Source organism: Delphinapterus leucas, chromosome 11 (assembly GCF_059928025.1).
Source record: "Delphinapterus leucas isolate spDelLeu-1000000601 "Yukka" chromosome 11, BTC_Dleu_Yukka2, whole genome shotgun sequence".
NCBI lineage: Eukaryota > Metazoa > Chordata > Mammalia > Artiodactyla > Monodontidae > Delphinapterus > Delphinapterus leucas.
Window position 1 is genome coordinate 97,932,242 of NC_143139.1, and position 70,478 is coordinate 98,002,719.

Consider the following 70,478-nt stretch of genomic DNA (forward strand, 5'->3'; position numbering starts at 1 on the left):
CGTTCTCCTGTGGCTGCTTTGATAACAGTCTCCCTTTCACAAAAGATAATTGTGGAATCCTAGCTCCAGCAGGCGTGGCCCTGTCACCCTTCCCTTGTATCAAAGCACAATTTCCACAGCCAAAGAAAGCGATTACGGTGACGATGTGTTGGAGACACATGCGGTGCGTATCAGCCTAAAACAATGAAACATGATGCAGAAATGAGGGCTCCAGGGTGTCTCTATTGACAGGACGTGTGAAAGAAATTGTCCAAACATTCACTTTTGCAGAAATGACGGAGATTTTAAGTGATTTGGGAGATTAGACTGGCTGCCCAGAACTTGTAGCTGACATCTACCAGGAATGAATGAATCCTGCCCAGAACAGAAACGTCTGTAGGCAAAGCAAGTGGCCAGTCTACCCTGAAGGGATCCAGCCTGCCGTCACTTGGGGAGCAGGCAGTGGGCTCCCCGCTTCCGGTACAGCTCAAACTCACAGCCGTGTGACCCTAGGCAAGTCATGTCACCTAGCACGGGGAGTTCAGAGTCGGAAGGCTCAGCTTGGGTTTCTGTCCTCCACGGTGGGAGTGAGGCCGGGGTAAGCTCTTGAGCTTTTTCTTGTTTGTGTAATGGAAGGGCAGCCTCCACTCTGCGGTTTCCTGTGTGCTTTTCAGCCTCTACTTTGTGGCAGGCGGTGCCAGTCTCACAATTATAGAAGTGAGGGGGATACACTTCCTGCCTTCAAGGGGCTTGCAGAATAGTTGGGAAGAAAAGCAAATAAATGCACAAACAACGTCTTTTTAGAGCTACTGCAGTATGCACAGGACTCAGGCAGGTGCGGGGAGAAAGATGGGAGACAGAGGAGAGTCCCGGGCAGCTCCCAGGCTTGAGCTATGTGGGCCCCTGAGGGTGGGGTCCTCCCCTGGGGTGGATGGGATGGAAGAGGCAGGGCGAACCCTGCTGTTGGTTTGATAACAAAAAGCTTTACTGTTTTGTTATCAGAAAAATAATTGCTCAGGGAAAAAAATTCACTGACAGAAAGTGCAAACAAAGTGAGCATCCTTTAAAATTTTACCACCCAGCGAGAACCATTGTTAATATTTGGAGGCATGGGCACTTTCCTACACTGCTCGTAGAGATGTAAATTGGTACAATCACAACTTAGCAAGCTGTTGACGTTAAAGCTGATCCGGCAATTGTAAGTCGAGGGAAATAACCAAAAACGTAGGTACAGAGCGTTACCGCAGCATTGTCATCAGAGCAGATAATTAGGTGCAGCCTGAGTGTCCATCAGTAGAAGGAATAGCAGAGGAATGAAAGTTACATCCACGTGATTGAATAGTGTCCTGCAGGTAAAACGGATAAACTGGATCTCTATGTTTCCACATGGCTAGATCTCCAAATATTATGCTGAGAGGGGAAAAAGTTGCAGAATGATAAATACAGGGCGCTATCACTTATGTAAACTTTTAAAACTCCCCAATCCTATATATAGTTTATGAATTGAAAATATTGCACTTTTGGAACAATATACAGAAGGAATTTTTAAAAAGTGAGTAGGAAGGAGACATACCAAATTCCTCATGGAGGAGAAGAACAAAAGGGTCTTTAACGGTTACTTCATTCTATCTAAGTTTTTCTAAGGATTCTTACTATATCTAAGTGTTCTGCTTCCAGTATGGCTGAGTAACTCTGTTGGGATTTGACTTTCCCACAGACAACATCTATAAACTCCAGACAAAATACAAAAGAACAAAAGTAAACAAAGAGAAAACCAACAGTGACTGAAAGGCACTGGAGAATGAACGAGGACAGATTCTGGAGGGAAGTCCACACTTGTAGAATGGCAGAGGCTAAGGTTACATTATGTGGCTTTTAACCCAAGCCAGGCCAAAACTGTCAATTCTGATAGAATGGCTATGTCAACAGGAGAAAATGACAGTCTTTTTGGCTTGAAGAACAGAGGACAGAATTTGGGACAACCAGAGTCCCTAGAAGGTGGATAGAGGATTCCAGACAGGAGAGAGGCAGACAGGGAGAGCCTACACTTTGTGCATAAACTCTGCTCAAAGTTCTGCCTGATCCCAGAGCCACACAAGCAGGACAGACACCAGCTAATGATAAAAGAACTAAACTGAGGTTTGAGCTACCGACTGACAGAGCTTGCAGTTTGAGTTCATCCAAGTTCAATGCCTGCTAAAGCAAACAAAAACCAGCACTCTTCGGAGAAATATAACAGAACCCAGGGTCTCTACAATATAATTCACAACATCCAAGATACAATTAAAAAGTTTTCATCATACAAAGAAATAGGAAAATGCAACCCACTCTAAAGCACTCAATGGAGCTCAACCTTAAAATAATGCCAGTGTTAGAAATTGCAGTCAAGGATGTTAAAGTAGCTATTACACACATCCTCAAGTATATAAGGGAAAATATGATTAAAGTAAATGAAAAGATAGGAAATCTCAGTGAAAAATAAAAATAGAAATCATTAAAAACACAGGGAAATTCTATAAGAGCAAAATACAGTATCTAAAATTATTTTAAAAAGAAAAGAAAAAGAAACCCATTGCTTGTATACAATAGGAGAATGGAGTTTATAGTAAAGAGTTATCTGGAATCTAGACTAATAGAAATTACCCAGTCTGAATAACAAAAAGTAAAAGGATTGAAAGAATCTGATCAGAGCCTTAGGGACCTGTGTGACAATATCAGAATGTCTCACACACACACATAATTGGAGCTCCAGAGGCAGAGGAGGGAGAGAATAGGGCACAAAAAAATTTTGAAAATTAATGGCCAAAAAAATCCACAATTTGGTGAAAGACATAAATTTTCAGATTCAATAATCTCAACAAACCCCAAGATAGATAAAAATAAAAGAACAATACACCTAAACACACTATATAGAGACTTCTGGGAATTATGCAGAGAACAAGGAGACATTGCATACAGAGGACCAAGGATGGAAGTCAGCTTACCTATCAGCAGACACTCTAAGGCCGAAAGACAGTAAAACAACATCTTGTTCCAATACAATAAAGGCACAATAAAAGGCTAAAGGAGGGCTTCCCTGGTGGCGCAGTGGTTGAGTGTCCGCCTGCCGATGCAGGGGACACGGGGTTCGTGCCCCGGTCCGGGAAGATCCCACATGCCGCGGAGCGGCTGGGCCCGTGAGCCATGGCCGCTGAGCCTGCGCGTCCGGAGCCTCTGCTCCGCAACGGAAGAGGCCACAACAGTGAGAGGCCTGCGTACCAAAAAAAAAAAAAAAAAAAACAATGAATGTTAAATAAAAACTCTTTTTAAGTAAAAGAAAACCAAGGAACTTCTTTCACTGGCAGATCTGCATCACAAACAAATGCCGAAGGAATTTCTTCAAGGTGATGGAAATGACAACACATTGAAACCTGGATGTTTAGGAGGTACTAAAGAATGTTGGAAACAATAAATGTCTGGGTTATAGAAAAGAGTACTTTTTTAAAAGAAGTAAACAGGATTGTTTGAAGCAAATATATATAATATTGTCTGATAGGATTTATAATATATGTAGGCGTAAAACATATGACAGCTGTAGCACTGAGTACAGCAGCAAGGGACTTATATTATTTCAAGGTTTCTACCTTTTACGTGAAGTGGTACAATGTTAATCCTAGGTAAAGTGGAAAGGTAAGGATGTAAATTACAATCCCGAGAACAGCTACTAAAAAGTAATGGGAAGAGATATAGCTTTAAAAATAGATAAGTTAAAAGTGACTTCTCAAAAATACTCAGAAAAGTTTAAATAAGGCAAGAAAGGATAAACAGGAGGAAAAAAACCACAGGGGACAAAAGGAAAAAAATAATATAAACGGTAAACCTAAATCCATCTGTGTTGATAAAATTACCTCTAATGTTAATGTACTAGACTCTACAGTAAAGGGCCAGATATCGTCCAAATGGATAGAAAGAAAAAAAAAAGGGCATAACTACATGCACTTTAAAGATGGGTCAAAAGTAAAGGGATGCAAAGATATATACCATGCACACAGTGAGCGTCAGAAGTCTGGGGTGTCTATATTAATAATAAATAGGCTTTAAGACAAAGAATATTACTAAACATGGGTGACCTTTTAAAACGATAAAATGGTCAATTTATTTAGAAGACATAACTATCATAAATATGAATGTACCTGATAACATAACTTCAATACATAAAGCAAAAAGCCCACAACAGAGTTAAGGGATTTCCGTAATTGTAGTTGGAGATTTTAGTACTATATTGCATCAACTGAAAGATGAACTAGAAAAAAAGTTGGTAAAGTCATAGATAGTCTGAACAACACTACCACCACCTTGGCCTAATGGACCTTTATAGAGTGCTACACCCACCAACAGAAGAATATACAATCTTGTCAATTGCATGTGATATAATCACCAATATAGACCAGATTCTGGGACATGAAACAAGTCCCAATAAATTTAAAAGAACTGAAATCATGTGAAGACAACAATGAAATCAAATTAGTAATAAAAATCATATCTAGGAAAAACCTAAATGTGTGAAAAAAATTTTGGGAAGAAAAAGGAGCCACATTTCTAAAGAGTCCATGTGTCAAAGAAGAAATCATAATGGAAGAGAGAAAATAATTTGAACTGAGCAGTAATGCAAAATATCGACAATTGGGAAACAGAGATAAAGCAATACCTAGAGGGAAATCTAAATGCTTATTTTAGAAATAAATAAAAATAAAAAAGAACAGTCTAAAATCAATGACTAATGTTCTACCTTAAGAAACTATACATAGGGGCAGACTTCGGAAATATTGTAGGTTTGGTTCCAGACCACTGCAAAAAAGTGAATACTGCGATAAAGTGAGTCACATGAACTTTTTGGTTTCCCAGTGCATATTGTTTGCACTGTACTATAGTATGTTAAGCGTGCAATAGCATTATGGCTAATGAAACAATGTACATACCTTAATTTAAAAAATACTTCGTTGCTAAAAAGTGTTAACCATCATCTGAGCCTTCAGTGAGTCATAGTAGTAACATCAAAGATCACTGATCACAGATCACCGTAACAAATATAATAATAATGAAAAGTTTGAAATATTTTGAAAACTATCAAATGTGACACAGAGACACGAAGTGAGCAAATGCTGTTGGAAAAATGGTGCTGATAGACTTGCTCGATGCAGGGTTGCCACAAACCTTCAATTTGTAAAAGAAAATGCAATATCTGTGAAGTGCAATAAAGCAAACTGCAATAAGGCAAGGTCTGCCTGTATATATATTTGATGCCACCCTTTGGACACAGCTGGTTATCCAGGAGTGGGGTCCTCAACCTACTGGGCCTATTTTACATATATATATATATATATATATATATATATATATATATATATATATACACACACAAATCAGTAGAAGGAAGAAAATGATAAATAATGAAATAATAACAAAAAATAGACAACTACAGAGAAAATTAACAAAACCAAACTTTACTTCTTTGAAAAGATAAATAAAATTCATGAACCCCTAGCCAGATATATTAAGATAAAATAAACCACAAATTAAGAATGAGAAAGCAATGATCACTTTAGAATCTACAGAAGGTAAAATGATAATTAAAATATTATGAGAAACTTTATGCCAAAAATTCAAAATATGTGAGATGAAAAATTCCTTGAATAATTCAACTTAACTGAAAATGACACAAAATGAAACATAAAATCTGAATAGTCTTGTATATTAAATAGGTTGAAATTAAAAATAGTCTTCCCACAATGAAATTCCTGGCCCAGATGGCTTCACTGGTGAATTCTAACAAATATAAAGATGCTCTTTCAGAAAATAGAATACTTTCCACTTGTTTAATAACATAATTTGACAGACATTGCAAAGCAAAGAAATCTATAGTCAATATCCCTCACAAACATAAATACAAAAATACTTAACAAATATTAGTAAATCAAATAAAGCAATATAAAACAGATACTACATCATGACCACATAGAGTTTATCCCAAGAATTCAAGGTTGGTTAAACATTGAAAATTGATATAACTCACTGTATATAGAGAACAATGGAGAAAATCCACATGTTTTTAAATAAATGTAGTATAAGCACTTGACAAAATTTACTAACCATTCATGATTAAAAACAAAATCTAAGCAAACTAAGAATAGAAGAGAAATTCCTCTTTCTATTAAATAACATATGTAATATTGAAACTTCTTCCCTAAAATCAGAAACAAGACAAGGATGCTTATGCCCACCACTTCCATTCAAATTATATTGGAGGTCCTAGCTATTGCAACAAGGCAAGAAAAATAATAGGCATAAAGATTGAAAAGAGAGAAGTAAAACTGTCCCTATTTGCAGGTGACATAATTGTTTATGTAGAAAGCCACGAGGGATCTACCAAACAGCCATGATAACTAATAAGTGATTTAACATGGTTTCAGGGTATAAGGTGTTCAACCAGGAAACAGAAACCACACAATAATTTTAAAAGGAAAAGTTTGGTATAAACAATCACTAAGTGTAACAGGGAAGTAACTATGAAGGTATAAAGTGACCCCTAAAGAACAGTGCAAGAGAGTACCCAAGGAAGGGACACCTGGAAGGAAAACACCCCTCCCCAAGGCTAGGATTCAGACCCCTTTGGAAAAGTGTGGTTGCAGCCCTCTGGAGGCTGAAGTTTGCTGTGTTGTCTGGGCAGAGCTGATCCACCGTCACTGGATATACTGGAAACACCCCAAGGGTTGCAGGTAAGCTGAAGCTGGTGGGTGCTCATACAGAGGGAATTGGGGCTTTAAATACTTCTGTAAGTTTAAAAAAATAAAAGAGATGGCTCCCAGGTACTCCAGCTTACATGGACCTTGAGTGCTAGATGCTTCTTTCCTGATGGTGTCAGTGAAATTCCTGGGGAGCTCTCTCCCTGCATGGCTTGGGTCGTGTGGCCCATCCTTTAACAAAACAGCATAGCTGGGGTGGCCCCGGCAATCTGAGTTTCAACCAGCCCCTCAGATGATTCTGATTCCCACTCAGGTTTGAGAACTGCTCCCCTAGAATTACATTAAAGGCATACCTTATCTCCAAGTTTTGGATAATTTTTCTTGATCCCCCAAAAAACTGGTCAAATTACATTTTGGTAGTATTTGGCCAAACTCATTCACATCAGTGCCGGAAAATGTGTTAATTAACACATATCAGCCTCCTTGTGAAACTGTTACAGTTTAGAGACATACGTTTTTGGTGAACTGCTAAGGCCAGAGAATTTCCTTCTGTCTGGAAATTTTGTGAGGAATCTAGGGTTGCATTTTCAAACCCATCAACTTTGGCTAATGCTGGACACAAGTTTACTTTGGACCCACCCTCCTCGACTTCTCTCTCATCTGCACACGTGTACACACATGCATACAGAGAGCAGTCTGCTTCTAAATGTTTAACCACTGGCTCTCCAGGAATGTAAAGCCCCGATTTGTGGCATTTGCAATTTCCATGGTGTAAATACTCCCACCATGGCCAATTATAAACTATCAACATGAAGTCATGGACTTCCCTGGTGGTCCAGTGGTTAGGACTCTGCCATTCCACTGCAGGGGCCACAGGTCGATCCCTGGTTGGGGAACTAGGATCCTGCCTACTACACAGTGAGGCCAAAAAAAAAAACAAAACAAAACCATGAAGTCAGTGAATGAGGATTTGGAAGAGACGCACACAGTGATTCTCTGGGGCTGGCGCGAGCCTGCTCTGGCCCCAGTGCCGTACTTCCAGAGGTGGCCCGTCCCTGGCTGGGCCTCCCCTCCACTTCCGGTCAGTGCCTCCGCGGCACCAGAGCCCCAGCAGTGGAGGCCGTGGGGACAGCTTCTCCTGCTGAGCTAACTCCAGGTGTGGGAGAAACCGGGGGTAGAAGCACATCTGCACACACCCTCTGGAGCCAGCCTTCCTCAGCCTGGTTTTCTCACCCCGCAGGGACGTGCGGGCTGCTACTAGCACCAGTGGATCTCTGTCACCTGACAACAATAGGGACCCGTTCGGAGCTGCCCCGCCGGTAGGTGGGAGTCCTTCCGTTCTGTTTGGAAGCCAGGGATCCTTGGCGGTGGGTGCTGGGGCCTCGTCACGCAGAAGGTGGCCAGTGGATGTAGCTGCAGCTACGGTCCGCACCCAGCGCTCTGTGGGTCCTCCCAGGGGACGGAGCAGGCAGGACAGGGTGTGGACGGTGTGGCCCGGAAGGTGGTCTCACACCACTCTCAGATGGCAGCCACCTACTCAGACTTCTCCCCAGGATGCCCTGGGAGTCCCTGGGGGAGCCCCCAGTCACAGTCAGAGCTGCTGCTCAGGGGAGGGCGGGACATCGAGCTGGGGACCGGAAACCACCCAGCGGCATCCCCAGAAACTGCAGGCACTGTGCTCAGGGAGCCATGGGGGAGTCTGAGAGATGGGTTGGGGGCAGAGCAGAGTTTAGTTAAGAAGCCCTGCCCACCCCTCCCACCCCCCCACCCCTCCCACCCCCCCCCCCCCTCCCACCCCCCCCCACCCCCCCACCCCCCCACCCCCCCACCCCCCCCACCCCCCACCACCCCCCACCACCCCCCACCCCCCCACCCCCCCCCACCCCCCACCACCCCCCACCCCCCCACCCCCCCACCCCCCCCACCACCCCCCACCACCCCCCACCCCCCCCACCCCCCACCACCCCCCACCCCCCCCACCACCCCCCACCCCCCCCACCCCCCCCCACCGTGGGACACGCAGTCTGGGCTGAAGGGTGGGGAAGGGCAGTGTGTGTCAGTAGCACTTGGCTAGCCTGTGCTCCCTCATCTGCCCCCTCACGCCTCGGTGGAGTCACCCAGAGGCCAGGTCGCCATCTGCAGCCCCAGACTGCCCCGCTAGCCGGCTCAGGAGTGCGCATGCATGCAGCTTGGTTGGGGTGGCCTCCAGCCAGCCACAAAGGCCCCACGATGTGCCCAGTGTCCAGTGTCCAGAGAGGCAGAGTGGCCGGGAACCACCACCTGGGATAAAGTCACCTGCTGGCCGTGTGACCTGGGTGTGTCCCTTTAGTTCGCTGTGCTTCAGGTTCCCTGAGAGGGGCTGACGTGTCAGAGCAGGTCCGAGGAAGAAGCCAGGTGGGGTGGGCACACGGCAGGTCGTCAGGGAACAGGCTCCTCGGCAGGATGACATCATGGCCTCTCCACTCTGCGGGCTCTGTGGGGATGCACGAGGCAAGGGGGGCAGCCCTGGGTGGTCCCGGGGGGCATAAGCCGCAGGGAAGCTGCTTACAGACACCCTATGGAAAGGTGTCTGTTATGGGTTGAACTGTGTCCCCCTGAAAAGAAGTTGAAGTCCTAACCCGCCAGTATTTGTGAATGTGACCTGATTTGGAAATAGGATGACTAAGTTTAAGTGAGATCATTAAGGTGGATCCTTATCCGACTTGTTCTTATGAAGAAGGGGAATTTGAACGCAGACATGTACACAGGGGGAAGGCCATGTCAGGTGGAGCAGAGACGGGGTGATGAGTCTACAGAAGCCAGAAACAGATTCTGTCCCACAGCCTCAGAAGGAACCAGCCCTGCTGCTACCCCTTGATCTCGGACGTCCAGTCTCCAAACTCCCTGCCTTCATGAAGTGGCCAAAACCATACGAAGGTGACTCGTAGGTTATGAAAGTCTCAGGAATCAGAGCAGGGAAGGAGAGAAAACGCCAGGTCTTGTTGAGGGAGCCTGGGGACAGCTGCACTGGGAGGGGGCTGTGGTCATGTCCCCAAGCAAGTGAGGGAGACAGCTGGGGAGGAGCAGGCGGGTGAGGACACAGCACGTGCAAAGGCCCTGTGGTGGGAGCAGACCCAGTGGGTTCCAAGTAGCACCCGGAGGCCACGTGGCTGGAACAGAGCCATGAAAGTGGAGCAGAGCAGGAAGGGAAGCTGAAGGGGAGGCAGGTCCTGTGGCCTTGGGCACTTCAGCTTCTGCTGAGCAAGGAGGGGTAGCAGGGGTTTAACAGAGGCCGTCTGCCGTCACACTGGCTGCCGGGGGAAGGGGAAGGTGACCATGCGGTAATCCAGGGGAGAGGATGGCTGAGACCCAGGTGGTGGTGTGGGTGGTGAGACATGGGCACATCCTGCTAATATTCTGAGGGCACAGCTCACAGATGGCCAGTGGCCAGGGGTGGAGGTCCAACCCACATCTTAGGAAGGCTGAATCCCCCCAGGATGGGGTAGGTGAGGGAGGGGCTGGCCTGGTGGAGACCGAGCCATTTGAGATGTCTGCTGACATCAGTGGGGCTGGCCGTGGGCAGCTCGAGTCCACGGCAGAGGTCAGGGCTGGAGATGAAGACCTGGGAGCCACCGGCACAGAGACAGAAAGCCAGGAGGCTGGACAAGGCCAGTGAGAATTCAGGACTGGAGGGAGCACAGACCCGGGGTCCACAGCGTTCAGTGATCAGGTAGAAAGGCTGGAGCAGTCCGACTCTGTTACCTGGGCCAGGGGGGGACAGGACCCCCACTGGGGGCTCCAGGGGGCAGTCACTTTGTATCCAGTCCCATTCTCTGGCCACAGCTGGTCCAGCGGTGGGCTCCTCTCCCCGCTGGGCCAACCCGAGGCGTCCGCACAATGTCTGGAGCAAGGATGCAGGGGGTCCGGCTTCCCAGTTGGGCTGTTCCCAGTTTGACTAAGCCCCAGGGCGGTTGTGGGAGCTTGGTACTGCCCGGGAGGCAGAGAAAGCGGTCACATTGATGCTGAGAGGGGGCAGTGTGGACACGGCCCCTGGGCTCCACACAATACCTGGCCTGGGTTCTGGTACTCGCAACCATCAATCCTGGCCCTAACAGGTGCGCCTGCACCTCCCGGGGCTGGGGGATCTGTGCGTGGAGGGCGCCCCAGAGCTCTCTCCTCTCTCCCTCCCTCCCTCCCTTGGGGTGGGGACCTGATCAGGAGGCAGGACCCTGATTTTCAACCTCTCCAACTCCCACCTCCCTGCCCCATGTGCTCCCAGAGGCCTCTCTGTTGAAGGCAGGGAAACAAACCACAGGGCTTTGAAATCATCCATCGAGTTTAATGCATCGTACAGAAGGAAAACTACATCGGCATATTTAAGACAAACACTTTTTCTCTAGTCCCACTATCCATCGGACGGTCCTCCTTGGTCCAAAAAACTAAGTCTCAAGACACATTGGCAGCTACCCCTCCCGGGTCCAACCTTTCATATCTTCCCGTTACATTTTTTAAAAAATTTAATTCAATCCATCCAAGAAGAGAAACCAACCAACAAAAAAAGGAACCTGAAGACATTTACATCGCAAGCCACGCGGTAATGCGTAATTGGCATCTAGAGTAACCAATATATAAGACGTGTGTCTCACAGTTCACTTTGTTCATCAATAAAAGAATATAAAAATCTTGTTCAACCCAGTGTTAAGTGTATTAAAATAGATCTGTATCGTACAGCACAGTTTCTCCCGGAGTCGTGAAAATGACAGGAGGGACCATGGCAGTCTGTGGGATTCCGGCCAGCCTCCTTGCTCTGCACCTGGCAGCGTGCGTGCATGCGTGTCTGGGGCCACGTGTGCACACGCACACGTCTGTTCAATGCAATTCGGCACCGTGTGATGTGCTGGGGGTGGGAGTCCTGTGGCTCCCGGATGCTCATCCTGTTGTGCTAAGTCCCTCGGGACTGGAGAAGCCAGTGGGCGTGACAAGCCCGCATGGCCCATCCCGGATGCAGGGCGGCGGGCACCCTTCGCTCTCACGGAGGCAGCAAGAGGGACCCTTCAGTCTCCCGAGGCCACTGCCCTCTCTTCCTCCCCCTCCCCCCACTTCTTAAAAAACCCTCTGGGTCCCTCCAGTTTGGCGGCTCCCCCGCCCGAGGGGTTTTCCGTTCATCCTGGCAGCAGAGACCCCTGTGAACAGGAACAGAAGTCACCAGGTGTCCCCTTCACATTAAATATCTCACAATAAAAACGCCATACAAAAATGTAAAGTTATTTTTTGGCATAGTGTCTGTACTGGCAAGAAAAGAGGAATGGAATACTATATCGGCTCTTCAAAAGGAGGAAAGAAAAGGCTTCAGTCGTTAAGTTGAACGATTCAACCCAAAATAGAAAACCTGCCAAACGCCTCCCTGGCGTGGCTGCAGCTCCATCTCTCGCCCAGAAACTCCATGAGAAAAAGACATCGAGGGCAAGATGAGTCCAAAAAGTCAGCGGAGGAGGGAGGCGCACGGCGAGGGCGCCCCCAAGCCTGGGGGGCAGACGGAGGCCTGGCTGGGCCACAGCAGCGTCCCCTGGGGAGCTTCCTTCAAGTTAAACAGCTGCGATTCTGAACGCTAATAACACTGACAACAGGGATGGGCGTTCTGGAAGGCCTGGCGTGAGCCCGATGGCCCCGTGAGGGCGGGCGGCTGAGTCTACCTAGATTTGCTACCCGCCTCTCGCCCCAACTAGCTCTACTACTTGGCTACGTCGTGTCCTCAGCTCCCCTCCCACAGGGCACCTCGGCCCTTCTCTCTCCCGCGGGGGTGGCACGAGGCCCAGGAGACAGCTGTGTCCAGAAGCCGGAGGCCCGGGCAGCCCCCCAACAGCAGGGAGTTGACTCTGTGCCCCAACCTGGCTTCCGGGCATCCCATCTGACCTGGAGGGCGCAGAACTCCATCCCCACCCATCCTGGCTCTAGGACTCTCACTCAGCTTCTTCTCCCTTCTTTCTTGTCTCTGTCTGGTTTTATTTTTGTCTGAAATTCATAGTGTGTATGAATTAAGGCTGACAGAACCCTCAGGTCTTGCGAACAAGGTCCCAGTGACTTTCCGTGGGTGTGAAGACGGGTCCCTTGGGGTCAGTTGTGCCCCGGGGGGTGCTGGAGGGCAGAGTGCATGGCCGCTGCTGAGGGCTTGGTCCAGGGCCCGGCCAGCAGCGGGGCGGGGCTGGTGGTCGTCATGGTGACCTGGAGCATCTGCTCGCCCTGTATCAGTCTCAGGAGGGCCCTCAGGCGGTCCAGGGACGACTGGGTGCCCCTCTGCTGGGCCAGCAGGCTCGTCTTAAGCTCCAGGCATTTCTGTCAGGGGGGAGGGTGTCAGAGAGAAGGGTCTCAGAATTCAGTGACACAAGCCACCTGGGGCAGCCACCCCTCAGCGCTTTCTCGGAAAGCCCCTCCCTTCCACCGCAGAGGCTGAAAGAAACCAGCAAGAGGGCCTCACGCACACCAGGCAGAAGCGAAAAATGGAATTAAACGGCAGCCAGGCCCACAGGAGAAGTCTGTTTTAAACATTCAGGGCTGGAAATGATGTGCTTGTGCAGGAATGTGGGAACATTCTGCCTCGTGGTTGTGAGGCTGCCTAGCTGACCACATCTACCTCTGCTGCTGGAGGAAGCTCCGAGCCTGTTTCGGCTCAAGTGCAGCCCTGTAGAAGACCTTCAGGCCGCTGGCCAGTTTTCTGCTCTTCCTCTTGCCTGCTGTATTCATGGGTTTCTCTAGCCTTTTATATATCATAGCGACACAGTGAAGTGGTTAAGGACAGACGCCTCGAGTTAGAGTTTTAATTATTTGCTGCCCAGGCAAATAAACTCCTTGAGTCTGAGTCCCAAACTCTAAGAATAATCACAGAGCCTCTTCATAGAGTTATGGACAGGATTAAATGGGATACTACATTTAAAGGGTTTTACCAGTTGCTGTTACCAACATCACCACCACCATCAGCACCACCACCACCATCAGCACCATCACCTCCATCACCACCTCCATTATCACCTTGTTTATCACCACTCTACAGAGAAGAAATCACTGTGTTCACTTTACACAAGAAGAAACTGAGGTTCAGAGATGGTCAGGGCCTTGCTGAGGTCACAGAGCTGAGAAGGAACAGAGCCAGATGCTCAGCTGCTCGACAACCATTTGTGGAATGAGTCACACAGCTGCCTTCTCCACCTGCTGACTCGCTAAGTGATGGCGGTGAGTCTGTCTTCTCCTGGGGCCTCAGTAAGCAGACAGCGACGCTTTGGCTCTGCACCCTGTGGTTCTAAGGGCAGACGCCGCACCCCCGCCCCGCGCACCTTCACTGCCGAGGCCAGGAGCCGGTCCCGCTCCTCCAGCTGCCGGCGCTCGCTCTGTAGCTCGCTGCCCCTCTGCAGCAGCTTCCGCTTCTCCTCTTCTTTGACTGTGAAAGAGAAGACCAGGCCCCACAGGGAACTGCAGGCAAGCAGGGGCTGGGCCGTGGCTGAGCAGGAGAGGTAGAAAGAATCCTAGGCCCGTGCCTATAGGTCATCCTGGCCACATCCTCCTGCAGGGGCCGGTGGCTCTCGCTGGATGCACGGGGACCGGAATTCCATCCCCGCAGTAACTGCCCTGCACACAGGACTAGTCCCAGGGGTCTTTGGCCCAGAACAGCCTCTGCCGGGCCCAAAGTGAATCCAGCGGTCTAGGGGCGGGGTTGGACAAAAGGGAGCCGGTGCCCTTTCCCAGCTCCCGAGGGTGTCTTTCTTACCTGTCTTGTGGGTGACGTAGGAGTGCACAATAGCCAGCATCCCGGTCCAGGGCACACCTTCATCTTTCTTTAAGGCCTGGAGGGCAGAAGGGGAACTGAGCCAGCGGACAGCCCGGGCTGGCGGGAGGGGCCGGGGTGGGGGAAGAGCTCTCTGGGCTGTCATAGCCACCCTCTCCCTAGGTCCCCACAAAACCCAGAGTGACAGGCAATCACAAGAGTTATGTTTGATTTTTGTTTTTTCTTTGTTTTTTTTTTTGCGGTATGCGGGCCTCTCACTGCTGTGGCCTCTCCCGTTGCGGAGCACAGGCTCCGGACGCGCAGGCTCAGCGGCCATGGCTCACGGGCCCAGCGGCTCCGCGGCATGTGGGATCTTTCCGGACCGGGGCACGAACCCGCGTCCTCTGCATCGGCAGGCGGACTCTCAACCACTGCGCCACCAGGGAAGCCCCGAGAGTTATGTTTTTTGGAAAAAAGATGACTCCGCAATGATTTTACAAGTAATACATTCTGTAGAAAAGCCTACTTTTAAAAACACTGATAACTTCCCCGCCACCCGGCCAAACACAGGTATGTTCTCCCAGGTTTCTGTTGCTCCGCACACTGTTCTCAGACAACTGATGATCAAACTATACGGCAGCTGTAAAACCTGTTTTTTATTTTTATTTATTTTTTTTGGCCGCACCACATGGCACGTGGGATCTTTCCCAACGAGGGATCGAACCCGCGCTCCCCCCTGCAGTGGAAGCGTGAAGTCTTAACCACTGGACCACCAGGGAAGTCCTATTTTTATTTTTTTAAAACGTAATCCCACATAGTGAACAAATCCCAAAGAACCGCAAAATCCTTGCAAAAAATCATTTTCAGTGACCACATCTCACTGAGTAAAGCGCTGGAATCTACTCCACCAACTCCGGTGGGGAAGCCAGGCTGTTCCCTTCTTTTCCCTTTTATAAAGAAAGGCTGAGGGACTTCTTTTTGCACAGAACTTTACCTGTATAGAACTATTTCCTTAGACTCTATTCCCCAAAGCAAGACGCCCAGTTTAAAAAGTGTACACGTCTTTAAGGCAACATGTAAGAGTGCCCGCTTCACCGCACCATCACCAAAAGGGAGTGCTGTCGTTTTTGCTAATTTGATAGCTTTTCATTTGCATGTTGTCATCAGTGAGATCAAACGTGCTAACTGGCAATGTTTTTTGTGGTTTGTGTTGTTAGTTTGGTTCTTCCCTGGGAAATCTGGAGTCACCAAGTCAGACAGCTGCAGAGGGAACCTCTGCTCACTCTACACCCGTGGTCCTCAACGGGCAGTGTCTGAGATGGCCGTGATGGGGGCTGCTGTTGGCATCTAGTGGGTGGAGGCCAGGGACACTGCTGAACACCCTGCAGTGCACAGAACGGCCCCCAAAATGGATTATCCTGGGCCAAACGTCAATTGTGCCCAAGTTGCAAAAGCCTGCTCTTCACCCAGCTCCTTTCCTCAGCCCTCCACGGCCCTCCCCGTCTCTGCTCACAGCGGGGACGACCCAGGAAGCTGGGACGGTCTGAGTGGCCTCAGACACTGTGCCGGGTGAAGGAGGGCCCTGCGGTTCCGGGAGATGCTGAGGGTGAGGGTGCGGCCGCTCCCCAGGAGCACGGCCTCCTGTACCTTCTGCTGGCACTTGGGGCATACCCACACGCCCTTGGGTGCTGTCTTGAGGGGCGGGTCCAGGCAGCTGAGGTGGTAGGCCCCTGGGCAGGTACCGCAGGGCTGCAGGTTGGCCCCTCGCTTGCAGGCGGTACAGTGCTCATCGTGGGTGATCTCGTTCTGGAAGAGACGGGAGGGTGGGAGGCGGGTCAGCCGGGCTGGGAGTTGGGGGGGTGGGGTGCAGGACCTGCCTGGGGCCCAGCTCTTCCGCCAGGTTCTCGGCAGCTCGGGAGGGGAGGAGAAGGGGTGATGACCAAGGGGACACAGGCCTGGAAACCAGCAGCATCCGGGTCTCCTGCCTCAAAGCCAGCACCCCTGCAGGTGTGTGGGCTCCGCGCAGCAGGCCTCGGGCTCAAGGCACCTGCTGTCCCCACGCCCGGGCCGGCCTACAGCTACAGGGAGGCTGCAGACAAAGCCTGCCCGCCACGGCTCCGATCTGCGACACTGCAGGGTTATGGCTGCAAACAACGCGGCCTGAAGGGAGTTTCATCACGTGGTGCTTTTCAGTGGTTTGACTGTTACAGGCGTGTAGGGACTGGAAATGTCTTTTACAATTAGATGTGAAACTTAGTAAAGAAAGACACTGAAAATAAACTCTGAAGCCGCGCCCACAAATGAGGTCACGACCAGCCAGCATCCCGGGAAGCAGGGACGTGGTGCATGCGTGGTGGGTTGGGGTCTCACACGATCATTGAAATGTGGGCGTGTGGGGTGAGACCCTGAGACCCAAGTCCAGTCCCTTATGAGGTAGGGAATGAGGACCAGAGAGGACCAGCTCTGCCCAGGGTCACGCAGCAAGGCCAGACAGAACACACTGGCACCCAGCGTCAGCTGCCTCCATTCAGGCCTCCGTGGCTCCTGGTGTCCCTGCGTCTGGAGGCTCCTGCCTGGACCTGCGGGCTAAGCCCTGTGGTGATGTCCAACTCTGCCGGGCAGGCTGAAGGGTGGACTGGCGCACAAAGCCCTCAGCGCCGAGGACGGAGCCCGAGGCCCTCAGCTCCACTCCAGGGCAGCAGGATGCTGGGGTCCCGCGCCCCTTGCCAGGAGTGACCCTACCTGAACTGTGTGGAAAGCGTGCCCGCCACCCCCCCAACCAGGCGTGAAGACCAGGGGACACGTACCTTCCAGCAGGGGTCCTCATTGGCTAGCACAGGGAAGAAGGGTGGAGAGCATGTTAGAGGGCACGGGAGGGGCACCAGTCATGACTGGCGTCCACGAGGCCCAGTGTGAAAGGAGCCTGATGGGAGTATCATAGGCCCCAGTGACTCCTGGGTCCTCCCCCAGGGCCTGATGGGAGTGTCACAGGCCCCAGTGACTCTTGGGTCAGCCTGATGGGAGTATCACAGGCCCCAGTGACACCTGGGTTCTCATCCAGGGCACCGTGGAAGTAAAGATCTCTGTCCCAGTCATGGCCAGGACCCACCCGGAGATAGGTTCATCGTGGCCCCTGAGCTCCCTGAGGCACATGGCAGCAGTGAGCTGTCCTGCGGAGGAAACGCTGCTCCAGGGATCCCTCAGAGTGACTTACTGTCAACTCGTCTTCAGCCATAACGCACTTCCATTCTAGTGAGTGATGCCAAACCACATATTTTAATGATCACAAAAACTAGCTTTCTTTTTAATTTCTGGAAATCATACCATCCAGTGGCAAAAACAGTTCCTGCGTGTACATAGCACTCGACGGGTTACAAAGTGCTGTCATGTTCACCCCTCCTGTCACTGTCCCAGCTCAGAGGCCGGGACTATTATGGGCCCGTTTTATAGAGATCAGCAAACCAAGGCCCAGGGAGGTAACGTGGCGCGTGAGGACAAGCGTGGCCACGGCGCAGAGGGCCTGGTGAGCTGTGATGCGCTATCCACCGGTCAGCAGCTATGTGGCCGCTGCTGTGGACAGGGCAGGCTGGGTAGCCGGGCCGCTGCCAGTGGAGGGAGGTATGGCCCAGCCCAGCACACAGCTGCCCTGCGGGAGAAGCGCTTACCTCTTGCTGTGAGGAACAGGGGCGTGTTGAGATAGTTGGACGCCAGCCGCTTCCTCTGCAGGAGACAGAAAACCAAACCAAACCACCAGATCGTGGGGAGCCCTCCTTGGCGACACTGACCCGCCCAGGGCTCACCCAGGACAGGCTCCCCATCCTGGGCTCCGGACTCCAGCCGGACACCCACGGCCAGAGGCAGAAACGGGTACAGACACAGGGGTGTGGGGAGGGGGAGAGACAGGTCGGCCAGGGCAAAAGCCAGCAAAGGCTCTGCCCAACGGGTCCGTCCCTGCTCCCCGTGGGCACATCTGCCTCATTCAGGAAGGGCGGTTAGGGCTTTCCGACTGGGGCAAATCAGTAACAAAGTTGACACGTGGCTGTCCCTCTGTGTTCCTCCTGTATCTTCCTTCTGAGCTGGTTCTGGGGTCAGGTGGGGAAATGAGGTGTATTATGGACTGGCTCGCTAAACCCCACTTCTCGGCATGAGTTCCAGGAACCCTGACAACAAAGAGTGGCCCCCGGCGCCCAAAACATCACGGGTAGATGGAAGCTCCTGGTGTATTCCAGAAGGTGGCTTTAGTCCTGGGCTTTAGCAACCACAGGCCACGTGGGTTCAGACTTTGGTGGTTCGACATTGCTTTGGCTGTGGCAAGAAGATGGTTCTAGACTTGGGTGATGGGCTGTAAACCCATCTCTCTCAACGTGATTGGGCTGTGTTCAGGGCCAAGGGAGGGACCCACGGAAGGGCTGCTCCTGGGCTACGTATGTGTCCAGGGCTCAAGGTCACAGGGCTTTGCGTCGGTTCTTGATTCGCTAATCAGGTCATCTCTGACTGTGGCCACAGGCTTCGGAGAAGAGGTCACGGCCATGCCCACAGAGCAGGGGATGCTTCCATCAGTGAGCACAGAGGACACACCGTCTCCTTGGGTGGAGATGCGGAAACGGCTCCGTGACTCTCACAAATGGGGCCCAGCACTTGGGGCCCTGTCTCAGGACATGGCTTGCTCAGAAAATTGGGGAGGAAGTGAGCGGGTATAAACACGTGTGTTCTCCGAGCAGGAGTCGGGGGACAGTACAAGCAAGGACAGGAAGGCGGGCCGGGGAGCCAGGCGACGCAGACACAGGTGGGCTCTCCCCCCAGGGCCACCCACGGGAGCCTCCCTCCCAGTGAGGGCCAGTTTGTGAGCCACAGATTTGGGACCACTGGCCCAGGCTGACGAACACCCCCGGGAAAGCGAGCACGGCATTTCGGTGACCCTCCTCTGGGCCCTGCAGTCTTGCTGGCCTCTGGAATGTGCCAGGCCCTGGCCTCTGCAGACATGGCTCCACATCAGGGGGCTGCCCGACTTCAGGGCCTTCAGGCAACGGCTTCCATCCTAGGGGAAGATTCCAGGGAGTTTTCCCCAGGAAAGCCCAGAGTGTCTGGGAAAGGCTGCTGGCAGCCTCTGCAGAGCCGGCTTCTGGGAGATGACATCTGGATTTTAGCCTAGAATTGTGGACTTTAATTTGCAAAGGCAAGAAGATCTCATTTTGGATTCAGTTCCTCCCTGGGAATGTGCTGATGGGAGGGGGCCAAGGCGCTCCCTGGAAGGCATCCTTAAGTCCTGACACTGCATCACTGCCTGGTGTTTGGTTACTCTCATCACCTCCTTACGGGGCCGCAGCGGGCCCCCGGGTGGGCAGTCTGGACGGGATTTGCATTGCGAGGGAATTCCCTGCCTTGGAGTTCACTTTAATGCCCTATTTTACTAGTTTCGGCTACCCGGGGAAAGTGCACGCTGCCCACCATGAGGAAGCAGTCTTGAAGCCGGGGTACCGCCGTGTGAAGGGGAGCTGGGCTCAGTGCGTCGGAAGGAGGGGAAGCCGGGCATGCCACTCCCTTCCCTCCTCCCCGGGGGAGACAAGGAACCACCCTCACTCAGCCCAGCCCCTTCCGGGCCTTTCTCTCTGTGGCCTCACATTCTCGGCTCTCCAAGTCATGAGCTCTACCGAGCCGGCCGGGCTCCAAAGTTGGGCCTGAGTGGTCCCGGGAGGCCCAGGCGGCCAGCACTGCCTGCGACCAGACCTCGTGCCGGATAATCTGCAACCGGCATCCCCACCACACCCCCCAGGGCAGCCTAGGTGAGGTGCCCCACTGACACCCGATCCTCTGCATCTGTCTCTCAATTGCCTCTGAGCCCAGGAGGTAAAGAAAGAATTATTGATGGCACTCCCTGAACTCTAATCCCTGGAGGGGCAGGTGAGGGAGGCCAGCCCAGGGGAGCCTCCCCATTCCCTGGTGTGGAGACGGCGGGTCCCTCACCTCTGTCTCCAGGAGGCCGCTGTAGGCGGGGTTCGCTGTGCTTCTTCTCTTCCGCTCCTGGCGCTTGCTCTGGATTTCTGGAAAGGCACAGACGCAGCAGTTACTGGCATCTTCCTGCCCCAGGACCCTGGATGCCTCCTCTGCAAACCCCGGGCGCCACCATCCCTTCCTGCCCTGCAGCCTTTCTGCCCAGCATCCGAGCCCCAGAGTGGCCCCGGGCGGGTGGGTGCCCCTGGAATCGCTCACTCTGAGGCAGGACAGACCTGCTGGCCCCAGGCTGAAGGACTGACTGGTGGGAGGGTGGGAGGTACCCAGAATCCAGGCACCTGCTCTCAGCAAGGCCCCGTGTGCCATCCTCCGGCCCGGGGATGTCTCTCATGGGACCCTGGGGACAGCAGATGCCCACTGGTCAGACGCTGGCCTGGCTGAGCTGCAGAGTGGGACTCCGGGCTCCTGGGAAGGGCAGGGGCAGCCTCTGTTTGGCAGCCTGACCCCCAGGACGCCAGGCACGAGTCCTCCTGATGGGGGCCGGCGTGGTGGGCCTCATGCAGCTCGAGAACTGGGTTTTCTCTCCCTCTTCTCATTTTCATTTTCTTCCTTTGCTTTGACTGCCAGGTGGGCCCTGTCTCTCTGTGTGTAGCTGTTTTGACATTATTTCCGAATCTCTGTCTCTTGGACCTGATTTATTCTTTGAAACTGTTTCAATATTATTTGTGTGTTTCCTGTAAGGCACCTCAGACCCTCTTTGGGAAAAGACAGGGTCCAAATAAATAAGTATTTAGGGTATCATGGGTGAGAGGGAGGAGAGTTTTCACAATGAGGATGATTTATAAAAATAATAACATTCCCAAATGTATTTGCAGAGTGTTTTTATCTCAGTTGCCACGACACCCCTGAAAAGTCTGAAGATGTGGTTTTCCTCACGTTGTAGATGAAGAGACTGAGGTTCAGAGTGGGGAAGGAGCCTGCCCAAGGTCACCCAGCTGTAAGCAGCACGGCCAGGACTTGAACACGGGACTACTGACATGGATGTGCAGGCCAGTCCCACTGCCCCAGGCTGCCTCTATGACCCCAAAGGCAGAGCATAAACACCTCTCAAAGGCTGCCAAGCACAGCTGGATTCCTTACACTCAAGTTCAAGCAGGAGTATTCAGACCTTCAGATGGAAAGCTCAGAGAACCCCTTCCAGCCCCGCACAGCAGAAGGAAGGGGGTCGCAAGCAGGGGCTGCTCAGATGAGACTTGCCCACTGGGGCCAGGTGAGTGGAGCCTGGGGGGCTGGGTGGCTGGGCCACACCCCTGTCCCTCTCCACCCAGATCTACACCCCAGCTGCCGCCAGAGAGCGAGTCAGACCCAGGGAATGCAAATGGAGGTGGCCGTGGAAAGGCCTGGACCCACCTCCTGGGCATGTTTGACTCAGTTGTGCACAGGAGGCCCGGGCGAGCTGTGTGGGCTCCCCAGGTCCCTTCCCTTCCCCAGGCTTCAGTTACTAACCTGCTGTGATGGAGAGAACCTCCACCTGAGATTAAAGCCTGTAAGTGCCTCGAGCACTGGGGAATTCAGTTCATTCCCTTCCTTTCCTCGATTTTAAGGAGGAAAAGCAAGTGAATTTTCCTTCCCAAATCCAGATTTACTTAGGGTGTAGGGATGTTTTCACTTTATAAAATATCTTTAGCGGTGAGGTCAGACTCGTGGAGAACACCCTGAGCTGGGAGTCAGAAGACCTGGATTCCAGCCTGGGCCTGATGCTGACTGGCTGTGGGACCTCGAGCAAGAGAATCAACTTCTCTGGCCTCAGCTTCCCCACAAGTGCAACCAGAAGGTTGGTTTCCATGCTTTCCAGGCCCTTAGATTCTATGACGATGCACAGAGCTCGTTTGTGATTGATCCCATCGGTAAAGTCAAACAGCACCTGTAGTGTTACACTGACCTGTCTGCTCAAATAATGTTCTGATTTCCACCGATGGGTTTGGGGGCAGACAGGACCCATGGACCAGTTCAACAGCAGGGGAGGTGGTGCTGGGCACTCCTCTTGGTTCTTTACAACAATCCCAGGAGGAAGGGTGGGTTATTATCCCATTACACAGACAGAGAAACTGAGGCCCAGAGGAGCTGGGGGACTTGCCCAAGCCTGAGTAGTTAGTAACGGCCGAGCTGGGCACCTTGCTCTTATCACTTCACTGTGCTGCCTCCAACTTGGGGGCAGGGAATGCCCAAGGTCCCTTCAATAGACACAGTGGGTTTCGTGCACAGTCACAAGCTGGGAGAGCGGGCAGGCGCCCTGGTCTTCGTGATGACCACCTGGCACTTGGCACCAACCGCGCAGAAGGTGGGTCACACCCGGGCGCTACCATCTGACCGGGAACCCGAGACCCACTGCTTCTGTCTGATGCCAGTTCAGCAACACCCCGCCCCATCCCGCGGGCCAGGCCCAGCTCCGCCACAAGGGTCCTCACCTTCCAGATGCTCCGTCGTCACCAGGCCCAGCGCTACCATGAAGGCGATTTTCTGAGGGAAGGAAACAGAGAAGGGTTAACGCGGCTTTTCTGTTTTGGGTTTCCTTAGTTTTCATTTCATGCTCTTTCTCCATCCCGGGACCCCACCCAGGACCCCATATGACGTCAGTCATCCTGTCTCCTCAGCTCCTCTGGGCTGTGACGGTTTCTCAGACTGCCTTCTTTTGGATGACCTTGGCCGTCTGAGGAGGACTGACCAGGAATTTTGTAAGCAGACCCTCGTCTGGGATTTGCCTGGTGTTTTTCTCAGGATTAGCCTGGGGTCCTGGGTTTTGCAGGGAGACCACAGAGGTGAAGGGCCCTCATCCCATCCCCTCGGCACGCTGCACGCGCTGTCAACATGGCCGATCACTGTGATGTTGACCTTGGTCACCTGGCTGAGGTGTGGTTGTCAGGCGTCTGCTCTGCAAAGTTCCTCTTTACCCCACCCGCCGTCCACACTGTCACCTTTGGGAGGAGGTCAGTACGCATGGCCCACATCTAGGGAGGTGGGGATTAGGTCCCACTGGTGCTTTTTTTTTTTGGCCATATAGACCATTAAAAAATTGTACGTAGTAGAATTTATCAGTATTTTCTTTTGCAGTGTCTGGATTTTTGCATCTTAGCTAGAGACTCTGAGTTTAGAAAGCAAGTTGCTTATGTTTTATCTTAGTACCTAGAGTTTCACTTTTTCCATTTAAATTTTTGATCTATTTGGCATTCATCCTGTTGTATACGGTATATATGGATTCATTTTATCCCATGTGGCCACTTGTTTTTTCCAATACCATTGATTGAAAATTCCATCTCTCTGCTTTTCACTGATTTGAGGAGTGAATCATACACTAGATTATCACACACACACACGGCCCTCTATTCCGTTCCTTAAATCTTCCCATCTATTCATGAGCTACCACCTCACTTTTAGTTCTCAAGGCTTTACAGTAATCTGACAGCATTAGAATCCCGTCCCTGTTTTTTCCTGTTCTGGGCTTCCTCGGCTCTTCTTGTTTATTTTTTCATGTGAAATTTAGAAAGCATCTTCGGTAGTTCTGAGAACGAGGGAATCAGTTGGTATATTTCCTGGGATGACGCTAAAATTATAAATTAACTTAGGACATAATGACAACCTAATAATATTACATTTTCCTCTCCAAAACCACAAGGTGCTTCTGTTCTTTGTCTTCAGGAGTTTCAAACTTTTCCTCAAACAGGTATCGATTATCGTGTTTATTCCTTGGCATTTCATCCTTCTGTTGCAATCGCAAATGCAGTTCTCTAGAAAGCTTCTAACAGGTTGCTGTGTGTTTCTCTAAAGACTACTGACGTTTATAAGTTACCACACCGGCTGCCACGCTGAATTCTCTCATTGTCTGCAGCAGTTTTTCCAGTGAGAGTCTCCTGGGTTTTCTACAGCATCTCAAATAGCGACTGTTTACTCCTTCTTTCCAGTTACTTCAATGCTGTTGAAAATAGTTTGCCTCAATTTGTCACCTTTAAATCATATTCTTCGATCCACTGACAGTTCCAACTCTACAAACGCGACAATCTCAGAGCTTATTCCTCCTCTCTCCCTTCTCTCCCTCGCTCTCTGTTCACTTAGGTGAATCTTACACATTAATATTTGTGTCATCTCGTACATGTAATATTTACATTCTGTGCCAGCACCCTTATCCTGTTTGTTTTACTCCATAGTTAAATATGCACGACGATGCTCAACCAGCATTGGTGCCAAGCTTTCCCAAGCGTCTCGTGGTCGATGGGGGTTGAGTTTCTAGTAGTTTCTCACGAATGGCTCATGGGAACAACATTTCCTGAGTTCTTGGCAGATTTAAAACCTTTAGTCTGTGGCCTTTCAACGTGAAGGACATCTTGGCTGCACCTAAGATCCTTGGGTCCCCTTCTCTCTTCCCGCTCTCCTGTGTTCTGGACTGAATGTTGCCGTGGAAAAGTTAGAAGCCGGCGCAGTTGTTCTCCCTCTAAAGCGACTTGATTGCTTTTCCCTGGATGCCTACGGATCCTCTCGTTTCCATTAAAAGTCAGTGACTGGGCTTCCCTGGTGGCACGGTGGTTGAGAGTCCGCCTGCCGATGCAGGGGACACGGGTTCGTGCTCCAGTCTGGGAGGATCCCGCATGCTGTGGAGCGGCTGGGCCCGTGAGCCATGGCCGCTGAGCCTGCGCGTCTGGAGCCTGTGCTCCGCAACGGGAGAGGCCGCAACAGTGAGAGGCCCGCGTACCGCAAAAAAAAAAAAAAAAAAAAAAGTCAATGACTTTACTGGGCTGTGACCCAATGTTAACCCAGCACACACGTCAACTTCCCCTGGAACCTAGTGTGTCCTTGCAGTATAGAAATTAAAGTCTCCTTTTATTTCAATACATTTTCTTGAATTACCTTTTTTTAATTAAAAAATTTTTAAATTATTATTTTTTGGGCTGCTTTGGGTTTTGGTTGCTGCACGCAGGCTTTCTCTAGTTGTGGCGAGCAGGGGCTACTCTTCTTGCAGTGCATGGGCTTCTCATTGCGATGGCTTCTCTTGTTGCGGAGCACGGACTCTAGGCATGTGGGCCTCAGTAGTTGTGGCACGTGGGCTCAGTAGTTGTGGCGCATGGGCTTAGTTGCTCCGTGGCATGTGGGATCTTCCCGGACCAGGGCTCAAACCCACGTCCCCTGCATTGGCAGGCGGATTCTCAACCACTGCGCCACCAGGGAAGTCCCTTGAATTGCCTTTTAAAAACAGTGAAGCATCACCACACCGTGAAAACTCAGGCCCATCAGATTCAGTCCTGTAAGACGTGTGCTCACGTCAACACAAGACTACTAAAGATGCCTGAGGTGGCCGCAGACCTGCTCAAACAGGGGTTCTGAGGTCCAGCAAGTCTTCAGCCTGTCGATGCCAGCACAGGCTGCAGTTTGGTGCCACCTGGTTTCAGTGTCACTTCTTGTGACACTTCAGCGTCACTTTCAGTGTCCTGTGGCTGAATGGACAGTGGCCTCTAGGAATCTGCCAGTCCTGGCACCCCCTTCACTGGCCTGAACTGGGAAGGCTGGGCTGGGCCAATACTAGCGGAGCCCATGCTCTGCCTCCTGGTTCCCCACTCGGCCTTCCCTTCCCTCCAGCCCTTCCTCCGCAGAAGACAACTTCAGCCCACCATCACCGACATAACAGGAGCAAACTGCCTACCACGTTATAGCCCAATTCATATCGCAGGGAACCGTGGGAAAGTTTTACTGTAGCTCTTCTGCCCCGTCATCCCGGTTTTCTTCTTTAAAGCCTCCAATTATCCACCTGTTGTATCTTCTTTGCTTGTCTTCTCTAGGTACCACTTCCTAATATTTAAAAATCCATTCTTTCTTTTTTGTTTTGTATACTTCTCTCGCTCCTGCCTGCTAAGTCTTCCTCTGTCTTCTGCTGTGACTATGGTGCCCTGTGCTCCCCCAGTTATGTAGTTATGTGATGGTCTTCCTATTTTTTCCTGAAAATTTTCAGCTCACATTTCCCTCTCTCCAGTACTTCGGCCTAAATGGCCATCTCTTCCCTCAGCCCTTGTCTTTCAGCACTGCAGCTTCCTTCTTAGTAGTGATTACTGTATTGATTTCTTTCTTTTAATTCATAGTAGAATACTGGACTTTGGGGGTAGTGTTTTTTATTTATGGTAAAAATTGCTTCTCTTTCTCATATTTCTCCTTACGGTGGCTTTGTACTGACTTCACTCTTCAAATATGGTGCCTCAGTGGGATTCTGTTTTATCACGCCTCCTTGCTGCCCAACAAGGTCAAGGAGGGTCTGTGGCACCTTCTCTGCTCCTGGAGGCCTTACAGAGGTTCTCTTTCCATATCCCTTTGTGTGGTCCCAGCCCCGTCTACCCTAAGTGCGGCTCACAGACACCGCCTGTCCTTTTGCACTTGAATACAGACTTGTGATCCTCAGCATGGATGAGTCTTTCACCTGCAGCTCCCTGGCCGTCAGCAAGGCCCCACCCACACCACTCAGTTCTGCTGCTTCATATATATATGTGAATATATAATTTATACATATATAATTTTATATATAAAATTACATATATATAATTGTTTATGCTTCTTCGCATCTCTGTGCTATCTCTGTGGTGCCATATTCCAAAGCACTAATTACCTCTGTTCATCCTGTCTAGTAATTTTTTTTTTATCTCAATCACCGTGTTTTTCATTAGCAGATGTTCAAATAATTTTTGTAACTGTCTGATGTTTTATTTTCATGATTTTTTGGCTTCATTATTCCTTATTTATTTCAAGGGGATGTTACTCCTTTATTTTTAACTTCGAGTATCCTAAACATATTTAAAAGTCACTGCTATGAATACGCCACAAAATTAGCTTCATCTTGAATAAATTCATGTTCCAAAAGTTGATTTTATTGATTGTCCTTCTTAGCATTAGATCGCATCATGTGTTTTACAATTCTGTCTGCAGACTCACCTTGGGCACCGCTTCTTTTCTTCTCTGTTTTATGTTTCATTTTCTCTCCCTACTGCTTACACTCGCCTTATAGCAAATTTGCAGTCACCCTGGCCTTGCCCAGCCCAGGGGTGGCCCCAGGCACAGGCTGGCTCCTGGACTAGCAGGGAAGCCTGGTTCTGCTCCCCTCTTGCCAGAAGAATTCAGGGGACCCACTGCCCCTTGGGAGCCGCCTGGTCACCCTCGTCTGATTCTGAACCTGGGGGCCACGGTCTGGAGCATCTGTCGTGCTCACTGCCTGTGTTTCTGGGACACAGTGATGCACAGTCACATCTTTACTACTGGCTCTTCCTGCATGCTGTCTGTTGTTGCTGAGGGTTTGCAGCAGAGAGGTATGGTCCAAGCGAGAACTCAAAGCCATACTAATGGGGGCTGTGCTCTGATGGGTTTCAAGAAAGGGGGTGACCAATACAAAATTGAGGAGACCCTGCTATTTTTGATGATGTGGATGAAACTTGAAGGCATTACGCTGAAAGAAATAAGGCAAACAGAGAAACACAAATGCTCTATGATTTCACTTATACGTGGAATCTTAAAAAAAATGAACTCTTGGCAACAGAGAACAAATTGGTGGTTGCCAGTGACAGGGGGTGGAGCTTGGGGGAAATGGGTGAAGCTACAGATTTCCAGCTATATGATAAATAAGTACCGTACAGCACTGGACTGAAGTTAACAACACTGTCTTGTAAATTTGAAAGTTGCTAGGAGAGTAGATTTTAAAAGTCCTCATCACACAAAAAATAAATAACCATGTGAGGTGATGGATGTGTTAACTACAATTACCCTGGTGATCATTTTGCAATATATACATATATCAAATCATTATGTTACACACCTTGAACTTATACCATGTAATATGCCAATTACATCTCAATAAATTCTAAATGGAAGAATTTTTTTAAAAAGAAGACGGGTGACTTGGTTATTTCTGAATTGCAGAAAGATCCTTCTAGCTGCAGGGAAGAACCCATCTAGGGGTTGGGAGCCTGGGCAGGGCCAGGGCATGAACCGGGGCTGTGGCAGCAGGGATGGCGTGGAAGAAGGGAGCATCTGTGTGCACGGGTCTTGCCCAGAGAGGCGGCCAGGGCTGGCGTGTGGCAGGGCTGGAACAGGGCTGGAACGTGCTAATCTGAGGGTGACCAGCTTGGACAGATGCTGCCCGAGGCCAGAATAATGAGTAGCACAGAAAAGGCCAGGCTCTGTCCTAAAGAAGGCAGAGGACTTGGGACAGGAAGGAGACTATGGGGCCTGGGGCAGGAGCCTGGAGCCCCGGTTCTGTCTGGGTCGACTGGCGGACACGCTGGCCTCTCTCAGCCCGCCTCCTCGTTTGTACGATGAACACTGTAATTCCTGCCCCACCTGCTTCGCAGAGCTGCTGGAAGGATGCGGGAGAAAAGGGGAGGAAGCACAGTTAGCTATGAAGGCTCACTCGGCAGAGAGGTGGGCTCACTGCGCGGGTCCCTTCGATGTCTTGGGTGGGCACTGTCATCTCATCTCATCTCACAGGCGCCTGTGGGCTCAGAGGTGCTGTGCGTGTGGGGTGTATGGACACTGGGACCTCGACAGCCGCTACCCCAGAAGCCACCGTACAGCTGAGCCTTACAAACAACCGTCAGTGTCTCTTTACCCCAAATCCACGCCCCACCCCAGGACCCCTGAGCCCGTGTCTGGCTCAGCTGGTGAAGTTTCTGGGGCAGCTGCTGCTGTGGCCTCAAGTGCTCCTGACTTAGATCCTTCACGAACAGGTTCAAAGGCCGCCACGAAACCCGCGTCTGTGCAGCACGACTGCTCCCAGCCCTCTTCTGAAAGCAACTTTAGTAGGATTTTTACACCAGGACGTGTTGTGATTGCAAGTTCTATTTAAGTCATTACACGTATTTACACTAATTATGTAATGAGATGTAATTATACTAATCGTATAAATGCACAATAATTGACTAAGATATACTTTGAAAGAACAAAGAGAATGTACCCAGAAAACCTTCCCGAAAATTAAGGGTGCAGCAAATCCCATGGGAGGACAGAAGGGTGCTCATGGGAGCCTGAGCTGCGAGCTGGCCCCAAGCCTCACCCCGCACACGGTAGGAGCTCATACATTGCCACCAAATGGAATGGGGTGTCTCTCTTGAGACAAAACTGGGCCTGAGGCCGCAGAGGAGACTGGCTCCATCTCAGCCTCAGTGAGTGGTCGACTCTATGAATTCCCAGCAGGCTTTCTAGACATGTCAAAGGACAATAGCCAAGTCACTCTCCTGCTCAAAGATATTCCATGGCTCCCCACTACCCAAGAAATCAAGTTCCACCTCAGCAGCATGCATTGGGTCTTCCAGGATTGGGCTCCGATGTCTATCTTTAACCCCATGTCTAGAAATTCTCAGGTACACGTGCTACCCACGGTCCAAACAGACCAGCTGACTTTCCTGGGAGTGCTGAGTCCTTTCCCCTCTGCCCGGGCAGTGCCCTCCCCTTGCCTCTTGCTCTTTTACTGAAACCCTACCTGTTCCCCTGGTCCCTTCGATTGTGCCCCTCCCCTGCAAGGCCTTCTGCAGTCTTTCCAGATGGAAACACGGCTCTCTCCCTCTCCCTGGATCTCCCACAGCTCAGAATCTGTAACTCTCTGATGACACCTGACAATTTTTTAACCCAAGTTCAAGTCCTAGTGGCCGTGCCTGTGTCTGCCAGTAGGAGTGAGTTTCCCTAGAGCCGGGACGAACTACATCTGCCCCGTCTCAGTGTCCCCACCCTCAGCCCAGAGCCTGGCCTGCAGCAAAGGCTAAGACATGACTGACAAATAAATGAATGGATGAATGACTTCTTTGGATGACAGCACTTTGATAAAAAGAATCAGAAGGAACTGGAGGAGCCCAGAGGGATCTCTTCTGCCTGCTGGGGATGGGTGGTCAGGGAAGGCTGCCTGGAGGAGATGGTTTCTGAAGGGAATCTTGTAAGATAAATCAGTCAATAGGGAGAGAAATGGGGGCTAGGTAGGGGCAGTCACATGGAGAAAGGCCCAGGGGGTGGTGATCTGGGCCCAGGACGGCTGAGGATGCAAGCAGGAACACAAGGATGTCGCTTGCTGTGACCAAAAATCCCACAATGAGCTGACGTTCAAGGCCTTCAGGGTCCTCCTGTGCCACCTTCAGACATTCAGTGAACACTGGGGTGGACGGAGGAGCAGGGCTGCTTTAGGGCCACGTGTGCCAAGAGCGGCGCTGTCCCCTGGACGGAGGGTCCTGAGGACAGGGGGACGGGTGGGGACAGCGGGGGCTTGGGGTGGTGGGTAACAGCCAGCAGTGCCCAGGCACTGTTCTGGGGCCTCGGCAGACACAGACTCACGAGATCCTCCCAAAAACGCCGCCAGGAAGGCAGACTCATCCGTGCCGTCCTCACAGGTGAGGAAACGGACGCGATCCGCTCCCCACCCCAGCGCACCCCGCCACACCTGCGCTGCGATGCAAATCCAGGCAGTCTGGTCTACGGCTGGTGCTAACCACTGCCCCACGCTGCCGCTCAGCCAGCAAATCCCGGACACACAACGGCTGAGACCTCAGCTCACTGGGCCAGTGCTGCCTGGAGCTCCCACGGCCCAGGGCGGCTGTGCTCAGGGCTTGTTGGGGTGAGGCCCTTCCCCACTCCCTGGGCAGCTGTGTCCTACAGCGGCCCCCAGACCACAGCCACCCACCTCGGGGTTCTCCTGGCTCGGGGGCCGGTCTTCCTTCTTCTTTTTGGTGGCCTGAGCTCCCTGAGATGGCTCCTCTGTGGGCGGCCGCGACTCCGCCGTGCTCTCGGGCTGCGTCTGCACTTGAGGCTGAATGATGATGACCTGGGGACGGGGCAGAGGGGTGAGGGGGGAACGGGAGGGCCCAGGGAGGGCAGGCCCACAGAGCCCAGGGCCAGGTGTGTCCGCCCCAGACGGGCACGGGGCCTCGAACGGCGGTATCACAGAGGAACGAGGAGGCTTGCACCCACCTCTCCAGTCCATGGGGCGCCTGCACTCTAAGGAGAGTCTGCACGAGAAACGGTCCTGGTTTAGGAACCAGAAGGCCTGGGTCCAATCCTGTGCTACTGTCTCCCGGCTGTGTGGCCTCGGGGAGGTCACTTCACATCTCTGAGCCTCAGCTTCCTTATCAGTAACACCTTCGCAATACCTACTTCCAGGCAGGCTGTGAAGATTCAGGCGGCAAGAACACTCAAGGCAGGTTGGTTTCTTTCTCCCCAGTTCACCCGCAGGGAAACTGAGGCTGAGAGGGCTCAGACCTGCTCCCTGCCTGAGGTCATCAGGTTAGGTAGCAGAGGGGCTGGGACCCTTCCCGGGTCTGTCTGGCTGCCTGCCCTGCCCGCCCCCCCCCAGGCCACTGTTTCCGAGGTGCTCAATCCTGGCCTGGGGGTTCGGGCAGGTGGGAGAAAGGAGGTCCCGTTTTGCTCACTCTGAGGGGCCCTGCCAATCCTGGGGGGATGGAGAGGGGGAGGGGAGTCTAGACCCCACTCAGCATCAGGCAGAGCAGCCCCGATCCAGCGGTCCTCACGGGGTTCAGGGCTCATTGGTTGGGGTGAGGTGCCTGGAGCTGAGAAGTCTGAGATTGACTTCTGCCACCCGGCCTCTCCCTAGGCCACAATCGCCTTCACCTGTGAATCATCTAGCTTATTTATTTTTTTGGACATTGAATTGGGAAAGAATCGTTATCTTTTTCATGGATCTAGGTGAAAGAATTTACCAGGAGCAGCCCTGGGTCTGGCCTCAACCGGGAGTGACTCGAACTGCTTTTCCCTCCTAAGAACACATAGTGACTTGTGAATTTTTTCCTCGGATACTTGCAGCAGACTTTTTGTTTTTCTTTTTCGGTGACTTGTGAATTTGAAGCTCTTACACATGAAGAGAAAATGCATCCCATTTTTCTGCTGGCTTAAGGGAAAGGACTTTGTTCCTCTTTGTAACATAATTTTGAAATCCCAGAATTCTCTGGATGGAAAAAAATGCTCCCTTTTTATATTCATGGGAAGAAAACAGTAAGATCCCCCGCAGAAAAAGGGGCAAAGAATACCCTCAGATGAGTCACATGGAAGGAGACAGGATTCTTGAAAAGTACAGGGAAACCTTCAAGTTCAATACTAACCAAAGGAATTCCGCTTTCAACAACCAGCATCTGTCTGCATCAACTAAAGGAGCAAAAAGCATTTAAAAATGACAACACTGGATGCTAGTGAGGTTGCAGTGAAACAAGCACACTCAACCAACAAACGTCTGCTAAGCACCCCCTCCGGACCAGGTACCATCCTGGGGTGCACGTTTCCTCACTGGAATTTGCCATCCGACCCAGGCTGGTGATAACTCTTTAGGCTTGGAGGATCCTTGGGGATACTGTCCATAAGTGGGAGAGCTCAAAAACATACCCAGAAATATACTGAGTGCAATAACATACGGCTGCAGGAAAGTGGCTGACACCAGGGCTGGGAAATAGGGGACACGGGCCATAAGCAAGAGAGAGGCAGCCTGGTGGACCCTGAATTGGAAACAGAGGAAAAGAGACCAAAGAGAGGAAATGGAACCTCCTATGCAGCCCCAAACACCTCACACAATCATCAAGGAGCTCAGACGGGAACAGGAAGAGGATCTTAGTTTTAGTTTTAAATCTTGGCAACAAATCATAGATATTCCGTTCAGGCACCCGGGGTCCAAAAAGTCCTTGACTATCTCCCTCCATTGGCAGAGACTCTTCCAGTGGTCCACTTGGCCACACGTTTTATTAATTAATTATTCCAACAAGTGAAGTAATTCATCCATCGACCAATCATTCTTTTCCTACTGGTATTAATTCATTCAGCCACACAGTCTTTTGTTCACATAGTCATTCCCTTGTACCCCCATTATTCCCACGCCAATTCATTCATCATCCACACCCTCATTCACACACCGTTCATTCTACCACTGACTCATTCATTCATTTGTACACGCCCCACCCCCACCCCCATTTATGCACTGATTCATTCACTTATTGTTCATTCCCACGCTGTTCATTCAGTCCTCTGTTCACACTCCATCCATTCCTTTGGCCACCTAATCGTTCCGCCATCCGGTCATTCATTCTGCCCGGGCCCCCTTCACCTGGCCCCTTGGGGAGCCTGCCCGCGGGCGCCCTCACCTGGTTGTCGGCACCGATGAGGAGGGGCTGGACTTTGACGCTGTCGCTGACCACGGACACGGCGGTGCTGGGGGCCATGGCGGTGGCATTGCTGGGGGCGGTGGAGATGAGGGCGTAGGCCACCCCGGCACTGCTCAGAGGAGAGGTGACGGTGGCAGGCTCGGCGAGGGCACGGGGCTGGCTGCCGGGCGTTGGCACATGGCTCACGGTGTTGTTGGCAGTGGGGAGGGCTGGGCTGGGGTTCTTGATACTGACCACGGTGGCCTTCTGGAAGGTTGGGGGCTGCTTGGGTGGCCGGTCCCGGCCCGGGGTGACGGGGAGGCTGTCTGGAATCAGAGTCTTTGGCCTAACCTGGGGAGGGAGGGACAGTGGCACGGTCAGATAGACACACAGACGGGGTGATGACAGCCATGGCAGATGACAGGGGCACAGACATGACCTGGTCAGGGACTCCCACGTTAGAGGTGAGGAGACGGCAGCGGAGAAACCATAGACCTGCCAAGGCTGCCCGGGTCCTGGGCATGCACTGACTGGCCCGGGGGCTCTGGTTGCGGGTGTGTGCCTGTGTGTGTGTGTGTGTGCGTGCACGCGCGCGCACGCATATATTGGGGCAGAGGGTGAGGTGGCCCTTGGACTTTTACAGTTGAGGGGTGTACGTGGGAGTGAAAACTCCTAGGAAGACAGCACTGACCTTGAGCAGAAGCCTTTCCTTGGAGCCCCAGTCCTGACCCTCCCTTGCTCAAAAGCCTTCCGTAGCTCCCCACGGCCATTCAGTCACTGACAGGCAAAGCTCAGCTCCATTACTCCATATCCAAGGCCCCCAGAAGGCCTCTGCTGACGTCTCCAGTGCTATGCCTGCTCCCACTTCCCCTTCCAGTGCCGTCAGGCCTGCGGTTCCGGTCTCCCCACTGCCACCTGCCTCCTTTTCTCACCCCCGTGTCCTCATGCTCCAGTATCCTTCTGGGGTGCTCGTCCCCTGAGGCCTGCCTCCACCTTGGACTACCAAGACTTCCTACCCTCGGAGCCCTGCTTCTAGCACCATCTCCTCCAGGAAGCCCTCCCTGATCCCCAGGCAGGCTATGAGCCTCCTCAAGGCTCCCATAGCCCCCGTGAATCCTTCTGACTCAGGCCAATCACTCTGGGTTCAAATCGTCTGGTTCCTTGTCTGTCCCCCTCCTGGAATCTGAGCCTCTTGGGGACAGGATCCTGTCTGATTCAGCACAGGTGGGCATTCAGTGAGGCTGCCACAAGGACAAGAGGGCCCAGGGCAGCCGCCCCTCACTGTCCTCGAGCTGGGGGCATCGGCCCAGGCCTGCGGCCCCAGGACAGGCAGGAGCCGTTGTCGCCTGTGCAGCCGGCAGCCCCTCGCAGCTCAGCAGCAGGTGCCCCGCAAAGCTGCGTACTGGGCGGTACCCAGCAGGCTTCTGCTCCAGACCAGGCCCGGCTACAAAGGCTTTGTGCCCCGATTCAGTCCTCACGGCCGCCAGGGAGGCACTGGCACCACCCTCTCTGCAGACGAGGAGACGCAGCCCAGGTGACTTGCCCAAAGTGCAGAGCCCAGCGGGGGACCCCGGCTGGAACCCAGGCCCAAGGCCTGGCGTCTGCGCCGTCTCCTGAAATGCACCCTTTTGTCCAGAGCTTCTAACACTTTTTTGACTGTGACCCATATTCAAAGATCTCCATTAGGACTTCCCTGGTGGTGCAGTGGTTAAGAATCTGCCTGCTATGCAGGGGACACGGGTTCGAGCCCTGGACTGGGAAGACCCCACATGCTGCACAGCAACTAAGCCCGAGCACCACAACTACTGAGTCTGTGCTCTAGAGCCTGCGAGCCACAACTACTGAGCCCACGTGCCACAACTACTGAGCCTGCATGCCTAGAGCCCGTGCTCCGCAACAAGAGAAGCCACCGCAACGAGAAGCCCGCGCACCGCAACGCAGAGTCGTTCCTGTTTATCACAACTAGAGGAAGCCCGCGTGCAGCAACGAAGACCCAATGCAGCCAAAAATAATCAATCAATCAATCAATCAATTTATATTAAAAAATCTCCATTACGTCGTGATCCAGTCCAGAAACAAATTGTTCACAAAAAAATGCTTATGACGCGTCTTGGTATTTTCTGCTGTCTTCTAGTCCAGCCTAGTTTATTCCATTAAAAAAAAATCCTGGTCATGACCCACTAAATTGATTTCTCAATTCCTCACTGTGTGAAAAACTGGGTCTGGTCCAAACCTCTCCTCTGAAGGGCAGGCAGAGGAGGCAGGAGAGGAAAGGGACTCCCACGACGTCACACCCAGCTCAGGGCTCACCTAAACCTCACTGCTGAGGGGCTGTGGACAGACAGACAGACAGCCCGGGGCCCACCCGCAGGCTGCTTACCTGAGGTAGCACTGCCGCTCCTTGCCCGGCCAACCTCTGCAAGGAGCTCACCTGAGGACCTGTGACAGGCACTGCAGTGATGGTTCCCAAAGCCTGGAAGACAAGAGGAGGGCGGCACTGAGACAGGACACGGCACCGGGACTCACGCGACCCCACCCGGCCGGCAGCCGGCGACTCTCCCCAGCCTGGCGGCGCAGGGGTGCCTTGGAGACAGCGAACTCTGCTCTCCTCTCTCTTAATGGTAAGCTTTTCTTTTTTTTTTTTGGCGGTACGCGGGCCTCTCACTGTTGTGGCCTCTCCCGTTGCGGAGCACAGGCTCCAGACGCGCAGGCTCAGCGGCCATGGCTCACGGGCCCAGCCGCTCCGTGGCATGTGGGATCCTCCCGGACCGGGGCACGAACCCGTGTTCCCTGCATCGGCAGGCGGACTCTCAACCACTGCTGCCACCAGGGAAGCCCTAATGGTAAGCTTTTAAATCATGAAAGTAATATGTAACATGCAAGAAATTTTGGAAACCAGAAAAAGAAAGAGAATGGCATCCCCGGAAAACTATCACTGTCTCACATTAGCTTCCTTTTAAGTACGTTTTCTCTATAGCTGTACATGGAATTCTGTAACCTGTTTGTTTTTTTTTCATATTGTTTCCCTGCAAACATTTTTTGTTATTTTATTTGATCTATGAACATACAAACATGCAAAGTGAAAAGGAGGGAGGAAGGGGCAGAAAGAAAATGAAGGAAGGAGAGTCTGAGAGACAGAGAAGAGGGAGAGAGAATAGAGCAGGAGAGACAGAGAAGGGAGAATAAGGAGTTTATTAGATTTATAAAAATCACCTTAAGTTTACAGAGTACACACAGCTCAATTTGCCTATAGTTGTGACCTCAATAATCCTGTCAAATTTCAGGACAGGTTATTTAGTAAACATGATGTATATCTTGACAAAATAAAGGAGGCTACTAATAAGAACCAGCGAAGGTTAAGTAAGAAAAAAGATCATGCTAAACTTGGAGCTTCCTTCCTTCCCAGTTTCCTTGGACTTGTCTTTTCTCATTTCCCCAGAGTGGAATCCACTCTCATTTCACCCAAAGACACAGCACCACTCACACCAAACAGAATGTGATGTGTAACCCGTTTTTCTACTTGTACTTAAGGACACATGTAAGGTTTCCTGAACTTGTTACAATCTCCATAAATCAGTCCTTTAATGGTTATAGAGTCTTTCATTCAGCAGACATCATGCTATTTCCTCAGCCAATCCCATCCTCCTAGGAATTTGGGTTTTATTCCCATCCTTTTCTGATTAATAAACAGTGGTGCAATATACATCTCTATGGATAAAGCCATTTCCACATCACAAAGTATTTCTGTAGCAGAGTCTGAAAATAGGAATCAATGGGTAGGGATTTTATTTATTTATTTAGTTAGTTAGTTAGTTAGTCTGCATTGGGTCTTCGCTGCTGCACGTGGGCCTTTTTCTAGTTGCAGTGAGCGGGGGCTTCTCATTGCGGTGGTTTCTCTTGTTGCGGAGCACGGGCTCTGGGCGTGTGGGCTTCAGTAGTTGCAGCAGGTGGGCTCAGTAGTTTCAGCTCACAGGTTCTAGGGTGCGCAGGCTTCAGTAGTTGTGGCACTTGGGCTCAGTAGTTGTGGCTCACGGGCTCTAGAGCACAGGCTTAGTAGTTGTGGCGCACGGGCTTAGCTGCTCTGCAGCATGTGGGATCTTCCCAGACCAGGGATCGAACCTGTGTCCCCTGCATTGGCAGGCGGATTCTTAACCACTGCACCACCAGGGAAGTCCATCATGGGTAGAAATTTTAAAAGGTAGGACTATTTTGGGCCCTTGATATATGTCCCCACTGTGCTAACTCAGGAGGGGCCATGACCAGGGCTCACCCCAACACACCCTCAAATCTCAGCGTCCGAGTCAGGGCTCTTTCCAATGCATGATGGGATGGCCACACCTGCAGCAGGGTGGATATTCAGGGTGTGGAGATAGGAGATGACACACTCCCAGGGACTCCAGGCCCACACAAATACAGAGGATGTGTTTTGGGGTTCCCGTTTGCCTAAGGTCCCTTTTCTAGGAATCAACACTACCTACAGCTGCTGAAGGGGAGGTTTCACATGGCCACGTTTGTACCCCATGAGCCTGCCTGATGGGGAGCGGCATCTCTCACTTGGGGCCAGCCAAACCACCAGTGACCAGAGGGGTTCTCTCTTGAACTCAGAAGCCAAAATTCTTAACAAAGTGTCAGCAAGTCAACCCCAGCAATAATATGAAGGATAATACATCCTGAATAAGTTGAACTCATCCCAGGAATGCAAGGCTGCATCACCATGTGAAAATCAGTCAGAAAATAATGATATGGTTATCTCAATGTATGCAGAGAAAGCAGTGAACGAAATTCAACATCCATTCATGATAAAAAATTTCAGCAAACTAGGAAGAGAAAGTAACTTCTTAACCTGATAAAAGGCATCTATAAAAAATGAACAGCTACCATCATACTTAATGATGAATGTTTTTCCACTGAGATCAGGAATGAGGCAGGGATGTTCTCTTACCACTCCTGTTGCCATTGGACTAGAAGTCCTAGCCAGTGCAATAAGGCGAGAAATAAGGTTAACTTCCTTAACCTGATAAGAGGCATCTATAAAAAATGAACAGCTACCATCATACTTAATGATGAATGTTTTTCCACGGAGATCAGGGATGAGGTAGGGATGTTCTCTTACCACTCCTGTTGCCATTGGACTAGAAGTCCTAGCCAGTGCAATAAGGCAAGAAAAAGAAATAAAAGGCCTTCAGATTAGGAAGAAGAAATAAAACTGTCTCTGCGGATGGCAGTAGCAACTACGTAGAAAATCTGACGGAATCTACAAAAAAAGGCTGTTAGAACTAATAATTGAGCTTAGCGAGGTTGTAGGATACAACTTCAACATACAAAAAGCAACTGTATTTCTATATACTAGCACGAACATTTAGAAATTTAAAAAAATGTTTACCTGCCATTTGCAACAGCATAAGAAATGAGGAATACTTAGGGATAAATACCACAATAGCTGTACACTGAAAACTTTCAAACACTGATGAGAGAAATTTTAAAAATACCTGCATAAAGAGAGAGACATACCATAACCATGGATCAGAGGCCAGTATTATTAAGATGTAAATGCTCCCCAAATCGACCTATGGCTTCAATACAGCCTCCATCAAACTTCACCCCAAAAAGGGTAGAAAATGACAAGGTCCTTTTTAAATGCATGTGGAAATGCAAAGGACCCAGAATAGCCAAAACAACTTGAAACAAACAAAAAACAACATCAAGCAAACAAAGTGAAGGACTTGTATTTCCCAACTTTAAGACCTATTATAAAGCTACAGTAATCAAGACAGTGTGGTATAGGTGTTAAGTTATGCAAATAATAGATCAATGGAACTGAATAGAGTCCAAAAATAGACTCAAACATATATGGTCAATTGATTTTTCAGCAAAGGCTGCAAACTCCATTAACATAGTGGAGAAAGGACAATAGTTTCACAAATGGTGTTGGAACAAGTAGATACTCATATATTAAAAACAAACGAGACATAACTAATCCATACGTCTCACATATTTTTAAAAAAACCCAAATGGATCAGAGACCTAAATGTAAAGCCTAAAACTGTAAAATTTCTAGGAGAAAACACAGGAGAAAATCTTTGGGGCTGTGGGTTAGGCACAGTGTCTTGGATACCACACCAAAAGCATAATCCATATAAGGACAAATTAATACACTAGACTTCAAAAAATTAAAAACTCCTGAAGCTGGAGAGACAGTGTTAAAAGAATGAAAAAACGAGCCACAGACTGGGAAAAAACATGTCCAAATTACCTATCTGATAAAAGACTTGTATCCAGAATGTATAAAACAACTGTCAAAACCCAATAACTGGAAAACAACCAACCCAATTAAAAACTGATTTGAACAGAACACATCACTAAAGAAGATACGCTGCTGACAAATAAGCAAATGAAGAGATACTAAACATCATTCGTTAGAGAAATGCGAATTAAACCACAGTAAGACACCACTATGCACCCATTCAGACGGCTAAAATAAAAAAGGCTGACCAAGTCCAGAGCTGGTGAGGTGCATGCATTACTCTTGGGAACATAAAGCAGTGCAATCACACTGGAACAGTTTGACAGTTTCGTAGAAAGTGAAATATACATTTACCTGCTATGGACTGAATGTTGATGTCCGTCCCCCCAGAACTTGTATGTTGAAACGCTAATCCCCAGTGTGATGCTTTTGGAGATGGAGCCTTTGCGGGTGATCAGGTCATGAGGGTGGGGTCCTCACGATGGGACTAGTGTCTTCATAAGGACAAACATAAGAGGGCTTGCTTCCCCTCTCTCTCTGCCACGTGAGGACACAGCAAGGAGTCTGCCATGGTTTAAATGTTTGTGTCCCCCTAAAATTCGCTTGTTGGGATACTAACTCTCAATGTGATGGTGTTAGAAGGCAGGGCCTTTGGGAGGTGCTTAAGCCAGGAGGGGGGAATCCTGATGAAATGAATGGGACTTGTGCCTATAAAAAAGGCTGCAGAGACTCTTTTTTTTTTTTTAAATGTTGAGCCTTCTTTCAATTTATTTATTTTTATTTTTGGCTGTGTTGGGTCTTCGTCTCTGTGCGAGGGCTTTCTCTAGTTGTGGCAAGCGGGGGCCACTCTTCATCGCGGTGTGCGGGCCTCTCACTGTCGTGGCCTCTCTTGTTGCGGAGCACAGGCTCCAGACGCGCAGGCTCAGTAGTTGTGGCCCACGGGCCCAGTTGCTCCGTGGCATGTGGAATCTTCCCAGACCAGGGCTCGAACCCGTGTCCCCTGCATTAGCAGGCAGATTCTCAACCACTGCGCCACCAGGGAAACCCTGCAGAGACTCTTAGCTCCTTCCCCCAGGCAAGAATACACCAAGAAGTCTGCAGCCGGAAAGAGAGCCCTCACCTGACCATGCTGGCACCCTGATCTCCAACTTCCGGCCTCCACAACTGTGAGCAATAAACTTCTGTTTACAGTAACCACCCAGTCTGTGGTATTTTGTTATAGCAGCCCGAATGGGCAAAGACAGCATCCAACTGCAAATCAGGAAGAGGGTTTGCACCGCAAGCCAAATCAGCCAGCACCTTGATCCTGGACCTCCCAGCTTCCAGAACTGTGAGAAATGAATGTCTGTTGTTTAAGCCCCGCCCCACCCCCAGTGGGTGGTATTTTGTTATAGCAGTCCCAACTAAAACATTCTACCCCTAGGCATTACCCAAGAGAAATGAAAGCACACGCCCACACAGAGGCTTGTTCCAGAGCAGTTCACAGCACCTCTACTTGCGATCGCCCCAAATGGAAAGAGCCCACATGTTCATCAACAGGTCCACAGATGAACAAACTGTGGCAAATCCACCCAATGGAATATGACTCAGAAATAAAAAAGGAATACGCAATTGATACACACAACGTGGATGAATCTCAAAGTAATCTTGCTCAATGGAGCAGGACAAAAAAAAAGGACTTATTATTGTATGATGCCATTTATATGAAATTCCAGAAAATGCAAACTCATCTAAAGGGATCAGAGGTTGTGTGGAGATGAGGGGATCGGAGGAAGGGATCAAAGACACAGGGAAATTTTTGAGGGTCAAGGGTGTGTTTACTATCTTGATTCCGGTGATGGTTTCACAGGTGTAGACCTATGTCAAACATCTTGCACGCTTTAAATATGATAACTTACTGTATATATTATTCTAACAAAGCTGCTGAAAATAACCCCCCTACTTCCCCCCTTGTAGCTCTCTGTCCCTGGAATGAGCGTCATCCTTCTCCAAATGACACAGCAGAGCCCCACAACCCACAGAGCTGCTTCTCTGGATTATGATGGGGTGGCTCCTCCCTCTTCTGGAATTTTCCACCTGCCCTAAAGTGGGCGAAGCTCTGAGGCTCCCGTCCTTCCAGCCAGCTGCTTGCCTCTCTGCATGAAGCCAAATTATCCACATTTAACTGGAAAGTCCCTGTGGACATTTGCTGGAACAGAGCTTAAATGCAATGCAGCGAGCACCCAAACAGACGCGGTCACTTTAAGAGGAAGCGTCTCAATCCACAGTGCCGCTTTCAGTCCCTCTCCAGCACCGCTTGGCGAGCCCTGCCCAACGCCCATTTTAAAGGCTCTGCCCGCCTTCTGCAAAGGGATGCGCGTAGAAGGCTGTGCCCTCTCCCTCCCCTGGACCTGCGGTCTCTTCGGCATCACAACCCCTGGGCCCCGGCCCAGACCTGGGCAGGTGAGAGGCAGGCACGAAGGGAGCACCATTTGACTGACAAGCTTCCAGATGATTCCATCAACCTGGGGACCACAGGATGAGAAGAAGCTGGCCTGTCCATCCAGCAGGTTCTGTGATGAAAGGCCCACATGGGCACTTCACTCCATCAGTGAGCGGAGCTGTGTGGTCCCCTGGGTGCAGGGGTTCCTGCGCGGGTGACGGGTAGCCAGAAGATTCCAGGGCCCCAGGAACACAAGGGCAAATCCATGCCCAACACCTACAGGAGCCAGGGAACAGGCACAAAGCTGCTTTCCCTGGGGACTCCCTTCTGGCTAAGATGCCCAATCAAGCCCTCCAGACGAGGGGTGTGTGCCGTCTGTGTGTTTTTCCAGTCCGTGTGTCTCTGCACGGAAAGGCGTGAAGGTTGCTGTGTGTCCGTTTCCGGGTGTGTTTTCGTACCAGCTACTCCGTTCTCTGGCATCCACGTGGGCGCCTGTGTCCTGTGTGTTTCCATATGGATTCTTCTCTGGGTACCTCTTTTGCTCTGGTCCGTGTGTCTTGCGGATGCCACCGTCTGTGGTTCTAAGCCTTCATTGCAGGTCGGCGCTCAGTCCTCTCTCCTGACTTGGGACACCGGGGACATCTGTCCACACACCTTAGAAATCTGCAATCAGGGAGAGGGAGGGAGGGGACCACGAGAGGATGGGGTGGGTGGAGGCTGCTGGGGGGGCAGAGCCCCCGAGGTCAGAGTGGGTAGGGGGGGAAGATAGGGGGAGCTTTACTTTGACCTCGTTCTCAAATACTCAGTTACCAAGAAAGAAACAGGACCCGCCACAGGGGAAATACCGAACGCCTGCGGGATGTTCACAGCCCAAAGATGGTTCACTTGCTGACTCCATGAACTAAAATACTGCCCGACTCCAACCCGACGGCTGGCATTTATACTACTGCCAGGGACTCGGGGTGGCCGATGGCTCTTTAAGGAGCACCTTACCGTGTGTGGGGTGCCCTCTGTGCCACAGCAGCAGGAGGGACACGGAAGAACGGATGACTCCCTGGGTCAAGGGCCGAAGTCCCAGGCTTTGGGGAGGAGTTTGCTACAGAGAGGCTGCTGAGCAGGGTCCCTCCGCCGCCCCGCTTCTGGGAACCGTGGGTTCCTTCCGGGAACACCAAAGCCCCCTTCCACCCACTGTCCATCCTGTGATCACCATCTGTTTGCTTCTCTTCGCTCCAAAGCTTACCCCAGAGCGCGTTTTTCCACATCCATATAAACCTTTAATTAACAAGCCGAAGAGACATTTTATCTGGCAGGGCCTGACCTTTCTGCTCCGTGTTGGAACTTATCGATACCAGCAGAAACAATCATCTCAGAGACTATTTCACAAGCACCGGATAGCTTATAGCCACACTTTTGTCGAGATAAACGAGCTCCTGAGCTTCCCCGGTGGCGCAGTGGTTGAGGGTCCGCCTGCCGATGCAGGGGACACGGGTTCGTGCCCCGGTCCGGGAAGATCCCACATGCCGCGGAGCCTGTGCTCCGCAGCGGGAGGGGTCGCAGCGGTGAGAGGCCCGCGTACCGCAAAAAAATAAATAAATAAAATAAACGCGCTCCTTATGACTGCGGTTACAGCTCTAAGCATTTTAAGGGAGACAAAAAGGGGCATGAAAGTCAAAGATAACTTCACATTTTTCCTGCATCGGTGGAGTCCCTGGGGCAGCCTGGGAAACCCTGGAGAAGCTCGGTCGCGGCCGAGGCAGGTGGGAGACGCCCAGGAGACAGGGGTCTGTACACAGGGTGGGGACGGACTGGGCTTGGGGCTGGGCTCGGGTTCTGGCTCTAACACCAGCCACGTGTGGCACCCTTGCTCTCTGTCCCCAGTCTCCTCGTCCACGACAGGAAGAGTTCCCGCTGCAGGGGTGGGAGGGGGCTAAAGGGAGTGGGCCTCAAGGATCAGCACAAAGCCTGGTGCACGTCTGGCTCCGTGAGACCTGGGTGGAGAGGAAGCGGGTCAGACCCGGCTGTGCCCGGAACTGGGGCACTGAGCGGGTGCCTGGGAGGGACGTACAACCCTGGCGTCCCGGCAGGGACAGCCTCGGGGTCAGCCTGTCCAGGTGCCAGTCCTGGAGTGGCCCCTCTCCTGTTGGGCCAACCTGGGGAAGCCCCCTCTGCTCGCCAGCTCCTACCTCCCCGTCTCTAACACGGGGTGTACATGCTCACCTCCCCCGCAACAACCAGAGTAAAGTACACGAACGTGAGGAAGCGTGAAGAAGTAAGAACGGGAAACTGGTGTCCCAGGCTTCCTGCTGTGCTCGGTTCAACAGCTCTCTCCCTCGTCAGGGGACAGACCCCGGAGCCAGCCTGCAGCCAGGGCTTTCACTGTGTGGCTCAGGAAGGGGAACAGTGTGGTGAACAGGACGGGCAGTGCCCGGCCTCACAAAGGCTGCTCTCATCCCAGGCCCCGACCCGATGGCTCAGAACTGGCCTCTCTCATCTCTGCTGCCCTGCTGGATGGCGGATCCTGGAGTCCAGCCCAGGTACCGGCCCAAGCAGGAGCTTGGTGAAGTGACTGATGCCTGTCGTCAGACAAGGAGGGCCGTGGACCCCCAGGGTCCAACTCCGGGACCCCGGCAGGAGATGCTCAGGGAACTGCTGAGGGCCAGGGGAGCAGGACTCCTTGAAACCTGCACACACGGTCACCCAGAGCACCACTCCACGAGGCAAGCCTGCCCCCGACCCCCTGGGCTTGGCTCCAGTTCCTGCGCCCAGCGAGACCCCAGACCTCACAGAGCCCCCCTCCCAGCGGGACCCCTGGCGTGTGTGAATGGGTTTTGAAGTGGCCCCGTCCTGTCTATGTAAACGTGTTCCCAAAGCAGGCAGAAAGCCAGTCTTGGGGACCGGCCCGTCTCCAGAACCAGACAGGACAACCCCACGCGGCACCCTGAGCCAGGGTCCACCCTGGCCTTCGTCTGCCACATCTCGGGCACCATCCGTGAGCAGGCCTCCTGCCCGGGCTTTCCAGATGGGCCTGTTAAGCTGAGTCCAAGGGCCTTGCATGCTGGCAGCAGGGAGACCGGCAGTCACAGCCAGCGGCACGAGAAGCGCCAGAGCCACGCGGCCAGCTGTGTCTCCCACGCGCCCTGGCCCCGCGACACGCAGCAGGTTGGTGAACTCAGTCCTCTCTCCTGGTTGCAGGAGGAGGGGAGGGCAGCAGTGGGATGGGGGCCACACTGAGCCCTGCCCCACGCTCCACGTGGCCTCATGGCCCCTCCCCCAGGCCACGTGGGCAGGGCTGAGAGGAGGGAGAGTTCCCCAAGCCTCACAGCCGGGGAGGCAGAGACGCAGGGCAATGCCCCACCTGAACGCCCTTTTCCAGAACTTTCTCCACTCACGGGACTCACAATTCAGGGCTGACGCCTGCTCTAACCCGGCCTGTCCCTGGACACACCGTGCGTCTTCTCCTGACCCTGAACCCAACCTCCGACCCTGACCAGCTGCATGCCCTGGGGGGCTGTTCCCTAGCCTCTCCGTCCCTCAGTTTCCACAGCTGTCAACCACAGACAACCTCACGCCAACCTCTGAGGACGGCTGTCAGTGTGAACTGTCGCAGCAGGCGGGAGAGCACGAGGCAGGCCAAGCTCAGCCCTGGGCCAAACACAGACGACACGCAGCCCCTCCGGACGCTCGGAGTGAGCATCCATCCCCAAACTGGCAACATTCGCACAGTTTCGATTTAACGCTGGTGGCAGAGAGGGCTTCCCTGGAGTATGAGCTTGGGAGGCTGGTGGAGTGGGGGCATGTACAGACACTGAGGGCTTCCACACGCCTTTTCCCCAGCCTGACCCACCGAACCCAAACCACCGACCCTCAGACACGTGCCCCCAGAGGAGACCCAACCCTGCTTCCGGTTGCACCCGGGACACCAGAAGCTATTTAAAAAACTTATTTCCATCCAGCACTGGCAGAGCTGGCCGCACAGAGGGGCTTTCTCATATGATGGCACCAGAGAGGGGCTGCCATGGCAAGAGCTACCTGGGAATGCAGTTGGGGCGGGTAGTGGCCGGGTGGTCTCGCACTACCTCGTGTGGGACACTTGGCTCTCACGCTCCCGGGGGCCCGGGCTCCTGTCCCCACGTGGAGGGGGCGGAGCGCCTTGACCCCATGAGCTCCAACAGCAGTGACTGTCCTCACCGACAGTCACCAGAGAGACACATCCTGCCCTCTGAACTCCCGTCCACGTATCATGACCCAATCGCTGGGTAGAAAGGGCCACAGATCGCCGCTCAGAGGCTGCGGGATATGGATCCAGGGAAAAGTTTTCTATTTTAAAATCTCAGAACCCAGAGGAGAGAAACTTCTCAATTGGTGCTTAGTGGACTTGCCAAGGGAGCTCTGCTTTCCCTTCAGAGAAACCAAACAACGCGAAGCGAGTGTCTGGTGGGCACCACGCAGTAACCCCCTCGGTTTACAGGTGGAGGAACTCAGGCCCAGAGGCTGAAGGCGTTTTCCTAAGGCCACGGGACTCTCGGCTGAAAGCTCAGGTCTCTTCTCGGCTAAGAGCAGGCAGCCGCGAGAAGAGAAGGAATGTGCAGCTGGAGAAAGGCTGGACCCTGCCCTGCCCCATCCCGAACAGGCCACGCCGTGGTGCAGGACACACAGGACACACAGGAAGCCACGACGGCTCGTCGTCCGCTAACCTCGCTCGGAGCCCAGAGCGCCAGCGGACACAGGAAGAAAGGCCGTCAGGAGGTTAGGATGACTGGCCGAGCCATGGACGACTCAGACGTCAAGAGTCCATCCATCCAAGGAGGTGCTGGGCCGGCGGGTGGTGGGAGGTGGGAGCTGAAGAAGGCTGTGCAGGGCCAGCTCCCACAGGACACTCGCGGCGGCCCTGGACATCAGTCTCCAGCTAAGCCAGGTCCTTCCTGAAGGCCTCCTGGGGACAGGGTGCGGCCTTCACTCCTGTCTCCCACACCCAGTGCTGCTTGTGTGACCTCGGACTCAGTCTCCCCATCTGAGAAATGGGAGCTCAGCCTTCCCCTCTCATAGGGCTTCTGAAGACTTGGCAGTGATATTTGTGGAGCTCCATGTGGGTCCCAGGGCCCCCTCAAGGTGAGGGCAGTACTAGCCATGGACGTTGGGATTAAGTCCCAGAAACTGGCACCACCGCCCTGGGGAGGGAACGGGCTGGTCAGGTGGCCACAGCTCAGTGTCTCTGGTCTTCAGCCCCCTCCGCACCAGGCCGTTGCTGTGGGACATTCAGGAGGGTTGGGTTTCTCCTCATCTGTATGAAGACCAGTGTCTATGTCAACACAGATATGCAGATAAAACTCTCGAGAAACCGACAGGGAAGCCGTCCTAAAGAAACGACATCCACACGATGTGTTTCCTGTCGAGACTGCGTTGAACACGGTGGGCAAGGCTCCTAAGAGGGCTCACCTGCTACCACAGGGCAGCCAGCGGGGCAGTCTTGGTCAACTGAGGCCCTGGGGCTGGAGAGGGACGTCCCGAGGCCACGCTCTTGACCCAGAGGCTTGAGCGTTTGCCCTCTGCCGAGGTGTAAGAGAAGGTCGTCTGTGCCCCTGGGGCCCACCCCAGGATACGCTTCCTGGTTCCTTCCGGGCGGGGGAGGCGGGGGGAAGCCATCACTCAAGAGCAGGGAAAACAGAGACCTCCCTGGTGGTCCAGTGGGCGAGACTCCGTGCTCCCAATGCAGGAGGCCCGGGTTCGATCCCTGGTCGGGGATCTAGATCCCACATGCATGCCTCAAGTAAGACCTGGCGCAGCCTAAATAAATAAATATTAAAAAAAAAAAAAAAAAAAGAGCAGGGAAAGCAGCCGTCCAGCTGGTCACCTTCAGCCACCCACCTCGCCCACTTCCAGAAGCACAGCCCAAATCAGTTCACGGGAAAGGGCTGCATCCTGAGTGGCTGGGGATACAGTCGTCTGCGCAGGAGCGACTTGCTGCTGTGTCTTGTCTAAACGGCAGGGGGGTTCGCGCCATGCCTGGACCGGGCAGGAGCTCGACCAGGGCTTCTGCGTCTCTTCGTCGCCCACCAAGAAAGAAAAAGCAGAAGCTGAGTTTCGCTAAAGGCAGCCAGCCAGGTACTGCCGATTCCCTTCCCATTTACCTCTGCCGCGCCTCCTTCCCCACCGAGGGATGTCGAGAAGGGGGGCTGGTGCCCCACGGCCAGCCTGTGGTAGGGCCCGGCTCTCGCCAGAGCCTGAGCCCTTGGCCACCACGTGGGAACCCCAGACAATTTGGGGGGGTTCCTGGGGCCCCCGTGTCCTCAGTCCCTAAATGTCCCTGCAGATCTATCCCCTGGTTTCATCCCATGACCAGAGAGGGGCCCCTGCTCTCCACACCCACGAGGCTCCTGCCTCTGTCCGGCTGGGTGAGGAAAGTAGGGCAGTAGCCCCAGACATCCAGGCACCACACCGGGCGCCCCGGGAGAAGGCGGCCTGCTTCCCGCCCCGCGCCCACTGAGCGACTGGGCAGCTTGTCGAGCTGCAATTTTCCTCGTATCTTTATGGAATCACTGTGATGTGGGGCAAAGATAACAACGAAGCTGAGACATCAGCAAGTATTAATATAACACAAGCACCACTTTCACTGTCGTGTGAAACCAGTTTACTATTCACAGATGAGATCCGACTGCTGCCTTTATCACTGTCGGGAACTGAGACCTTCCCTGTGCTGCGGGCCCCAGTACCTCGGCCCCCATGCCTGCTCTCCGCCTCCACTGGCCCCGAGCTCGTCCACATGGGACCTTCAGAGGCCTCTGGGGGTTCATGTGAAAACCCAGGGAAAGGCACGTCTGCCTCTGCTGCCCCATGTCTCCTCCCGGCCCACGCCCGTGTCCACAGCTGGGACCCAGCACATACCTGGGTGGGGACCAACCAACCTGCACTTGAATTTCACTCCCCTGTTGGCCTGGGTCACACCAAGCACCCCTGTCCTCACCTCCGAAGCAAGAGGATCAAGAACCGCTTTCCCAGGACTTCCCTGGTGGTCCAGTGGTTAGGGCACCATGCTCCCTATGCAGGGGGCCCAGGTTCGATCCTTGGTCAGGGAACTAGATCCTGAATGCTGCAACTAAAGATCCCACATGACGCAACTAAGACCCGGAGCAGACAAAAAAATTAATTAAATAAATATTTAAAAAAAAAAAAAAAAAAAACCCAACCACTTTCCCTGTGCCCAGGACCAGAGGGGTGGGTGGGAGTCACCTGGCACCGAGCCACTGGTATGAGTCATTCAATGGGTCCTCGATTCACAAATGCACATCAGGGACCAGGTGTCACGGTGACAAGGGAGGGGGAGGGAAGGACTCGAGGGGGACAGCACTGGCCCCAGAGGGCAGTGGGGTCTCCTCATGAGGTGAAGACCAGCACGCCCAAGCCTGTGGTTCCCCTTCTGGGCACACCCGGGGCCACCCGCGCCTACGTGCACAGGGACCACACGGGAGCAGCCTCACAACAGCACCTGCAACGGGCAAGACTGGGAACAGAGCCGTCGGCCCATCTGCAGGGGGTGGATCAACAGGAACGTTCTCAGGATGGGAAGCCTCCCAGCCGCCACAGTGAATGAACCACCATACGTGCGTCCCCTGGTGAGCAGGGGGCCGATCAACGGGAACGTTCTCAGGACGGGAAGCCTCCCAGCCGCCACAGTGAATGAACCACCGTACGTGCGTCTCCTGGTGAGCAGGGGCCTTGGATGCCGCACCTGGAGCTCGGGCCGTTCCCCGAGGGTGACGGGGAGCCAATGCAGGCTCTTGGCCAGTGTAGGGGGCCGAGCGGGGCTGCTGCAACGGAGGCAGGACCCGAGGCCAGGTGTAAAGTGCCAACTGTGGCCCGGGGCGGAGCCCTCTGGGGCTGGGGGAGCGGGGGGCTGGGGTGCATCTTCACCTGTTGGGACGTGCCAGCCGCCTCCCTGGAGGGGCAAGGGGTCAAAGTGGCCAACAGTGCTGCAGAGGCCGGTTTAGATGTCCCCTCCTGGTGCTGGCCATGGTCGTGAGGCTCCTGCCCATGGGCGCCCACACCCTGGGCATCCTGCTCTCTCCCGGGGTTTGGGGAGTGGTCCCCAGTATACTGCAGCTCCCGGGGGAAGGGAGCTATACCCAGGGGACCCTCGGGAGACCATAACACTGGGTCTTTAAAACAAGAACCCTCGTCCAAAACCCGCTTCTTCGAGCCTCACGAGGGGAGTCATTTCCTGCAGCTCGGATCCCAGGGTTGCTGCCAACTGAGTTTTACTGAGTGCGCCTGGGGCAACCAGCTGCTGGCACAGGTGGCTCTAGCCAGGCTGGGTCCCGGTGACCCCGACCGAGCGCGGCCAGCCGAGGCAGGCTGCCCGGGGCCACTTAACCAATGCAGAGGTCTTTACAGGGGAGGCCGTTCTTAATCAGAAAGCCCCAGAAGACACAAGTGGCTGCCCGGCGCTGACATTTCAAACACGCTTTCAGCAGCCCCCAGTGCGGCAAAGTGGTTTCATTCACTCCAAAGGGTGTAATTTTATGCTACTTAGTAGGAGACACACGCTCTAAATGGCATCGTGGACTAAGTACTGGGGGCTGTGATCTTGAGAGTGCAGAGAAAAAAAGAGCCACGAGCCCCTGGCAACCACAGGTGTGGGGGGGGGTGCACGCCGGAAACCCCCCCAACAGACGGCAGTCTCTGAAGCCACGTGGGATCTGGGGTGGAGGTGTCCACAGGGCCAGCTACGTGGCCGCGTCCCATCGACTCAGCTGGGAAGCAAACGCCGGGTCTGAAAGAGAACTGAACTTGGGGGAGGCTGGAGCCGGTCAGGACCCCCTGTCGAATCCCCCTACTTGGGCCCCCTGGGTCCCTGTATCCCGAGGGCGAGGCACCCGCCTTGCTGCCCGGCTCCGCCTGTGGGGCACGTCCAAAGTCACAGGGATGGGGGGCGGACAGTCCTGGATGGCAGCCCCTGGCTGGAAGCTCCCCCGTCCCCACTGAGGGGGCTGCCTCTTGGGGAGGAGGCCAGCCTCTCAGCCCTGAGGCAGGAGGGGCGAGGTGGTGTCACCCACAGAGGACCCAGGGGCTGGGGCTGCAGCCTCACGGGGGCCCTGGGAAGACCCTGGGGCCGGCTCTCCTTCCTCTGTCCGTCCCCTGGAACGACGCAGCAAAATCCGACACCAGAAGGGCGTGGGCTCCTGTCCAGGGCTTCAGGAGAGGGGTCACCGGGGCCGCTCCCTCCCCTGGAGGAGAGGGGCTGCCCCCGGGGCCTGGGGCGAAAGGAAGGCACCGAGTGGCGGGTGCCGGCCCCTCTCCGTCCTCTGGGCCCCATGGACCGCCTGGCCCCCTGGCTTCGCACTCCCCGCTACCCCAGACTTGGGAGCAGTCGTGTCTGCTCCTCGGCAGGAGGCTCCGGAGCTGCTCCCCAGGCCCTGGGGGGTCACAGGCAGCCACCTCCCACCACACATCCTCAAAACAGATCACAGTGACAGCGAAATGCAATCCATAGGAGCGTCCTAACGGCCTGCTCCGGCCCGCCCTCCGCCGACCCTGGACATCTGGAAAACAGTCATTTAGGAAACCTAATTTCCACGTGTGATCGGCTGGCGCACGCCCCCACTGGCCCCGGCTTCATCATCCTGCCGTCTCCAACGGCCCAGAATCTAATGCAGGGGACACACATCTGCACGGCGCACCGGGGAGCCCGCTAACGGCCACGACTCGCTCCCCTATCGGGAGAGGCCCCCTGTGGCGAGCCTCAGGTGGGCAGTCGGGGGGTGGGGGAGCACCGGTCCCCCAGAGGCGCCTGGCTCTCCAAAGGGGGGGCCCACAGGTAAGACTGAGACAGCTTACTCACTGTGAACCAGAATACTGACTGTATGGCTCGATGGATTTTGACAAATGCCTACAGCCAAGTAACCACCACCACCTAGACCAAGATCCAGGACACACTAGCAACCCTGGAGACTCCCAGGAGCCCTGCAAAGAGGGTCTGGCTGGGGGAGCAACGTCCTGCCCTTGGCAAGCGGCTCCTGGTTTGATTGCCTGACCCAGCAGCCAATAGAAAAACAGGATCAAATCGCCACCTACTTTCTCAACCGGTTGGCTCTAATTGGCACCGTTTACTGAGCAGCTACCCTGCGCCGGGCCCCACGTGGACAGAAGGGAGCGAGGCAAGGTGGCCGCCCTGCCTGAGGGGAACAAGCTCCAGGCAAGTGCTCGGCCAGTGGAGATGCAGGCGGATGGAGGTCCCGCCGGGAAGGCAGGGGTGTGAGGGTGCTGACCGCTGCTGACAAAGCACCTCTGTGTCTAGGTGGCTTCCTCGGTTCTGGGAGGTGAGTGCAGACAAGGAAAGTGGAAGGAGGCAAAGTGACCTGCCCCAGGCAAGAGGCTGCTGAGATGCACGTGGGAGGGGACCTGAGGGGGGCCCTGGCCCTCAAAGTGGATGGTCCTTCCACTACGTCAACCTTGCCCTTCCTATACGCTTCCTCCTAACCCTGTCCCGCAGGATGAGGCCAGGCCAGAGGAGAAAGGGAGGACACACGGAGAGGAGCTCGGGGTCCCCGCGGGGCTCAGCGCGGTCATCTCAGACACACAGGCTGGGGTACAACAGTGCATTGTTACGTGCCAGACCCAGCCTGGGCAATCACAGCAATGGATTATCTGGGAACTGTTAATGGGCTAGTGGGTGGGCATGTGACCCAGCAGAGCCAATCAGAATCCCTCCCTGGGAGTGATTCTCCGACACAGAGAGAGAGGCCGTCCTCCTTGCTCAGGGACCGGAGGTTGTCCCCCAAGCCCTGGGGCCCCAGAGCATCCCCAATGGGCTGGTTCACACTGAGTAGAGGGGAGAACACAGGATGGGAGCCCCGTACAGGCGGCTCTATGCTTTAGAAATGAGAGCAGTGCCTGCTTCGCCCAAGGGGAAATTCCTGGGGCCTCTGAAATCTTGACACCTGGTTAAACACGCCCACACAATATAAATACCTACTCTGAATCGAGGAAAAAAGCAGCGCCTTCAAAATGCCACCCAGCCAAGTGCCCACACGTGCGAGAGCTGCCACTGATGGTTCCCAGGAAGAGTCCACTGTCACCTGCGCCCCCAACACGCTCCCCAGGAGGCCAGCGGCGAGCAGCAGGAAAGCGGCCTGGGGCCCTGTAGTCAGAGCCCGGTCCTGCCACCGCAGGGCTGTGAGACCCTGCACAGGTTACTCAAAACCCCTGAGCCCCTGCTTTTCTCATCTGTAAAGCAGCGACACGTAACACGCACACAGGTTTGCTGTGACAGGTAAAAGAGAAGTGTGTGACACACACCTGGAGCCTAGGAGTCCCGAAAAAAATGGTAGCTACCATGAGAGGGAGGATGACACGTTCTCGGGCAGCTGGGACTTTGATTAGGCTCCCTATGCTCCCGAGCCTCAGTTTCTTCACCTATAAAATGGGTGTGTGGAAAGCAGATCCACAGGGTGGTGAAGAGTCAGTGAGATTACGAACGTAAGGAGTCCAGCTCACCAAGAGGTGGTCCTGCCCCATCTCTGCCCTCCCCCAGGACGCCCAGGCTTCACGCAGAGCCCGCCGAGCTGGACCCAGTGACCTGCTGAGCTGTGCCGTGCCTGGGGATGGGGCGCCCCCAGCCCGCTGCCCTCGGAGGACACTCAACACCCTGTCTTCTCCGCTGAGGTCTTTTTTAGAAGGGAACAGTACTTCCAGCTGGAAATGAGTATAGTGTTAAAAAACAAGCTCTAGGACTTGAGGTAAATGTGCTGGGGAGTGGGGAACAGGGAGGGACAAATCCTCGTAGGCTAAATATAGTGGAAAACACAGTGGGAGAGTCCTGAGGAAGGCAGCGCTGCTGTCTTCACTCCTGGGATGAATGGCGAGTGCTATGGCAAAGGGGCTGGGCCTGTTTCGTTACCCCCACTTACGGGCGGCCTTGGAGGGCTCCTCCCAGCAGCATCCATTTGGGGCAGGGCTGCCAGGGCAGCGGGGACAGGGACGGAGAAGCCACTAGCAAACAGACCGGTTCAAAGCATCTCCTTGCAGAGGCTTCTGTGAGCACCCAACCACAAGGCCACACGCTCTCCCCCTGACCTGGCAGAAACGCTGGCCCCTGGCCGACAATCTTCATCTTTTCACTGTGCACGCACCCATCCCCAAACCCCTCTCCTCTGAGCTCCAGACCCTCCCCTTCCTCTCAAGCCATCTCTTCCTCCTGGGTTCCCACGGCAGGAAGGGGTCCCCTCACTGCCCCTCTCTGCCCGTGTCACAGCTGGGCTCATCCCTGCCCCTCTTCCTGTCCTGGAAGCCTTCTCCGTCTCCCCGGGCCAGGTGGGAGCTGGGGCCCTCACAAACTGCTGGGGAGTGGGAGAAGGTGCAACACTTTGGAAAAGAACTTGGTAGTTTTCTTAGCAAATTAAACACACCCTGTGCCCTCGGACCCAGCAATTTCACTCCTAGGTACTGACACAGAGAAATGAAAAAGTGTCCTCAAAACAACGTGTGCACCAATGCTCAGAGCAGCCTCATCCATAATTGCCCCAAAGTGGAAAACAACCCAAATGTCCATCAACTGGAGAGTGGACAAGCGTGGTGACACAGCAGGGCCGCGGGATGCACAGGAATGGATGGTGGCTATGCCAGCATCAGGGAGGGGCCCCGAGAGAACGCAGGGGGACAGGAGGGCCATTTACTGACAGTTGCATCCACACGGAGTTCATTGAGGTGAGAGGAGCAGCTGCCCTGGGGGAGAGCTGATGGGGCAGGTGCCTGAGAGAACTTCCAGAGGAGATGGGAACGTCTGCATCTCCATCCCCATCGCGGTGTAAGTTACTCGGGCGTATACAACTGTCAAAATTCATCAAACGGTACAATTAAGACCTGTACGTTTCAAAGTTTGTAAATTATATCTTAAAGAAAAACATTATATACTTAAGAAAAAAACAGCGAGAGCTGTAGCTCCAGCACTCGTGGGAAGAAAGGAAAAGGGGGTGCCCCCGGAGGTGAGTGCAGACCCACGCCCATGGATCTGGGATCACCAGATCACCACACCCATCCGCCTACCACCTTCCAGAGGCTTCACAGGCGCCCTGCTGCATTTGGACGGGAACCCGCAGTCCTACTTCTGTCAACGAGGGCCTGGACAGCAAGGTCCCGTCTCCGGGAGGGGCCCCGGGACTGGAATCGGGATCGGTATGATTTCTGGGGAGCGCTGAGCAAAGCACTGGAATGGGCGTGGGCCATTTATGGAAGTAAAATGCGGACGGGCCTCACAATCGTGGACAGGACTTTACTGTCCTGTTACATACTTTTGTTCTCACGTCTCTGAAAAGCATCAAAAGCACCTGAAACAGCAGGGAAGGGGTGCCGGTTGAGGACTAAGACGGACGGAGGACGTCCCAAACCTCACTCAGGCTCCTGGGCCGGGCACGCGATGCCGGCAGCAAACGCGCAGAGCTGCACCAATCAACGGCGGCACCTGCAGTGAAGGGACAGCTCGGAGGTGCAACAGGGACCAGAGGCCGCACAAGTGGAGGCAGGGAGGCCAGGGAGGAGGTGCAGGGGGCCCCAGGGAGGCCACATGATATGACAGACAAGGCAGCATGGAGACCTGGGGGTGTTTCAAGCAGGATGTGACACAAGTCATGAAAAACCCAGCAAGAGCCCAGAGTTCATTGGTCGGGACACAGCTATGAAAATGGTGAAGTCCCTGTCTTCAAGAAACGCACAACCAGGGCTTGGGGGAGTACAGCGCGTGGGCAAACTACTGCCGCTCTGAGCCTCGATTTCCCCATCTGTAAAAGGGAACCGTCAAGGTAAAATGCAGACGTGCCCAAAACATGACCATCCTGCACCAGGCACCATGCGGTGAGATCACGAGGAAACTGACGCCTCCTCACGGCAAGAGGGCCTGACCCTGCGGCCTCTGGGCAGGCCTGCTCCAAACCCTCCAGTCAACTTAATTATTTCCACACTCCGAACATGAAACCCGGTCCTTAAATTCCGCGGGAGCCTGTGTCCTCGGCGCGGTTCTAATTATCGGCGTTAGCGCTGCTGATCTGCCGCCCTCCTGCTGCGAGCGACTTCCTAGGTGGCCGTGGTCCAGCACCGCATCCTACCCATCCTCGTGTTAATAAGCCAGAATAATGAGGCCGTGCGGAGCAACAAGCCTCACTGGATAGAAAGATATTTTAATTTCACATTTGGGGTCTCGAGTTATGAGGGACAACCAGAGGTAGAAGCAGGCACGACCCCAGGGGGCCAGAGCAGGAGGCCGAGATACTGCCCGGGTCAGGCAGGCTATCGGAGGACGTCGTGGACCAGGCTGGGATGCGAGGCGGGGCTCTCGGGGTGGGGGTGGGGGGGCTTTCTGTTCAAGCTGCACAGATGTGTGGGCCCCTCGCACCATCCCTGCCTCGGTCTGTCCCTGCACACCCGGGGGGCCAGGACACAAAAGGGGGCACAGCTCAGAGGGAGCCCATCTCATCGGCCCTCACTCAGGGGGAAAAGGAGGGTCGCTCTCAGCCATGACCCCCTGCCCTTGGCCAGGGAGCCCTCCAAGTGCACCCACACCTGTCCCCGGTGCAGACGGTGGGTGCCCTGGAGTTCCCCAAAGTGCCAAGGGTGAAAACAATGAACGAGCAGCCCTCGAGGAAGGAGAGGACCAGACAGGAGGCCAGGGCTGGAATAGACACCAACAGACAAACTCCCTCTGAGGCCTCTGTGCACCTGGGACACCTGATCCCCGAATCGCCCTGCTGAGGAGTCGGCTGGGCAGTGGCGCGGCAGACACACGGGGGCTCTACCACCACTGGGACCTCCGCTTCCCGCCCACTCGCTCCAGCCAGGCTGGGGGGTGGGGGTGGTGTGGGGTGGGACACACCAGGGCCCGAGGCCTCCAGGGAGGCGGACTCGCGGTCCAGGGGGAGGAGAAGCGATGGGCTGCAGGGCATGGCGGGGAGGGGGGCGACCACCTGACCTGCGAAGGGGGACTGGCCAGCTTACCGCCATTTTGTGGAATTTAATTTCGTGTTAGTATGCCAACTTCTAAACATTCCAACTTGTTCCAATTTTTAAAAGCTCAACAAATATTTGTTGAATGAGAAGAGAAATTAGAGAGTGATAATTCCAGCATTTTTACCAAGCCCCTGCCGTGTGTCACGCAGCCCGGAATTTATTTACTACTTCAGGACCCCGGAGAGCACTCACAACGACTGTTCCCTTTCACACAGGAGGACACGGAGGACCAGAGGGGCTGAGTGACTTGCCCAAGGTCACTCGGCTTTGAGCCCGCGATCCACTCGAGGGAAATCCCAGAGACCCCGGGTCGGGAGGCAGCAAGGACCACCAGGTCCCGGCTGCAGGATTGCCTCCCAGCCCCTCCCCATGTCCCCGGCACCAGGCCTCCCCACGAGCTGCATGGCACTGGGCTCACAGCGAGGGCCAGGTGTGGCGGTCTGCCCGGGTGGGTCAGGCCAGCCTGCCCCTTTGTGGCTCAGGTCCTGCACCTGCAGGCTCGCCCCCTCCTCTCCTGCAGCCCTGCTTTTCATCTCAATTGCTCAGGACAACAGCAGGCACAGGAGGCCGGGGAGGGGGGGCAGAAAGACCAGAGATTACAGGTCCCACGGAAGCCGAGAATGTCCTGATTCTCTGACCTGCTGCTGGACACGGAGTGTAGACTGGTGAAACTCGGCCAAATCCACCAGCCACACTAACGGTGGGGGGACCTCAACCTGGACTCTCAGAGCCTCTCCCCCATTCAAAGACCTGAGCTGTGCACCTACTGTGTGCCAGGCACGGGGGCTGTGGACAGGCCTTTGGTCCAGTCCGTGGTGACAGGCCAAGGTCAGGGCACTGGGGGCCGTATCAGGGGGAGTGGGGAGGCCCTGCCCGGCCTTCGGAGCTGCACTCACTCCTTCATCGATTTCTTCCTGCCTCCCCTCCTCCGTGCAGCCCATCCTCAAAGGCTTGCGGTTCAGTGTGGACAGACCGTCTGCTCTGTTCATGGGAGGCAGAGGAAGCATGTCACCTTCCCAGAGGAGGCGACAGTGAACCAGACCACAAAAGGAAAGGGCACAGCTGAGCAAAAGCCTGGCCAGGAGCAGGGGACCTTGGGGACGGGGAGGAGCCTGCACCAGGCAGCAAGTTTGGGGCCAGAAGGGCCTCAGAGGCCAGGCTCAGGGGCCACACTCGTGCTGGCACTGCCCGAGGGTTCACTCCCCTTTCCCAGCTGGACTCACAAAAGAGACTGACATTCACCTGAAACCTGGAGGTGGGGCCTGGTAACACAGCGCCAGCACCGCTCGCAGGGCAGTGCCCCGGGCCCCAGCACCACGGAACACAGAACCTGGGGCAGAAGAGCCACAGGGACACGGGGCACAACGGCCCTGGTCCAGGCCCGTCATGGGCGCGGCTGATCTCCCCGACAGCCCTTTGAAAAAGCACCGATCTCATCCCCAGTCAACATATGGGAAACTCAGCTTAGTGACTTGCCCAAGCTGGGAGGGGTAGGGGGCTGGGTCTGAACCGGGCGCCTGGCCGCAGGGCCCGTGCTCTGACCACTGCTCTAACCGCTCTCACAGCTGTGCGCCTGCAGCTCGGGCACAGCCTGGCGTCTGAGCCGAGACCCAGGACAGCAGCAGGGAAACCGCGTGGGGGGCAGGACTGCCCGAGCTGCCAGGGAGACACAAATACATCTTTGGAGACCAGCCGGGGAAGGAGGTGGGTGTGCAGGGACCTGGTTCACTTCTAGCAAAGCCCTCGTCTTGGCTGGACCTCAGTTTCCCCATTTGTATGATGGGCCCTGAGGTCCAACGTGAAGGGTCAACGCAGGAAGAGGGTGTGCAGGGCTCACCGTCCGTCCTCTGTCCCCTACTGACAATTTCACCTTCGGTAACAGGCTGAGCCCCCTTCAAGCCTCAGTTTTCCCATCTGTGACATGGGAATGACACCACCACCCACCGGTAAGAATCAAGTGGGATGTGGAGGACGTTCTGTAGACTGTGAAGGGCTCTGAACCTAAGCAGCTTGACCTACCACTCGGATCATCAGGCTGCGTAAACTCTGACAACGAATGTGCTCTAAAACCACATCCCTTCGAGGGAAATTCAGGGAGGAAATAAGCTTCGTTTCCACGTGCATCTCATTTCCATGTGCATCTCATTTCATGCCTTGGTGGCATCAGGGATGGCGTCCTGGGCCGGGGGTGGGGGGGGCATGCCTCCAAACCATATATTGGCCTCTAAAACCCATTTCAAGCTGTTCTTCCTCCCCCAGTCACTTAAAGGCTCTCTGGATTCTGGGAATGATCATGACTTAATGACGGCCACCAGGAGGCCCTGACAAGGGCCTGGCCATCAGGAACACGAATGCATTATTGCCTCAATACAGGGACAAACCGGGGACCCACAGACAGGCATGAGCAGAGCTGGAAGATGTACTGACAGTCACACAGGACGCCAAGCCACACCCGGCCCCTGCCTGCTCCAAAGCCAGCCTGCCAACCAGCAAGCTGACCCGACCCTGGGTTAGGCCGGCACACCCTGGTTCCGCATTGGTGGATATGGGTGTGGGACGCCAGGCCTGTGGGTGGGGTGTCCCCTTGCGGGAGAAAGTCCTCAGGGCAGGGGAGGAGGAAGTGGGCAGGGCTCCTCAGAGTGAGTGAGTGACTTGAGGAAAGACGCATTCTTTTCTTTTTTTCATATCTATTTATTTATGTATTTGGTTGCACCAGGTCTTAGCTGCGACTCGCAAGCTCCTTAGTTGTGGCAGGCCTGCTCCTTAGTTGCAGCACATGGGCTCCTTAGTTGTGGCATGCAAACTCTTAGTTGCGGCATGCATGTGGGATCTAGTTCCCTGACCAGGGATTGAACCCAGGCCCCCTGCATTGGGAGCGCGGAGTCTTATCCACCGTGCCACCAGGACGTGCCCAGGAACGACGTGTTCTGAAGCCAAAAGTAAAGCCGTGGACGTGCAAAGAAGGACACGGGGAAGAACACGTCAGGCTCGGGGTCAGGCAGAGAGGGACCCTCGCTCGCTCACTCGTTCTCGCCTTGTCCAACATCCGCCTCTCTGAGCCTCAGTTTCCTCCCCTGTAAGCTGGAGCAAGATGCTTACCTCATAGGATCACATGAGATTTCTGCATAAAGGTTGTACTGTGTGTCTAGAACCTGCTTACTAATGGCCCGCTCCTACCTCCTCCTGCCTTAATTTCCTGTCAACTGCCGGTGATGACGCTTGAATAACATAACAGTAGAAAAGCCCTTAGTGCACAGAAAGGGCTGCAGGAGGAGTGCTCAAGCTCTCATTCACGAGTAAATTCTTTCATCTCTCTCCCCCATCTTGGGAGGCCCGTAGGCTCCGTACTTCCCCGGGAAGAACAGGCAACGTGGTTTTCGCAGGAGCCGGTAGGAAGAGGGTGAGGGAGAGATGGGGGTCTGATCCGGCTCCCCCCTCCTCTGTGAAATGGGGCGATTTCATTCCGGCCAGATGATGTGAGGTCTGGTGCTTCCCATGCAGACACACACCTAAATCCGCACCTCCTCCACTCGCGAGAGGGAACCCAGAGCTCATGAAGCTTCTGCTTTCTAGGAACCCCCTGCTTCGTGAGTGAATGTGGCCTGGGTCCCAGGACAGCAGCGGGCAGCCTGGGCTTGTCTCCCATCCATGGCCCTGGCCCCAGATCTCTGCTCTGCTCGGGGCTCCTGCACCTGGGCTCAGGGCAAAGCACCTCTGAGAAGGCTGCAGTGGAGGCAGGGACAGTGGTGGGGGTCCTGGGATCCCCATCTTCTGCCACCCGACAAGGCTCCCCCAAATACTGATGGCAGGATGGGGGCAGGGCTAATTGGTCCCTGCTTACCTTGGCCTTGGCAGACAGCTGTGGGCAGGCACAAGGGGGGCAGCCTGGACACACCTGAATCTTGGGGCTCCACAGAAGGCTGACGGTTGTGCCTTCTGCCCGGATCACTCTTTCCTCACTCTGCCTACATCACCACTTTACTCACTGCACAAGGGGATGGGCTTGGAATCTTGGGGGCACTGAAAACTCTCAGGGCCCGCCTTGGCCGGCCCTCAGGAAAGCTGAGCAGGGGGTGCTCAGCCTACTGACCTAGCTCCTCCCCATTCTGGAGACCCTGGGGTTTCTTCCGTAGCAGCCCAGGGAGAGTGGGGGGTGGGCGGGCTGGGTGCCAGGAGCCCACGTTCCAGGCCGGTCCCTGGCCTGAGCACTGGAGCCAGAGGAGACAGTCCCCACTGTGACCTCCTCAGGACGCCGAGGACCCCTGCCAGGGAAGAGACGCTGGTCCCAGGGAAGGGACGCTGGTCCCAGGGAAGAGAGGCTGGTCCCAGGGAAGAGAGGCTGGTCCCGGGGAAGGGAGGCTGGTCCCGGGGAAGGGAGGCTGGTCCCGGGGAAGGGACGCTGGTCCCAGGGAAGAGACGCTGGTCCCAGGGAAGGGACGCTGGTCCCAGGGAAGAGAGGCTGGTCCCGGGGAAGGGAGGCTGGTCCCGGGGAAGGGAGGCTGGTCCCAGGGAAGGGAGGCTGGTCCCGGGGAAGGGAGGCTGGTCCCAGGGAAGAGAGGCTGGTCCCGGGGAAGGGACGCTGGTCCCAGGGAAGAGAGGCTGGTCCCAGGGAAGGGAGGCTGGTCCCGGGGAAGGGACGCTGGTCCCGGGGAAGGGACGCTGGTCCCGGGGAAGAGAGGCTGGTCCCGGGGAAGGGAGGCTGGTCCCGGGGAAGGGAGGCTGGTCCCGGGGAAGGGACGCTGGTCCCGGGGAAGAGACGCTGGTCCCAGGGAAGGGACGCTGGTCCCAGGGAAGAGAGGCTGGTCCCAGGGAAGGGAGGCTGGTCCCGGGGAAGAGAGGCTGGTCCCGGGGAAGGGACGCTGGTCCCAGGGAAGAGAGGCTGGTCCCGGGGAAGGGACGCTGGTCCCGGGGAAGGGACGCTGGTCCCAGGGAAGAGAGGCTGGTCCCGGGGAAGGGAGGCTGGTCCCGGGGAAGGGAGGCTGGTCCCGGGGAAGGGACGCTGGTCCCGGGGAAGAGACGCTGGTCCCAGGGAAGGGACGCTGGTCCCAGGGAAGAGAGGCTGGTCCCGGGGAAGGGAGGCTGGTCCCGGGGAAGAGAGGCTGGTCCCGGGGAAGGGACGCTGGTCCCAGGGAAGAGAGGCTGGTCCCGGGGAAGGGAGGCTGGTCCCGGGGAAGGGAGGCTGGTCCCGGGGAAGGGACGCTGGTCCCAGGGAAGAGAGGCTGGTCCCGGGGAAGGGACGCTGGTCCCAGGGAAGAGAGGCTGGTCCCGGGGAAGGGACGCTGGTCCCGCACCTTGGGACAGGAGGCGCTTGCTGGTCTCAGTGTGGCTTCCCCGTTTGCTTGGTTTTAACTGGAAACTGTAACACGAGGGCGCTCGGCCTGGGAAGCTCCCGAGGGCCCCCTCCAGTCGCCCCCAAGCCCTCTGCAGACCCGACCGGTCACAGGCACCACTGGGCTTTGGTGGTGTGACCACTTTTCGGTTTCCCACGTTCCCTTTCATTTTATTTCTCCTGCTCTGAGTTATTAATTAGTCTCTCTGCCCGCAACATAATCCCAGCCCCGGAGAGGATCTAACGCAGCCAACGCCTCTGAATGCTTTCTCTTCCAGGGCGCTGGGGAGGAGAGCGGAGCGGAGCGGGGGCTTCCTGCTACAATGGAGACTCCCCAGGGGAGCCCGCCCTGACCCCGCCCAAGACCCGCAGCTTCCAGGTGTGTGGGTTTGGCTTCCCGGGGTTAGGCTGCCTCCAAGCTGCGACTTTGTCTTGTTTGACCCTGAAGGTGCCCCCTCCCCCCTCAGCTGGGGCTCCCCATCTGCCTCCTCTCCCGGATGGACTCGCCCTTCTCCCATCACTGCTCCCAGGCCTCAGGCCGGTCCTCCAGCTTCGGCCCATCTTCTTCAGGAGCTTCCTTGGCCCCTGGAAGGGCCTCTGCTTTTGCAGGGAGCGAGGGAAGCTGCACAGCCCATGAGATTAAGGCAGTGCTGTCGAGGTCTCCTTCCCTGAAGGCACTGATGCGCCACAGCTTCTTCCTTTCTCTTCCCAAATCCCCTTGCAAGATACTCGTTCAGCACTTTCCAGCCCCTGAAAGAATCCGCAGCCACCAGGACACATCGGCCCCTCCCTCCTCTGGGGCCGAGCACCTTCACCTCAGAGACACTGGGGGACTTTGCGCCTCTCCTGTGAGCAAGCGGCTCATCTTTACCTCTGAGCCCCGCACACAGAGGGATCTTGCCGAATTCTTTTCTCTTGTCCTGGGAAGACTTGGGATATACGGTCTCAGCGAATGAAGCTGCCCCCTCCCCAGCAGAGCGTCTGTGGCCAGGGGCCCCTCAGGCTAACCCAGACAACCTGAACCACACGGGATGTATCCCCGTGTCAGGTCCTGCCCCGACTTTACCAGCTTCCACCCTGTCACACCTGTTTCTCCGCAGGCATCTGTCTGGTCTCTCTGGGGCCATTCGGGTCTCCAGATTAACTGAGAAGCACAAAACCATCACTTCACCAACGGCAACATCCCTTCCCGCACCAAGTCCATGGAGTCTACCCCATCAGGTTCAAACCCTCCCACAGAGCACCTGCAGAACACACGTGGGAGAGCGAGGAATCCTGACTCCGACTCTGCTCCTTCCGTCTTTAACGAGGAGGCCCTGGGTCCCCGGAAGGCCACCAGGCTTCTACGGTTCACAGGTCAAATCAGGCCCATTGCCTGTTTCTGAACTGCCCCCCAGCTAGGATTTGTCAAATGGTTCGCGGCAGCAGTGGCGGGGGCGGGGGTGGGAATCAAATAAAGAATAATATTTTGGGGGCTTCCCTTGTGGCACAGTGGTTAAGAATCCGCCTGCCAATGCAGGGGACACGGGTTCGAGCCCTGGTCTGAGAAGATCCCACGTGCCGCGGAGCAACTAAGCCCATGCGCCACAACTACTGAGCCTGCATTCTAGAGCCCACGAGCCACAACTACTGAGCCCGAGAGCTGCAACTACTGAAGCCTGCACGCCTAGAGCCCGTGCTCCACAAGAGAAGCCACGGCAACGAGGAGCCCGCGCACCACAACGAAGAGTAGCCCCCGCTCACCGCAACTAGAGAAAGCCCGCGTGCAGCAACCAAGACCCAACGCAGCCAAAAATAAAACTTAATAAAAAGAATATTTTGTGTCATGTGGAAATTACATGAAATTCACATACTCGGTGTCCACGAATGAAGTCGTACTGGAACACAACCGCACCCGTTCCCTCCGTAGCGTCCACAGCTGCCTGACAGCTAGCTGCAGGGCTGGGTAGTTACGACAGAGGCCCCGCGGCCCATAAAGCTGAGAAGATGCACCGTCTGGCCCTTTTCAGGAAGTCTGCTGACCACCCCAGCTAAGCGAGATGAAGGGCACGTCCAGATCCAACCGTGTGTACGTGCGCGCAGACGATGCGTTTCCTTCTGGGGCTGCTTGTGACTTCCGGGGACACTTGGAGGTCAAACAAGGCTAGAGCTCGTGGCTGGGCCTCACCATCCACTCCATTCAGGAGGAAGAGCCTTGACTGCACCAAGGGCCCCAGACAGGACAGCCAGAGGGACAGGTCACCCACAGTACAGCTACTACGAAACACAGTTAACTCAGAATCCAGGCTGCCAGTGTCGGGAGGGACGTGAGGGGTGCTTTTCGAACGCAAACACCTACACAGCACTGATGAAGCTGGAAACAGAGAAGCCTCCACAGCAGAGGAATGTGGTGGCCTTGTGACAAGTTGAGGGCAGCCTGGACCATGACGGGATGGGGCTCCGGGCCTGGGCTAAGCAATCCCATGGGCTCAGGTTCGATTCCCAGCTCTGTCCTTCCGTACCTGCGAGGGTCTGGGGAGGGCACACACCCCTTGGGCCTCGTCTCCCCCACTGTCTACTCTGAAGGACTCCTGTGAGGAACAGAGAGAAGGGACGTGAAGCAGAAGGACAAACGCCAACGCAGGGCACGTGCTCAGGGCATCGTAGCTGCTGCTCTTATTACCAGTCTGTCTCAGCCCAGCTCCCAAACAACACAGTGGGCTAAGTATCCTTATCCTTGTTGACATTTTTTGAAATAGACTCAGAGAGGTGATGTGACCTGCCCGAGGCCGCCCAGCAAGATGTAGCTGATCTGGCGAGACCTGGGCCTTCTGACACCAGATCCACTCCATCCAAGGGTGTGCCCTGGGGAAGAGCCGTCCCACCCAACCGTATACAGGTGGCGCTGGACGGGGCACCTCAGTCGGGCTTTGAAGAAGGGGCAGATCTTGACACATGGCACAGGGGCTGCCCTCCAGGGACAAGAGAAGGGATGTCCAAGGCAAGGAGGTGTGAGCCAACGAGGACAGCAGTGCCATGGGGTGGGTGGGCAGGCAGGCAGCCCAGCAGCCATGGTCAAGCTAAGCCCAGAGCAACCGCAGAATGGACCACAGCCCAGCGATCCAGCTGGCTCAGGCCTGAGTGGGCAGAAGGTGGTGGCACGGTTCCTGGTCAGAAGCAATGGCTCTGGACTTAGCCTGGTGCAGAATCCTGTTCACTACTCCTTGGCTGTGTGACCTCGGGAAGATCAGGAACCTCTCTGGGCTTCAGTTTCCTCATCTGGGTAATCATGACCTGTGATCTCAGGGCGGTTGTGACCATTAACTGCCATGATACAGGAAATGATGGAGCAGATGCTCCGTGTATCTCCCAAAGCTAAGTCCCAACAGGCTGGCCAGGAAGGCCAGAGATCCGGGCTCCTCCGTGGGAAACAAAGTGAGGATGAGATCTCCCAGGAGGAGGACAAGGTTTTGCGAGCCGGCCTGGGGAGGAGCTGAGTAGGAATGACAGAGACGGGTGCTGTCCAGATGGAGAGCAGGCCCAACCACCCGGGCACCAGATCGATGGGGTGGAGGCCTGACCAGGCGCCTGACAGTCAGGACCGTGTCACCGTCACAAGTACATCTTTTCCTCATTACTCAACTCTTAACGGGGATGACAGCAGGATTAAATAGTAAGTCAGCTCCAGCCCCATTACAGCCCCAGCAAGATGGCTCCAAATTAAATCTAACAGTCAATGAAATTGTCAATATTTAATTTACTCATTGCGGGTGGCAATGCAGCCCTCGTGACGCTATTGTTTAATGGGAGACATCCTGGGATTTATCACGCATCACGGGACTCAGAATTGGTGGGCTCTCTCCACGAGGCAGCCGCTGGCCAGGCGAGCAGGGGCTGGGACCCTGGGGGACCCTCCACTCACTGCTCGGGGAGCCCGCCCCCACGGCCACTGCGGGGCCCTCCCAGGGCAGTGGTTCCCATTTCTTTTTTTTTTTTTTTTTGCGGTACACGGGCCTCTCACTGCTGTGGCCTCTCCCGTTACGGAGCACAGGCTCCGGACACGTAGGCTCAGCGGCCATGGCTCACGGGCCCAGCCGCTCCGCAACACGCTGGACCCTCCCGGACCGGGGCACGAACCCGTGTCCCCCGCATCGGCAGGCGGACTCCCAACCACTGCGCCACCAGGGAAGCCCTCTTGGAGGATTTTGATTGAAAGTTTGGGGGAGCTTCTCCTGCTTCCTGCATGGCCTCCTCATCCTCTTTTTTTTTTAATAAATAAATTTACTTATTTATTATTATTATTATTTTGGGCTGCGCTGGGTCTTTGTTACTGCGTGCGGGCTTTCTCTAGTTGTGGTGTGCGGGCTTCTCATTGTCGCGGCTTCTCTTGTTGAGGAGCACAGGCTCTAGGCGCGTGGGCTTCAGTAGTTGTGGCACGTGGGCTCAGTAGTTGTGGCTCGCGGGCTCTGGAGCGCAGGCTCAGTAGTTGTGGCGCACGGGCTTAGTTGCTCCCCGGCATGTGGGATCTTCCCGGGCCAGGGCTTGAACCCGTGTCCCTTGCATTGGCAGGCGGATTCTTAACCACTGCGCCACCAGGGAAGCTCCTCTCCTCATCCTCTTCAACCCTGTTTTCTGTCTGTCTTGGTCTCTTCCTTGTTAGAAGCACCCCTGAATGCACGGTGACCACTGACTATATGTTCCCATTTCAGAACAAGGGACTGGAAAGCCTTCTGGGGGTCTGTCTGGGTCATCAAAGTTTTCTACAAAACGAGGGCCCTTTGCCCTGATCCATCTTCTCACATGCCCACTGGATGCTTCATGTTCCAACTACGGAACTTGTCACAATTCCTGGGCCCCTCGGTGCCTCAGTGCCTTTGCTCCTGCTGTGGTCCCTCTTCTAACCGTGCTCCAGATGAAGGATCCCACCCCAAGCCCTCTGGAAGTGTCTACTCACTCAGCAGCCATCTGTAACACCTGCTGCAGTGGCTCGGACCCCCAGAGGAAGCCGGGGGGTAGGGGTGGGGAGGTGGGCAGGTGTTAGAGACAGGCAGGAGAGGGCCCAGGGGCTCTGGAGGACAGCGTGGTGGGTGCAGCGGAAGGACCCAAGGGAAGGGAGAGCCAGAAGGTCTTTACGAAGAGCTGACAATTGAAAAATGCGTGGATGGTAGACGGGTGAACAGGAAGGAAGACGCTCTAGGAGAGGACACAGCTTAGGTAAAGACCAGAGGCGGGAACAAGGTCTACGCAGGGATGCGGTCCAACTGGAGCGAAGGCAAGGGCATGGCGCGAGCCAGGCACAAGTGAGCCCGGCCAGCTCCCCAAATTGGCGGGAGCCCCGGGATCCGAGCAGGGTGGACGCGCCGCCAGTGTGCAGTTGGGAGCACGCCCTCCCAAGGTGCTCAGGCAACCACACGCTTCTCTCCACACGCCACCCTCACTGAAAGCCCACTTCCAAGGGCGCTTATTCACCATGGTGCATCCAAAGTCCAGCACGAGGCCTGGCACAGGGTAAATGCTAAATAAACATCCACCTGGAAGAAACAGCCATCCCGAGACATCCTCGGAGGCTGAGTCCTCCATGAGCCAAGGGACCTACTTCCCGAACGTATTTCTGCTGATTATTTCCAGTTGTCCTAGGTCTGCAGAGACGATCCCCCGCCCACCTCCATCCTCGGCTACCTAAGTTCAATGTCAAACGCTGGCTTTGAGAGATAACGTCGAGACTTCTTTTTTTTTTCTCACTGCCTTAGAAATTAAGGAAATCTGTTTGGCGTGATGCGGTTTGGTGGCACCGTGCAGACACGGCTGGCCCTCCCGTCCCTCGAGGCCCAAGGCCATCCCCTGTCTGCAATCCCCCCCCCAAACCCCCGTCTCTCCTCTGCCAGTTAGAAGTCACTTGCAGCTGGCCATGATTCCGGGCTGCATTAGGGGATGTGTCCTGCACCCCCGGGGCTGCTGGATCTTTCAAAGGCCCGGTCTCCCCAAAAGCTGTGCGATGGTTAATATATGTCAGCTTGACTGGGCTGTGGGGCTGCAGACGGGGGGTCACGCCTGATTCCGGGTGTGTCTTGTGAGGGCATTTCTGGTTGGGATTCACACCTGACTCCATGGACTGAGGACAGCAGACCGCCCTCCCTGATGTGAGTAGGCCTCACCCAATCCACTGAGGGTCTGAAGAGAACAAAAGGCTGGGAAACGGGGAGCCCCTCCTGCCGACCGTTTGAGCTGGGACATCGGCCTTATCCTGCCTTTGGACTTGAACTGACGTGGGCCCTTCTGGGATCTCGAGCCCGTCAGCTTCTGGAGTGGAACTTACCCCAGCAGCTCTCCTGGGACCCCAGCTGGCCGGCTGTAGATCTGGGAGTTCTCAGCCTCTAGGACTGCCTGAGACAATTCCTTACCATAAGTCACAAACCCTCGAGCAACACAGGTCTGAACCGCGGGGTCCGCTAATACGCAGATGTTTCCAATAAATACAGACCATAGTAACTACAAGACCCGAGGCTGCCAGAATCCGTGGGTGGGGAACCAGAGAAACGGAGGGCCGGCTGCAATGTTACAAACGAATTTTTGACTGTTCAGGGGGTCAGTGCCCCTAACCCTGCGTTGTGTTCAAGGGTCCGCTGTATATCTATATCTATACTGTATATGTCCCCATTCTACTGGTCCTGTTTACCTGGAGAAGCTAACACAAGCTGGGTCGCTTGTACCCCCGTGTCTCGCTCACGGGGGACATGATGTTGGGTGGATATAAGGAGAGCTGCTCTCCTTCCTCATAGAACAGGGGTTGGGGTGCAGGGCGGGGGACAGAGGAAGGCAGACCCTATTCACGACGTGGCCAGAGGACCGAGGTCTCCCAGGAGTGCCTTGCTGGCCTGATACAGATCGACACACTGCAGGCCTGTTCTTCCAAGCGCCGAGGTGGCCACGGGGATAAAACCAGCAACGATTCCTGCGAGTGCAGCATCTCGTGGCTGACGAAGGACCGGCTCCTCCACGCGCATCTGACTCTCTCAGCAACCCAGGGAGCGGGCGGCACTGAGTCCATTCTGCAGATAAGGAAACCGAGTTCTCTGGGTGGCAAGCGCTCACCCCAGGCCTCGCCTCGTAGCAGAATCAAGGTCTTGCTCCAAGCCAAGTGCTCTCTCCACAGGGACCCTCTGCCAGCTGTGAAATGGGTTCCCAGCCCCCTCTTCATCTGGGGATGAGAAGGGAACGGGTCCCATGAGCCTGCGTGGCGGCCCGGGCAGTGAGGCAACCGCTGCTAAGTACAGGGTGAATGTCACACGGGAACGCTGGACATGCAGGGCGCTCGGGATGAAGCGACTCTTGCTGTTCCAGTGCCTACGGGTTTGTTTTTACCCAGAAAAAAGCGACTGCTACGAAGGCCCCTCCAGGGAGCCGGTCCGGTGGCCCCAAGATGGCTCAACTGCTGTTTCTCCAAGTCTTTTGGGGCAATCATTGTCATCATTACCATCATCCCAAGCCAAAAGTGCTGCTCGAGGAAGGACGGTGCTTTCTAAACAGCCCGGCAGAGCTCAGACGCTAACCGCTAAACAAAGACTCCGCTTTAATTCCGAGACCCCGAGGACTTTCCCTGACCGTCCGCACCACGGGAGCCAGGAAACTCTTGTAAGGGCAAACACCCGCAAAGTCAGGGCCCAGCCCGAGCCCTCTGCTCAGGGCTTCTCTCTCCACGTGGAGGGACATGCCAAGGACCAGCCCCAAAGATCGATTCTGTGAACATGCGTGTGACCCGCCTTCAGCTCACCTCACTGAATCCCTCGTGATGGAGAAAAGCCTGGCAGACAGAGGGCACTCAGAGTTCTCCGAAAGGGCACCGGCTCCAGAGAAAGACGGCCTGCGTTCCCACCCAAGCCCCGTCGTGCCCAGCTGAGTGTTGGGAAGGGCCCTGGAGGTCTCAGCTTCCCTTCAGCACCACGAGGCCAACGAGAAGGCGTCTGGTTGGGCTGCCGCCAGATG

At 54.3% G+C, this 70,478-nt stretch overlaps 1 protein-coding gene and 1 non-coding gene across 2 annotated transcripts; one reads left to right on the top strand and one right to left on the bottom strand.

The window, feature by feature from the left end:
• Positions 1-10,429: 10,429 nt before the first annotated feature.
• PHF21B (PHD finger protein 21B) lies at positions 10,430-33,695 on the bottom strand. The gene is made up of 10 exons (XM_022596624.3): positions 33,531-33,695; positions 31,073-31,213; positions 22,857-22,908; positions 20,401-20,477; positions 18,102-18,156; positions 17,244-17,266; positions 16,084-16,242; positions 14,440-14,515; positions 14,009-14,112; positions 10,430-13,013 (listed from the first exon to the last, which is right to left on the bottom strand). Exons 1-10 carry the CDS (start codon positions 33,606-33,608, stop codon positions 12,795-12,797), a joined length of 984 nt encoding a protein of 327 aa, XP_022452332.2. The 5' UTR covers positions 33,609-33,695; the 3' UTR covers positions 10,430-12,794.
• Positions 33,696-49,196: 15,501 nt separating this feature from the next.
• On the top strand, positions 49,197-49,269 carry TRNAR-CCU (transfer RNA arginine (anticodon CCU)). The gene has a single exon. It is a non-coding gene; the product is annotated as a tRNA-Arg (tRNA).
• Positions 49,270-70,478: the final 21,209 nt, after the last annotated feature.

Excerpts from the sequence above, each read along its gene's own strand:
- PHF21B (XM_022596624.3), bottom strand. The coding sequence starts at position 33,608 with ATGGCCCCCAGCACCGCCGTGTCCGTGGTCAGCGACAGCGTCAAAGTC. Across the intron at positions 20,478-22,856 it reads GACGACGGAGCATCTGGAAG|AAATCCAGAGCAAGCGCCAG; the intron begins GTGAGGACCCTT and ends GTGCCTTTCCAG. Across the intron at positions 16,243-17,243 it reads ATGAGGACCCCTGCTGGAAG|AACGAGATCACCCACGATGA; the intron begins GTACGTGTCCCC and ends CGTCTCTTCCAG.